At 40.5% G+C, this 72,089-nt stretch overlaps 2 long non-coding RNA genes and 1 pseudogene across 3 annotated transcripts; 2 read left to right on the forward strand and 1 right to left on the reverse strand.

Moving 5' to 3' along the window:
- The first annotated feature begins 19,366 nt into the window (after positions 1 to 19,366).
- Positions 19,367 to 20,377, forward strand: LOC100610738 (transmembrane protein 132B-like; annotated as a pseudogene).
- Positions 20,378 to 24,417: 4,040 nt separating this feature from the next.
- On the reverse strand, positions 24,418 to 29,300 carry LOC100609451 (uncharacterized). The gene is made up of 3 exons (XR_128558.5): positions 29,067 to 29,300; positions 27,933 to 28,111; positions 24,418 to 25,484 (listed from the first exon to the last, which is right to left on the reverse strand). It is a non-coding gene; the product is annotated as an uncharacterized LOC100609451 (long non-coding RNA).
- Positions 29,301 to 29,405: 105 nt separating this feature from the next.
- LOC134807442 (uncharacterized) lies at positions 29,406 to 43,335 on the forward strand. Of its 2 annotated transcripts, XR_010147912.1 has the most exons (4): positions 29,406 to 29,590; positions 37,203 to 37,343; positions 40,049 to 40,153; positions 43,205 to 43,335. It is a non-coding gene; the product is annotated as an uncharacterized LOC134807442 (long non-coding RNA). The 2 variants fall into 2 exon arrangements; XR_010147913.1 differs by lacking the exon at positions 37,203 to 37,343.
- The last annotated feature ends 28,754 nt before the right edge of the window (positions 43,336 to 72,089 follow it).

Below are 72,089 nucleotides of genomic sequence, written 5' to 3' on the forward strand. Positions count from 1 at the left end.
AGCTGTGATATGCTTGTCATAATTTTAATGTGTACATTAATAATACATTATACCATGACTCCACAATGAATCGAGAATTCCAAGGAGCTGTGTTCTTCTTTGCATTACTTTGAAATCATCATGAGGCACCTCTAAAAGTGTGAAGCACTTATTAGCATCCTGTATAAGATCCTTGTTCGTGGTGTCATCACTCTTCAACAACACAGGAAATTTGGTTTGATTTCCAGGGAATTTTTTTTTGTTTTTGTTTTGTTTGGTTTGGTTTTGAGATGGAGTTTCGCTCTTGTTGCCCAGGCTAGAGTGCAATGGCATGATCTCGGTTCACTGCAACCTCCACCTTCCGAGTTCAAGCGATTCTCCTGCCTCAGCCTCCCAAGTAGCTGGGATTACAGGCATGCGCTTCATGCCCAGCTAATTTTGTATTTTTAGTAGAGATGGGGTTTCTCCATGCTGTTCAGGGGTGATCCGCCCACCTTAGCCTCCCAAAGTGCTGGGATTGCTGGCGTAAGCCACCATGCCTGGCCTCCAGGGAAGGTCTTAAAAGGACTATTAAAGATCCCTACAAAGCACCTCTAAGAAATTATTTTATATAGTAGAGATTGTGCATTAGCTAAAGGCAAAGGTGTCAATTGAAGTGATAATATAAATTATGGTAATATGAAAATAAACTATGTTTTGTGTGTCCCAGGACTGTATGCCTTTTGGGTAATAGAGAAAGAAATGTATTAGAATCCAGAATTTGGAAAAAAAATTCATTGGCAATCTGGAACCTTGTGCCTAGTGGAGTAAAATCAGCATGGATGAACGTAAAGTTCTGTAATTAGGTCCAACAATTACTTTGCATCATGAGAACGTGGCAGATGTAGCATAATAATAACATGTGAGTATGTGTGAAAAATCCTAACATAATCTTTGGTATCAGTAATTAGTGTATGTCATCAGATCATCTTTGTTGAACAGGTTTTACTGGATGAAGACCTGTCTTGATACTTTAGGGATTAGGATCCAAGTCTTCTTCAGATTTCATGAAATGTTTTTGTTCCAAATATATAGATAGACAGATAGATAGATAGATAGATAGATAGATAGATAGATAGAGATAGAGATATATAAATTACCTTATTTGTGTAGGGAAATGTACCAAGACAGTTACTATCATGAAATTTATGTGGTTCTTCCTTAGGCGATTGCAGTCAAACTAATGATTTTGAATGGCTAGCATTTATTGAGCACTTAAGTGCCAGATGCTAAGCACACGAGAGGTATTGGCTCATTTCATCCACATGAGCTTTTGAATCAGGTAATTCTACTTATGACAACACTTATAGATGAGAAACACAGAGTCATGGAGAGGTGAAGTAACTTACCTAAGGCCACACGGTTTGAGCATGGTGGAGCCAGGGGTTCCGCTATGCTTTCTAGCTCCAGAGCCAAATCTATTCACCACTGGCCATTAATGAAGTGCCACTCAGCATGATCATGCAGGGCCTCAGGGCCTGGGGGTTGCCCTTATGAAAGAGTAGCAAATACCCCTCCTCTATTTCTCCACAAAGGAACTAGTTAGCTGATGATGTGCTAGTTATAAATTTGCAAAATGCCTTTCTCCTTCCAACTATATCACCTGGAAAGCATGACTTCTTCTCTTTGCCAAGTTTTTTTGAATGTCTTCACAGGAAGGAAGAACACAGCTATGGCTTTCATAGTGTGACTATAAGGTGATATATAAACATATACGGTTCTGGATATAAGGTGATATATAAACATATACGGTTCTGGATATAAGGTGATATATAAACATATACGGTTCTGGATATAAGGTGATATATAAACATATACGGTTCTGGATATAAGGTGATATATAAACATATACGGTTCTGGATATAAGGTGATATATAAACATATACGGTTCTGGATATAAGGTGATATATAAACATATACGGTTCTGGATATAAGGTGATATATAAACATATACGGTTCTGGATAACTGGTGAGCTCGTGTATTTATGTGTTAGTAATTGTATTGTTTATCAATAATTTGTGGCTTCTTAGGGTCCCAGAAGCCTATCATACATTATCAGCTGGGGATGTACTCTTTCTTCCATAAGACTAAGAAAAGTACAATTATGGTCACCTTGACGATAGTGCTTGCCAACTTCTCTCTGCAAGCATTCAGTTTTTCAGCTTTCAGTTTCAGCTTCACTAGGCACTAATGAGATGCTAAAGAATTGTAAAAGAGATTTCACATTTGAAAGCCGTCCCTACACCCAAGGAAACATCTTGTTTCCAAACTTAGTCTGTGATGAGTAAGGCGAGGCTGAGTGTCTTCTGACAGATGTGCTCTCAGAGGAAATTTAAAGTTACCTGCTGCTTGCCTGGAAATATGCAGGGAGCTCCTTTCCTAGAAATAGAATCTGATGTCACCTCTGGAGAAAATCACTGGCTTTGAAATAGCAGTGAATTTCCTGGGTTAATATGCAACAGCTACAAAAAGAAGAGTTCTGATACCAAGGTTGCCTTAAATGGTAGAATTTACAAAGATCTCCCAGGGAGCAGTGGCTGAGCCAGAATTAGAAACCAATTACACTTGACTCCAAGATCCCTGTTAATCCACAATGGTGGGCATCGTCTTGTGGCACTGATATTCTCTACTGATAGATCACATGGGCTCCTTAGGGGAAGGGAACACATGCTTTTCATTTTAATAATACTTATTGGATATTTATAAAATATCTTCTAAGTGCCAGGCAGAGTGGTGAGCGATGATGATACACAAGATTGGCAAGGTCCCTGCTCTCCTGGACATGCCATCTTGAGAATAAGGACAGGCCAAAAGGCCAACAAATTAATAGGTTATAACACACCCAGCCAGCATCAAAAACAGCAGTGCCTTGCAAATAATATTCGCCCCACAAATTCAGGTGGGATAGGATTGAGTGGACATAGGTAGGATGCTAAGGAAGACTGATGCTCACTGAGTTCCTGCAGCACTTTTTACTTTGGCCATGGGGATGCCATCCATTCATCCTTTCAGTTGACATTTGCTGAAAACATATAGCTCACCGGACAGACACCATGAGAGGTAGTGAAGCTAAAGAGATCGATGAGAGATGAGGCCTGAATCTCTCAGAGGGTCCAGCTGTCTCTCCCATGTACTGTCAGACAATTTTGGTGGTTGTTCTTGTCATGCAACTAACAATACCTAAGAGTTAGCTTCAACTCACATGCAAATGCCATTCATTTATGGCACAAATAAGAAAAATAAATGCAAATCTAGGTCACATTCTGTCCTCACAAACTTCTTGGTGGCATCACAAGAAGAAAAGAAACTCACATTGATCTGACATTTAGAATTAAGGGAGTTCAGCAGAAGTGAAAGAATCAGGACTCTGTTGGCAAGGGGAGGAAGCTGCTGGGCATGGAATCTTGATTCCCTATCGTGCTGGAAGAAATCCTGCTGTAGGAATGTTTTATTTACCTTTCTAAGAGGGTCTGCATCACTAACCTATGTGCTTCCCTTTAAGCAAATGTTTAGAAACATCAGGGGCTCCTCCTTCTTGGACCAAGATCAGGGAACATCAGGCCTAGTGTTCCCTGAGCAGCCACTCTGCCCCAGCTCCGGCATCTCGGAAGCCCATCTTCCACTCTGTATCTTGGAAGTTCATTTCAGTTCATAAATCCACAAGTGCATAAAACCGGAAGGCTTTCCATCTACCCCACTCTGCTCAAGACTTCAAGTGAATTTTTTTTTTTTTTTTTTTTTTTTTGAGACGGAGTCTTGCTCTGTCACCCAGGCTGGAGTGCAGTGGCGCGATCTCGGCTCACTGCAAGCTCCGCCTCCGTGAATTTTTAAGACATGAGGGTAACAGGTCAATACTTCAAAACCACCTAGCTTACTCCTTATGTTGCAACTCATCCTGCCCATCTTTGGAGATAAAAAAACAAGTAAGTGATAGAAAGATTATTTATATTCCTGGAAGACAAAACTCAAAAACAAATAAAACTTAAAACCCGGCACTTAAAAAAATTATAAAGTGGTCCCAGAATACATGTAGCTCCCAATCTGTCGACTCTTCAGAATTAAAAAATGTACCAGTGTAAAATTTTTTATGCCCTCTGGAGTTAAGCTCATAACAAAATTGGCCATACTGTCAATGGAAGAAAGAATTTGACTTTTAAAACCACATTCCAAGATTCCAAAAAATCAAATAATACACTTGATCTAAATTAATTGTGGGCATCTCATTTCTTATAATGATGTTGATGGCGATGATGACTATAGTTATTGATATTAATTTTTACCTTGTGCCAATCACTGTGCTCAGCACTTCCTCCACACATCTCACTTGACCTTTCAAATCATTCTACGGGTCAGACTCTAACGTGATCTTCATTTCACAGATCAGAGAGATTACTAAAATAAAGCCACTCAAAATGTTCTGGAGGTCAGAAGTCTGAAGTCAGCCCCATTGGACTAAAATAAAGCAGTCTGCAGTCACGTTCCCTTTGGAGGATCTATGGGAGAATCTCTTTCCTTTCCTTTCCATGCTTCTAGAGGCTGCGTAGATTCCTTGGCCCATGGACGCTTTCTCTGTCTTCAAAGCCAGCAAAGTCAGCAGGAGTCTTTCTCATGCTGTCATCTTTCTTGTTCTGCCTCCTGTGTCCACTTAAAAGCACTTCTGTGATTACATTCAACCCATCTGAGTAATGCAGGATAATTTCTGCATCTCCATTGTATTAGTCCATTTTCACGCTGCTGATAATGACATACCCAAGACTGGGCAACGTACAAAGGAAAGAAGTTTAATGGAGATCTCACAGTTCCACGTGGTTGGGGAAGCTTCACTATTATGGTGGAAGGCAAGGAGGAACAAGTCATATCTTATGTGGATGGCAGCAGGAAAAAAGAGAGCTTGTATAGGGCAACTCTCGTTTTTTTCTTAAACCGTCATATCTCCAGCACAGGAAGAGAGCATGGGAAAGACCCACATCCACGATTCAATTACCTCCCACCACATTCCTCCCACAACATGTGGGAATTATGGAAGTTACAACTCAAGATGAGATTTGGGTGGGGACACAGCCAAACCATATCATCCATGTCTGCTGATTAGCAACCTTAATTCAATCTGCATCCTTAGTTTCTCCATGCAAACTAACAAATTCATAGGCTATGGAGATTAGGACATGGAAATATTCGGGATGGGGTGGGGGTGGCATTACTTTGCATGTCACAAGCAGAGAACAACTGAGAGCTTCTATGATTCCAGATGAGCATGAAGAATGAAGGAGGAGTCAGGTATCTCCAGAATTGGAAAGAGTGCAAATATGTCCACCTGGGCTTCCAGGCTAATTGCCAACACCTTGCAGGGAGCTCACACACACACTTTTCAAAGAATAGGTCAAGGCTTCATCAAATGTCAGCTAGTGTCAACTCTTGAGTTAGGAAAAACTTAACTTCCTGCAACCCTTGCTGTCTTCGTTGTAAAAAAAAAAAACCTCTTTACTGGAAAGAATAGTGTTCTAAGATGGGACCAAAACAGTGGGAACCATCAGCACTTACAAACAGCTACCCTGGAAGGCTGGCCTGTCTTCTCGGCCATTTCTGTGGCCATATTTAATCCACTGATCAGATGACTACTGGTCAGTCTTGCTTCAGAATGTCCATGTCCTATGTTACATGTCAGTGCAATTGTCAAGATGTCAAGAGAGAGAATTTGACAGCCTCCACAGATGTGACTAACAGCACCTTATAAAGTCGAGTAAAAGAAGCCCAGTTATGGCTGAACACCACTCAGTCATGACCCCTAGTGAGCACTGAAGGGGAAAGGATGCTTACTTATGTCTTCAATTCACTTTGGAAATACTGTCCTGGTTTAGTTAACTGACCCTCGTGGACTGTTATCCAAGGAACCAAAGGAATGCTTGTTAAGAGCAGAGGGGAAAAAAAAGCATACTGTCTTACATTTTTATTCTGTTTTGCACATTACGAATGAACAAGGTGATGTCCTTATTCATTCACCTGGACATCTAGTGTCAGACATTGCTTGGTGACATCAACATTTATTAATTGACTGATGTGACTATTGAATTGTGTTCTTATAATAATCTCATGAAGTTGGCTGAGCAATTACTATCATGCTGTCTTAAGAGGGCTTTGCCATTCGGAGTGATTGACTTGCTGGAGGTCCCAGAGTTAGTGGCCAGAACAGGAACCATGGTCCCTGTATTAGAGACAGTGGTGGTGAAGAGCATGGGCCTTAGAGCCAGATCTCCTGAGTGCAAATCCCAGGTCTACCATATGTTACCTGTGTGATCTTAGGCAAAGTGTTTAGGCATTCCATTTTTCAGTGTCCTCATGTATAATCTGAGGATAATAATGTCACCTATCTCATTTTTAAGGGGATTAATGAACTAATATATGTATGGTACATAGAACTATGCCTATATGCAATATAAATATGAAATCTTCTTATTCTCCAGCATCTTTTATCCTGCATAATATGACCTCTTTACAGAGATTGGGCATGGTGAAGTGAGCATTTAATATTCTTTCCTTATATACGTTTCCTTCTGTTTCTCTTTGCGAACAACTCCTCTGATACCCCATGGCTTCTGAAGGGCTGGATTCCAGGGTGGCCATAGATGAAACATGGCCAGCCAGCACTCCATCTTCCTGGCCAAAGTGAGTAGTTCAGAAATGGACATATCCAAGTTTTACCACTGTGATCTGAGAGACCAACCTAGACACCCCCTTATCAACAAAGATGACCCTAACGTTAATGAAACAAGTTACCTATGTTTCCACGGCTCAGGGCTTGGCTGGCCTGGCAACTTCCTAAATTCCTAGGGCTCCAAAAAAGACCACACTATCACTAAACTCCCTAACTGTAGGAGCTGTCAGGCAAATTAAATCAGTGTTGTACTTAACTCTGATTTATAAACCAGACCTCTACAACTCTGATTGGACAGAGGACTGGCCTTGCAGACATTATTTTCCAGTAAGCAACTGCAGACTTTAAACTGGTTTATAGAGGCTGCGCATAAACTGTCATCAAGCCCTATAGTTTACCTTTTGATGTAAAAAGCCAAATTCCACATCATTTGAATGCTAAAACCCCTCTCCAAAGTGAACATGGGATATATGTAACATATATGCTTACCCATTGTGTGTGCACTCAGTTCCCTGCATAAATATGTGTAGCTTTTCGCTTTTCCTGGAAACCTTCTGTATATATACGACTCCATTGTGTGAGGTATAAAAGCCAACCGACCCCTTCCCTCTTCTGAGAGAGAGCACCTTTAGCACACGCTAGAGATATTTCTTCCTGATTTGCAAACTGATATCACCAATAAAACTCTGATTTCTACTATTTAGCCATCCTGGTGGTCTTTGGAGAACACCATGCAAAAACTTTGGTAGAATTACGCTAAAATTCTTAGGGAATGGGGTGCTTTCTTAAAGCAGGGCTTTCTAACCTGAGAGGAGGCAAGCTCAGGACTGCCAGGGCTATCATCAGAAGAGATGTAGCCCAATGGTGATCCTCATAAATGTAAAGCAGACACAAAAGATGAAAGGAGATGAAAACCTGGGCACGTTGTGCATACCCAAGTGAGTGAGGCTAGGGTGGAGATGAGCTGACATAGGGTTTGGCCAGAAGAGGGAAGAGAAAAGCCCATGACAGTATTTAATAAGAAAGGAGGAAAGCTGGGAGGCTTGCCGGTTTAGAGTGCCACATAAAAGGATGTCTGTGTGCAAGAACATCACTGGAAAATCGGTACTTTGGAGATGACAAAAAGAAAAATGAATGAATTAATTCACAGTGAAATCATAAAATATTCCATAGTAACAAAAGGCTAAAAATGTAGTCTAGAATTCCAATATACAACGTAAGAAACACAGTTCATAAAACTGTATTCTATGTTGGAAATTTGCTAACAGAGTTTAAGCACTCCTAACCACGCACACAGAAAAGAAAAATTTAAAAGGAAGGAAAGTAACTGTAAATATATTTGAGGTAGATGAACCAATTTTCTATTTCTGGGAAGCCAACAAGCACTATGTTTGCATCATGATGGCAATGAGGCCTAGATTTGTACCAGTTAATTTATTAGAGTTAAACAAGCAAACAAACCCATATCTTTTTCTTTCCACTGGCATCTGGAGTCATATTTTCAGAAGTTTCTTTAGGTTCTAAGCAGCAGCTTATGAGAATGGCTTATTTTGGTCAGTAAAGCATTTACATATGCATCAATAATTCATTCATAATTGCTGGCTGAAATTGAAAAGTTTGCAGATGTCAATGAAAGGCTCTATTTCCAACTCGTCTTGAAAAATCAGGAGCTCTAGAATGCTAAGTGAAATAAGCCAGTCATACAACAAGACATACTGCACAGATTCCACTTATATTCAAGGAATATCGAAAATAGTCAAATTCACAGAAGCGGAGAGCATAATGGTGGTTGCCAGGTACTGGGGAGAGGAGAAAATGTGGAGCTGCTATTCAGTGGGTGCAAAGCTTTAGTTATACCAGATGAAGGAGCTCTAGAGATCTGCTATACAACATTGTGCCTGCAGGTATATTGTATACCTTTAAAAATTAAGAAGATACATCTTATGTCAAATGTTGTTACCGCAATTTAAAATACACACACACACAGACACTGGTGTCAACATCCTGCAGTGAGTGCTGGCTGCCCCTAGGGATGGACGTTCTAATCCCAGCTAGGCACACACCCTACATTGCCAATTAAATAACATCAGATCTGCTTCTCTGATTGATGTTACCTGTCCTGTCCCTGCAGAGATTTTTGCTTTTAACTGCTGCTTATTTATTTTCACTAGCACCTCGTAAGACTCTCTGTGTATATAATGGTCTTGACAATTTCGCCTATCGCATAATTGTTAAATGTATTTACATGTAGTGAATAGCATTATTGTAATTTATCACTAGTGAGAATCTAGATTTTATATATAAGAGTTGTTTAGAGTATGGAGTAACTATAATGTCTTCATAACACTGGTGAGAGTTGGGAGCTCAACATCCCGGGTTGTTCAGGACAAAGGCTTTTATACCCATGGATTCCAAATAGCTTTCCCCATAGTAGAATGAATTCAAAGTCCAATAAAGGAGTGTATTCTGTTGAATCATCCTATTATATTTAAGGGATTACTCCTGCACCAAGCTTGCCTCCATGAACCATGTGAGCCTGGCTTGATGATCAATTGCTTGGCTCCTCTTTGGAGGTATTCACTAGAGTGTAAGTTTTAAAATTCAACTTCTCTTTGCTGTGGGCAGCATTAGCATGCTTCTGCCAAGTGTTTTCAACATAGTTCTTTAAATAAATATTCTTCAACAAAAATTTGGAAAATGTGAATCCTATAGACCTTTTCTTTTTCTTTTTCCTTTGAAGAATTTCCTGTGCAAACCCTGAACACTTAAGCTTGTTGTTTCAGTGTTTGTGCCAATGGCACATAATTAAAAATGCTTCTATGAGCAGCAGGCTCTGCATTAGCAGTGATCCAAAGGATGCAAGAAGCACATTGGTACCATATGTCAGGCTTTACCAAGGCAAACAGGTCTTGATCCCTTTTGTGGCAATCACTTAATGAATTAGGAGTGCCCGGATCATTTTCTAAGCTAGCATGTGCTGATGATGTCTTTTAATCTCCAAAAGTCAGGGATAAAATGATAAAAATAAAGGAGCTCATGAGATGTGTCAGTAGCTGGTCAAGATAGAATAACAGGGACTAAATGTAACCATTTACTTGAAATAACTAAAGAAATGGTTAAAATAAAATAAAATAAAACAACTGCTTTCAGTCATTGGGCATTAGATGGTACAGTATATTAATCCCTGTGTTAAGGAAAGCAAATTAATTGAGTCCTATCATTGTTCCAGCTTATTTCCTGGAGAACATTACCAAGGCACAACTCAGAGAGGGGAATCCAAGCAGAGCCCAGTAGTTTTCAGATTTGAGAAGATAGACATGGAAATCCAAAGAGACCAAGGCAGCTGGAGCTCATAGGATGCCGTAGACAAAAGAGGTGGTTTTTGTTTGTTTGTTTCTGTTTTTGTTTTACAGGGAGAGAGGAGACATTTCTCATTCCCACAGAGAGTTCCTTTCAAGTCTTCAGCTAAGTGCTGATCAATGTATGAATGCAGAGAAATGGTCCGAGCTGTGGGAAGGACCGAAGGGTGAGAGGGAAGCGTGGATGAAGAGAGGCTGGTCAATGAGTACAAAAATACAATTAGAAAGAATATATGATTTAGTATTTAATAGAGTACGGGGACTATAGTTTACAATAATTTCTTGTGTAGTTCAAAATAACTAGAAAAATGGGAATATTCCTAATGTAAGGAAAGAAACTGTTAGAGGTAATAGACATCCTAATTACCCTGACTGGATCATTACACATTGTGTGCCTATATCAAAACATCACATGTACCCCCCAAATATGTTCAACTATTATGCATCAATTAAAAACTGGGAATGACAGTTCATATCTTATAGAGTTAGTATAAGAACTTAAATAAAATAATGGAGACTAGTATATTAAAAAAGGGAGAGATGCAGGGGGAAATATTATTCTCACACAGCGTCAGAAATGGTTTGTGTTTCCACCAATGAAAATGGAGAAACTGAATACTAAATGGAGCATCAGGTTGAGTATTAAGAAGGATAGTGCATTCATAATGGTACCAAATTAACACTAAGCTAAAGTAAGCCTGGGTCCTTACTAACAAAGCTTAAAAGCAAGTATTTAAAAGGCCAAATTGTCTCATAGCAAAGTGCATGAATATTTATGCAATAAGAAAATCCCACAACATAATGTGACTTTTACACGGTCTGGCAGAAAGAATGACACCAATGATCAGGCAAAGGTACTAAAACAGTTATCATTAATAGGGCTCATATGTTTGAGAAGATAATGATTTAGTAGACACATGAAAGGAATTTTTAAAAGACACAAAACAAACCTTTAGAGAAGAATATTACAACGACTAAGAAGAAAATGACATTGGATGGGATTAACAGCAGAATAGCTATTACAAAATCAAAGATTAGTAAACTTGAGGACATAGCAACAAGAAATATTTCAAATGAAGCACAGAGAGAAAAAACAGCTGGGAAAAATAAAGCAGCAGATAATAAAATCAACAATATTAGATTCACAATTCATCCCATTCTGAAAAGTCCTAAAAAGGGGAATAATATTGCTACATTCAGGGAAGTAGTCACATTGAAGAAACATTCTTTTAAAAAAATAAACCCTACTTGAAAGATCTTCATAATCAACAAATGGACCAACAACAGCTTTGGTGGTTCTGAAACCCTGGAAAAAAAAACCTCAGTACTACATCTAACTTAAATACTGCCCTAAATTTTTGGTAAATTCTACAATGTTTTTCACTTTAGTCAATAACCATTTGCTGCTGAAGAGAGAAGGAAAGTAATGAGGTTAAGAAGTGGCATGCAGGAGTCTGTCATGTATCTGTGATGTTGTTTCTTTACCTTGATAGGTTATACATAGACCTGCTTTTATATTCTCTCACCCCTTTTCACTCTGGCTCATCAAATCCTGATTTTGTATTTTGTAGGCAGTAAACTCTTGCCCTCAAGGAAGTAAGCCTCCATCCTTTGTCCAATCCTCAAATTTAAACTGGTCAAGCCTCCCTCCTTTGTCCAATCCTCAAATTTAAACTGGTCATGATTATATCTTTCTAATTGGTTAAGAGACTGGCAGGTCACCCAGTTCTAGCAAACGAGATGCAAGGGAAAGCTTGCGGGGGCTTCTGGGCAATATTTTATTTCTGGATAACGTATGCCTTGGTAGCAAGGAGTCCTTTAACCATCTGCTTAGATCAGTATCTTGTAGCCACGAGACAACAAGTTCAACATCACAAAGCAAAAATTCTTAATATGGCAGAATGCAAAGACAGTAAGTGACATCACTGAGCTGCTGAACCATTTGGACGCCACCAATCTCTGGACTTCCTGTTGTATGAGACAATGGGATGCCATCCTTCCATATTCCACAGTCAGTGAGAGCATGGAGGGAAAGGTGACAGAGAAGCTTGTTAGTAGAAAATGCCAGGTATCTTAATGATCCTTGGTGGTCAAGTGTGGAATTGCGTGATAGGGAAGAATCCCTAAGCACCACAGACACAAGGGAAGTTTGTTTATACTGACCATCTCCTTCTTGCTGGTCTCCATCTAGTGCTTCTGAGAAAGATTGGATGCAGAGCAGGACACCTGAAAGACCCCCACCACCCCACCGCCACCCCACTTGGTAGTTCAAGTAACAAGGATTGAATGTAGGACACTAGAGTAGGTACCTGGAGTAGATAATCCACTCTTCAAGACTTGCATAGAGGCAAGTAGTAATGAGATGCTGCAAGTAACAGACACACAACACATGCCAACTTGTACTCTTCTCTTATATAAAGCAAAATTCACCTGCCACGAGAAGAGGGGCCGGAAACCTGCCTATGAATGGTTTCTAATGCTGCTTTGACAGGAAGGCTAGAATGGTACATAACCTCCCTTGGCTACATATATTAGTTGGTTCTCACACAGTTATCAAGACATACCTAAGACTGGGTAATTTATAAAGAAAAGGAGTTTAATTAGCTCACAGTTTTGTGGACTGCACAGGCCTCTGCTTCTGGGGAGGCCTCAGGAAACTTACAGTCACGGTGGAAATGCAAAGCGGAAGCAGGCACGTTTTCACATGACCCATAGAAAAGAAAGGGAGGCAGAAGGGGAAGGTGCCGTACACTCTTTTTTTTTTTTTTTTGAGGCAGAGTCTCACTCTGTCCGCGGAGGCTGGATTGCAATGGCACGATCTCGGCTCACTGCAAACTCCCCCTCCCGTGTTCACGCCATTCTCCTGCCTCAGCCTCCTGAGCAGCTGGGACTATAGGCGCCCGCTAACAAGCCCGGCTAATTTTTTGTATTTTTTAGTAGAAAGGGGGTTTCACCATGTTAGCCAGGATGGTCTCGATCTCCTGACCTCGTGATCCGCCCACCTCAGCCTCCCAAAGTGCTGGGATTACAGGCGTGAGCCACCGCGCCAGGCCACCACACACTTTTTTACAACCAGATTTTGTGAGAATTGTATCACGGACAGCACCAGGGGAATGGTGCTAAATGATTAGAAATCACCTCCATGATTCAATCACCTCCTACCAGGACCCTCCTCCAACACTGAGGATTACAATTTGATGTGAGATAGGCGTGTGGACACAGAGCCAAACCACATCACTATATGTTAAACTTCAACACAGCACAGCTGCCTATAGAGCAGCGTTTGCTCGTTGCTTTGAATGCCATTTAGGACGTGCATATGCAACTTCTTGCCTTCTAACTTTGTCATAAAATTCTTTTCAGCAACAGCAGTTCACTTTTTTATAATAGTATTTCCATAACTATTATTTCAGAAAGACTATTAAAAACAGGTATACTGTAAACACACTAGAGGAGAAAAAATAAAAATAAAAATAAAATTTCCCTAAACACCATAAAGAAAAAAGTGATTAGTGCTTTTTTCCCTCCTTGGCATTAGAAATAGTTATTGGCTCAAGAAATGGTATGTTTTAAGTCAATGGATTCCCCAGCATGTGGGCGTAATGAGAGAAATGAAAACGATGACAGCCTGGGGCTGAGTATCTGATTTCCAAGGCAGAATAGAAGCTCAAATGAAGGCATGTGCCTGTCTATCCTGTTGTGTAAAGAGAGAATGAATGAGAGACTGAGGAGCTTATGTCAAATAAAGTCTTTAGCTTCTGATGTGGATGTTGGATTCTCAGAACACCTGGCTTGTGGCTGATGGCTGCTCTACTCATCTTCCTGATTGGGTAGCTAGTCAAATTAAAAATAGCAATAATAATAACAAGGGTAGAAGAGAGTAGAGTCATGCTTGGGAATCAATCTAGTAAAAATTGGGATTGTGTAGATAATAATAGCGATGATTAAAAACCAATGCATTACAGAGTGCCCAAAATGTGCCAACTCTAAGATAGTTGCTCTAAGCAATATTTTGCGTGAATTAACTGTCTTTGCTCCCCAATAATTTTGTAAATTATTTTTTGATGTTATCATCATTTTGCAGGTGTGGAAATGAGTGCACTAAGAGTCTAGATGCACAGTTTACATTATACAGTGATGATGGGAGTGGTTGGCACTCAAACCCACCTCCTGTGGCCCAGTTCTCACACTGTAAGCATTTACATTTCTCTGCCTCAGTAAATCTCTTTTCCAGTGGAGCAGAGACTTATTTCTGAGCTCATGGGCTTGCATTGCCTTTGTCCCCTGCTAGACCTAGGTGTTTTTTTGTTTTGGTTTGGTTTTTTGAGACAGAGTCTTGCTCGGTCGCTTAGGCTGGAGTACAGTGGCACAGTCTCAGCTTACTGCAACCTCTGCCTCCTGGCTTCAAGAGACTCCCATGCCTCAGCCTCCTGAGTAGGTGGGAACACAGATGCGCACCACCACACCTGGCTAATTTTTAAATTTTTAGTAGAGATGGGGTTTTAGGGTTTTGCCATGTTGGTCAGGCTGGTCTCAAACTCCTGGCCTCAAGTGATCTACCTGCCTCTGCCTCCCAAAATGCTGGGATTACAGGCAAGAGCCACTGCACCCAGCCAAGATCTAGTTCTAATGCCAGTGCTTTGCCTGTGACATTGATTTCCAAAACCAATATAGAAAATAAGCATTTGATTTTTGTATCTAAACTATTTCTCAAGAGTTTGAGTGAGAAGGATTTAATCCCTGCCTCCCTAGTCTTAGAAGACAATGAAATCCTCCATTGAGATTTGTTTTTTTCATCATGCCCCAGAACAGTATTTCTCTGGCTTTTCCTGGCAACTCTGATGTTCCCCAACAAATAAACTTGATGTTCTGTCTGGATTTCTCAGGACTGTGGTTGAAAATCAGGAAAGCTCACCGTAATCTAGTTTAAGCAATACTGGGTAATTCATTTTGTCATGAAGCCAGGCTATGCACAAGTGGATCTGCCAAGAGAACAGACTCCCTTGGACTCTGGGATGTCAACATCACCAGACAACATTCTTCTTTCTCCTGATCTTTCTTCTATTTTGTTTCTATAATTTGATTCCATTCTCTGCACTGCAGAGATGTTCTTTCTAAGCCAAAGGAAAATTGAGTACAGGAAGCCCTGAACTCATACTGTAGCAGTACATTCTATCAGGGAGGAAGAAGGGGTCATTCCTGTCAGCTCCAGATTGGAAAATCCCAAGGAAGAACTCAGGAACCTCTGCTTAGATTATGTGTTCATCCTTCCACAAACACTGCAGCTAGGAGGATGGCTGCATGACCTCCCTGCCTTGGGCCTGAGACTGGTCAATGCACAGGGCTTGTCACTGAGGGACAGGACTGGCCCTGGATGAAATAAGCAGTGCTCCACTGCCAAGCAGCAAAATGAAATGACTGACAGAAAGTTTTAGTTATCTCCTGTGGTAAACAAAATAAGAATCCCCCCAAAGATGTACACATCCCAATACCCAGAACTTGTGAATGTGTTACATTACATGGCAAAGAGGTATTAAGGTTGAAGATGGGATTAATGTTGCTAATCAGTTGATTTTCAAATCGGGAGATTATCCTGGATTCCAGGCTGACCTGACCTGATGTAGTCAAAGGGTCTTTAAGAGTGAAGAGCAGCTACTCAGGGGGCTGAGGTGGGAGGATCCCTTGAGCCCAGGGAGTGCAGCTGTCTGTGTAATACGACATTGGCTGCACTTGGTTACTCATAAAGTGTGGACCGGGACATTTAGACACATTCACAGTTCAGGCATGTCTGACTTCAAGGAATCTAGTGGCCTTGATGAAGAAGGCAGCTCTAAGGAGCAAAATTCATATCACGGCCATGCGATGCCTCTGCAGACTTAAGGCTTGGGCCCAAGAGATTTTGGGGATCAGGTTTTTCCAAGGTCATTTGTGAGATGGGTGAGTAGGCAAACCTTCTAAATTCTCTGAGCCTTTTATTATCAGTGAAATGAGAGTAAACATACAAGCCAGTTCCACATCACAGGATTGCGGTGAGCAAAAACAAACTAACATCCCCAATGTAACCTAATTTGGCAGGAAAAGCTCAGTGAAAACATAAATAAAAACAATATTTTTCTTCAAACATAACCCTCACTTTCTGTATATTACCCATGGAAGACAAGGAACCTTTGGTCGTCTTTATTGTCTAATTTTGGAGTTGAACTGTTTGTTGTACTTGGTGTTGGACAGTGAATAAAAACATTTAAAAATATTTAAAATTCCATTTTTGGCACAAAATATAAAATTACTAGAGTCTTGTGCCCTATTATTTCTTATATGACTACTGAAAATATTTTCTAGCTAATGTATATAGAGTAATATTTTGGAGACTGATCAATAGATACTCTTAATGAAACTAAATTGTTACTGTAAAGTGTTAGTCCAACAAGTTAGTTGCCTAACATTCATTTTCTCCATAGCTGCTTTATTGATGGTACATTCCATTCTAGAACTAAATTTCAAGTGGATATTGAATTGGTTAGACTGATGCCTTTAGGCCATTACAATTTTTAAATTCCTTTTTCCATTGTGCCTTCCTGGGGTACCTAGGAATGTCTTCAGAGTCTACTCATTATCATTCCATAAATATCTATGTTAAACTTGAAGGTAATGAAGTAGGGAGGGACAACTAAGCACTATCATTTAAACTGTTTTATTACACTTGCCCCATTCCTTTTTTTTTCTTTTGAGATGGAATCTCGCTCTGTTGCCCAGGTGCAATCTCGGCTCACTGCGGCCTCCACCTCCCAAGTTCAAGCAATTCTCCTGCCTCAACCTCCCAAGTAGCTGGGATTACAGGAGCCTGCCACCACATCTGGCTAATTTTTGTATTTTTAGTAGAGATGGGGTTTCACCATGTTATCCAGGCTAGTCTCGAACCCCTGACCTCAGGTGATCCACCTGCCTTGGCCTCCCAAAGTGCTGGTATTACAGGCGTGAGCCACCACACCCGGCCTACACGTACTCCATTTTATCAGCATACATATTAATTTTTTAATGTGATGATTCATGCGCTTCGAATATTCAGCAACAAGATATGCATTCTTTTTGAAATTTTAAATTATTACCAATAAACTAATTCATGCCCTTTTATAAATGTATGAAATTATTACCATTTGAATCAAAGAAATAAAATGCAGTAAGCTGTTCTCTTTAGAAATCTTTCTATTGGCAGGTGAAATCAAACAATTACAAAATGCTTTAATAAACCATTTCACCAAATGCATACTTTTGGCAGTAAATTAGGAACATATTTTGGTATAAACATCAATTACAAAATTTTAAGTCTTTTGTTATAAAGTTGTGATTAAAAATAAAACATCCTTGTCATTATGATTTGTTTTCCTATACAGTACACATATACATATATATGTGTATACATATATGCATATTTTCTGTACATATTTCAAATTTGGTACTTTTTGTTTGTTAGACCATATGGAGCAGAGACACAAGTTTTCACTTTTATTTTTGAATATCCTCTTTCCCCTCTCTTAGCTCCCTCTTGGCTAAGGGACGGGGATTTTCCTGTGTGACTGGTCATCAACACAGAGCTGGGCGTGTGGCTCTTGGCTGACTTATCTAAAGATACAATAGAGTGGTTTCCTAGGATATCCTTCAAGTTCCTAAAGATGAGTGACTCCCAGAAACTCTTGAGATTTCGGTTGGTGAGGGTGTGTTAGTCGTTTTTATGCTACTGATAAAGACTTACCCAAGACTGGGTAATATTTTTTTTCTTTTTGAGATGGAGTCTCACTCTGTCAGCCAGGCTGGAGTGCAGTGGCACTATCTCAGCTCACTGCAACCTCTGCCTCCTGAGTTCAAGCGATTCTCCTGCCTCAGCCTCCTGAGTAGCTGGGACTACAGGCGCCCGCCATCACGCCTGGCTAATTTTTGTATTTTTAGTAGAGACGGGGTTTCACCATATTGGCCAGGCTGGTCTCAGACTCCTAACCTTGTGATCTGCCCACCTCGGTCCCCCAAAGTGCTGGGATTACAGGCATGAGCCACCGCTTTCAGCCAAGACTGGGTAATTTATAAAGAAAAAGAGGTTTAATGGATTCACAGTTCCATGTGTCTGGGGAGGCCTCACAATCATGGTGGAAGGCGAAAGGCACTTCCTACATGGTGGCAGAAAAGAGAGAATAAGAACTAAGCAAAAGGATTTACCCCTTATCAAACCATCAGATCTCATGAGACTTATTCATTACCCGGAGAACAGTATGGGGGAAACCACCCCCACGATTCAATTATCTCCCACCAGGTCCCTCCCACAACACGTAGGAATTATGGGAGCTACAATTCAAGATGAGATTTGGGTGGGGACACAGACAAATTATATCAGAGGATAACTTGTCCCTCTCGGTTTTCATACCCTGCAAGGAAGATCAGCATCAAGTACTTGCAGCTGAGATGGAAATTCTTGAAGCTTCTCTCTGCTTTTTGTTCAGTCTGTCCTGTCCTTTACAGCCATGCTCCATGACATGGAAAAAGTTTCCTCTCAGATGTTTTTTATATGCCCATCACAGGTCCAAATGCCATTTACTTTGCAGCAAGTTTATCTGTGCAGCTGACAGTCTACTGTTAGATCGTGGCAAAAGGATTCTATTTTTCCACTTTTACCAAAGCAGGCAGTTTTTGACACTTAGAAATTCCATTTCAGGTACTATAAGTAAGTACCAAATTGCTACCCATTCACTATAATTATTGCCAATTCTAAAATGCTCCCACATCTTTAGAGTTTTAGCAGATCATTTAAAAAAGGTATCAGGAGCATTATATCTTTCAAACAGGATGGAATTATAATGCATCCTTTTGCCAAATACCTCAGGCTAGGACTGTATTGCCTTATCTGCATTGGTTTTCAATCTGTTCTGGTATAAATCATATTATCTTGAGTGGTGGTCAAATTAGTTGCACTTTAAAATAATTTGGATGTATTTCCTAATCTTCAAAATGTTTTAAGAAGGGACAAAATAAAATTCAGTCATAGAACATGAAATAAGTCAATGTGTACTTCCTAATTCCATGCACTTATTAAAATGTATTGTTCTTCACATCAGTGGGATAGAGAGCATCACTAATGACCGTCCAATGCATGTCAAGAACTGTTTAAGTTTACAGAGCACTAGAGGTTATTTTTCTAATTCTGTATATTGAAATAATTTTTGGCATCAACATTTATGTGAATAAATTTTGCAAATATGAAATATATTTATCATAACAAAAAGCTTTGGTTTCTTTCTTTTTGAATTTTTGTATGGTGATGTTTCAATGTCACCTTTAAGGTCCAATGAGATGGTTACTGTCTCATTATTACATGAAGTGGTGGTGTCTGTCTTGAGTTCAGATGATGCTTTGTGGTTGTGGAGGGTGAAAGCCAAGGGCTTTTGATTAAGGTAAACAGATAATTAGTGACTTTGTTTGAAGACCAAGAGGAAGAGTGTCCTTGCCATGAGTAAAGGAAATGCCAAGGTCAAATTTGAACCAAGTAGCAATGAATACCAAAGACACGGCAATGATATCAAGGGCACGAATTTAAACTGTAAAGACCACTTCAGTGATGCCATAGAGTGTGAAGAAAACCAGGAGAGAGCAGTTCAGGAATGATTTCAACATGGTCACCTGTTGGTCATGCTGAAAGAGGAAAGTACCAACAAAAGCATAAGCCCCCAGTCTCTCATGGAAGAAAACAATAAATGACTCAAAAATGGTGGTCCAGACAGCTTCACAAGCTTCCCCACTCAAGAGAAGTCATTGGAGCCCAATAATCTTAGTGACCTCAAGGGGGCTAAGGGACTTCGAGATTGGCATGTATGCCCTGCTCTACATCTTCTTCCCGGCCATTCTGGCCTTCTTGATCAACTGTGTGGCGTTTTCCTGGAAATACAGACACAAAAGGTTTGCTATGAGTCAGCAGGGCAACGTCCCCCATTCCCACGACTGGGTCTGGCTTGGGAATGAAGTGGGACTTTTGGAGAACCGTGTTGACATTACAGTCCCATCGGAGGAGTGCACAACCATGATAGACAGGGCCTGCAGTTCAAGGAGAGGAACTTCCTTCTCGACGGCAGTTTCCAGAAGACTTTTCATAGTCAACTATTTAGACTTGTTGACTACGTCTATGAGAAAGAAATTAAAAATGAACCTATGAATTCTTCAGGCCCAAAGAGGAAGAGAGTCAAGTTCACTTCCTACATCACCATCCTCCCAGAGGACGGCAGCCCGTACACCAACTCCATCCTGTTTGACAGCGATAACATCAAGTGGGTCTGCGAAGATATGGAGCTGGGGGACTTGCATATATAAAATGTTTTCATATGGGCCTGGTATGGTGGTTCATGCCTGTAATCCCAACACTTTGGGAGACCAAGGTGGGAGGATCTTTTGAGCCCAGGAGTTTGAGACCAGCCTGGGCAATATAGTAAGACTCCATTTCTACAAAAAACTAAAACAAATTTTTTAATTTTTTGGACCACCAAGTCAGGTGTGATGGTCTAAACCTGTATTCCCAGCTACTCAGGAGGCTAAGGCAGGAGAATTGCTTGAGCCTGGGAAGCAGAGGTTGCAGTGAGTTATGATCACAGCAGTGCACTCCAGCCTGGGCGACAGAGCGAGACCCTGTCTCAAAACCAAACAAACAAACGAACAAAACTTTCTTATGTTTGAATTCTCCTACATGCTTTCTCTCTTTCAGAGAGTTGGAGCTGTGAGTTTGGTCAGCAATAGAGGGTAATTTACCACCGAATAATTTGTCAGGGGATTATTAATAAGATCTCTGGTGGCAGAGGCCTGAAAATCAAATGCAAATATGTAATAAGACAGGGTATGCTTTTAACACAGCCCACATAGGCATTGCTGAAGTATTAGGAACGGTTTTATATATGGCCTGGTACTGGCTCAGTGCTAATTCATAGAAATAAATTCAGCCAAGGGCCTTGATACCCATCTCATGACAAAGAGCTGTTTGCAATTAGAAAGAATTGGACAGATGTTTACTTCTTTGATATTGGTAAGGTACGGTGGACAGTTATTGCCCTTGGTGTGAGACTAGGCTTGTGTGAAATTGATGCCCTTATATCGAGGGTAGAAATTGAGACTATAAAGACCACCTCAGTGATCCCATAGAGCATGAAGGAAGCCAGGAGAGAGTGGTTCAGGAATGATTCCAACATGACGCACCTGTTGGCCAAGAGGAAAGTACCAAAAACAGCACAACCCCCCAGTCTCCCATGGAAGGAAATAAGAATGTAGCTGCCCTTATTTGTAATAAACACTGCTCATTGTTTTTACAGACATTTATAACAACATCTGCTTGTTGTTGGTTTCATTGTTGTTTGCTTTTTTGTTTTTTGTTCTTGTGGTTTTTTTCTGTTGTTTTTGACTTCTAGAAGTCTTTTCAAAACATGTAAAAATATTTTTATTCGTAAAAATATTATGTTTTATTTGAGGGATGCTTTCTTTACATAGAAGTTTAATTCACTGAGATTAGCCATTGCTTTATTTAGTTTTAAATTTTACTTATTTTTTAAATTTTACAATTTTATTCTTTTATTTTTGTTTAACTTTTGTTTTAGGTTTTGGGGTACTTGTGAAGGTTTTTTACACAGGTAAACATATGTCATGGGGGTTTGTTGTACATATTATTTCATCACCCAGGTATTAAGCCCAGTACCCAATAGTTATCTTTTCTTTTTTTTTTTCTTCAGACAGAGCCTCACTCTGTTGCACAGGTTGGAATGCAGTGGCGCATCTCAGCTCACTGCAACCTCCGCCTCCGGAGTTCAAGCGATTCTCCTGCCTCAGCCTCCTGAGTAACTGGGATGACAGGTGTGTGCCACCACACCCAGCTAATTTTTTTGTATTTTTAGTAGAAATGAGGTTTCACCATGTTGGCCAGGCTGGTCTTGAACTCCTGAACTCAGGTGATCTGCCCACCTTGGCCTCTCAAAGTGCTGGGATGACAGGCCTGAGCCAGGGTGCTGGCCCCAATATGTATCTTTTCTGCTCCTCTCCCTCCTCCCATTCTCGTCCCTGAAGTAGGCCCCAGTGTCTGTTGTTTCCTTCTTTGTGTTCATAAGTTCTTATGATTGAGCTCCCACTTACAACTGAGCACATGTGATATTTGGTTTTCTGATCCTGCCTTAGTTTGCTAAGAATAATAGCCTCCAGCTCTAAGAGATTAGCCATTTTATTTTAATTAATGGAATCCATATTGAATTTCAGGTTTTCTCTACTTTTCCATACTCTACTGCCTATTAATAGAAACTGAACAACTTATCCTCACTTTCTGTTTCCTTCCTTTTGTCAGTGACATCTTATGTTGGCATTGCATGAGAGATCTTACTTAACAATATTAACAACCAGTGAGAAAAGGTCAATTTTCGACATGAATTTTGCAAAGGTGGGGGAATATCTGTAAGTCACATGCAATTCCTGTATTTTGTTATCTGGTGGCTGAACATTCATTGGAAAAGTATGAAAAAAAAGTCTCAAAGAAAACACCTGTATTCATACGAGTATTTTCTGAAAAACATATTTGGCCACCCAGGCTCAAATATAAAACCAGGATTAATAAGTACAAAAAGAAAATCCCCTAGGAAACAGCTGCAGATTAAAACTGCCATTTAAAAAAATAAAAAAAAAAAGAAATGAGCAAAATGCTGTTTCAACTTAGCAGTAAGAAAATTCATCTTTTCAGTACTATAAAAGCATTCACATCCATAATCCTAGCAAAGTTGAAACTTTCACAGGACGTGTACTGAGATTGAAAAGCAACAACTATGCTCAATAAAGTCATGCAAATGAGTGGATCAGGAAAAATATGAATGAGCTCTCAAGCTCAAGAGGCAGTTGTCAAGAACACAGGGGACTGGAAAAATAATTGTCAAAAAAAAACAGAAATTACTCAAATCCCAAAAGTTTTTAAAATAGAAATTATTGTTGAAATAATAGTATTATATTGTTGATATTAAGCACATATAATATTAAGCAAATCAAGATTTTTAGAATAAGAAAATGAGACAGTATTTTAATTTATTAAGATGGGATGGCTAGAAGAGCAGATATTGGGCTAGTAAGGCCTCAGTGTGTGTTCTATTGAGACATTGGCATATTTAATAAATAGACCTGGAAGGACATAGAGGAATTACCTGGGACATTTTCATAACCACAGATGGCTGATGATTGAGCTATTCAAAACAGAAGTGTTCAGGTCATCTATTGTATTGTTATTTTTTAAATATAACTTTGATTTCAAGTTCAGGGGTACATGTGCAGGTTTGTTATTAGGTAACCTTGTGTCATGGGAGTTTGTTGTGCAGATTATTTTGTCACCCAGGTATTAAGCCTACTGTAACCCATTAGTTATTTTTCCTGATCCTCTCCCTCCTCCCACCCTCCACCCTCCAATAGGACCCAGTGTGATTGTTCCCCTCTATGGGTCCATGAGTTCTCAGCATTTAGCTCCCATTTATAAATGAGACATGCGGAAGTTGTTTATCAGCTTATTGAGCTTTTGGGTCTCAACTATAGGGTTTTTGGGATATAGGATCATGTCATCTGCAAACAAGGATTGTTTGACTTCCTTTCTTCTTATTTGGATGCCCTTTATTTCTTTCTCTTGCCTGATTGCTCTGGCCTGGACTTCCAATAATATGTTGAATAGGAGTCACCCATTCTCAATGATGCTGAAAAATCCCTGCCTCGCTTTTACCAAATGGTTCATGTGACCATGATTTTCCAAACACAGCCCCAGGCAGAGACTTGGGAAGATCCCCTGGATTAGAAATTAAGAAGGGAGACAGGCTGAGCAGGATGGATTATTGAGCAATAAAACAAGATTTGCTTCCTGCCTTTGTGCCCCAAATCACCAGAATTTATTACCTTTTCAAGAGGTCTTTGTATAATATATACATGATATTTTACACACCCTCTGTCTTTATTTTCTGTAGAGCAAGCAAGCAAGGAAAGATGGAGGACTCTTAGGTACGTGTGTTCAGCCAGATTTCTATGTGTATGAACATCACAACCAAAACCCACATTCCCCTTGGAACTCATCAAATTGATGACCAAGAAGTTCTCCCAGCATCTCTTGCTAATAGGACTAGAGGGTGTGAGTAACGTACAAATCACAGGTTTCAGGGGCTTGATTCTTAAACACAGGCATTCGGCTGATTCTTTAATTGTTAAAATAGGGGTGAAGAATTGAGTCTGGCGATGGTTGAAAATTCTTGACATTTGTCTAGAGAATGAAGCATTTGCTGTAAAGAAAAAAGTTTACAAAGAGATTGCTAATGCCTAGTAGAAAGTGCCTTAGGTAGCCAAAGAAAACCACTGCTTTCTTCTTTATCTTTTCTTTTTTTATTGTTGCTATTATTGTTTTTAATTGGGTTATTTGTTTCTGCCACTGCTGCTTTTCAAAGGATTTGGTGGAGAAGAAGCTGAAAACCCACCACAATACCAAGCCACACAGGTAAGTTCATCTGCATGTTCACTGAAACACAATTAGAAAACTAGGCTTGTGCGTTCTGAAAGGCATTTTCCATTTTCTCTCCATCTGTATCCTCAACAGAAAAGGATTTTTTTTTTCTTTTTTACCCTGTGTGACCTGAATTGCATTAGGGAATGAGTCTTCTTCACCCACTCAGTATCTCCATTAACAGATACTGGGTGTGACTTCGTTTTGTGGGAGTGTTTTCATGGATGAGAGACAGGACATGCCCTTACTCATGAGCACTGTGATTAAAGCAACATTTAAAGCACGGTATTTCCCATGTTGTGGATGCTTGGTGTGCTGAAGACAACTCAGGGTACTGCATGCAAAGGTGGTTTCTCAATGAAGTGGGTAAAGCACTTCTGCCCTGAAAATGGCTTCAGGAAGAAAACAGTTAGAGGTCACCTCTATTTGTCTGCTCCAATTAAGCTCAAAGTAAAAACACAAATAGAAGAGTTGGATGCCCACTGACAAATTAAACTGTTAAACATACCCATAACTTTACATTTCAGTGTAGTATATAGCTAGCGAAGGAACATTTTGGTGGGAAGCAATAAGGCCTTTTAACTAATCTTACATTTGGCATGGATATTAATCAGACTAACAGGAAGTCATGGAAGTTTCATCCACTCTCTTTTCCTGATCACTGGGCAGCACAGGTTATAACCACTCTTGTTTTCTAGCTGATCGCTTTTCAACAAACAGGATCTATGGCCTGCGATATGTAAACTGAAGTGGGGGTTGGGAAAGAACATAGATTATAGCGTCTAGAAATTCAGTTCACTGGACATCTGCAGAGATCTGTGCATCATGCTGATATTCACATTTCCACCCCACGGTTTTGGGAAATAAGAGAGGAATCCACGCATCCAGGATTTCAGAAATCTTTATGCTGGGCTTCTGCTCCTAGGTTTCCAGCTGCTGAAAACAAGAAAAAGTAAATATCTGTGTAATTTGACATTTAGATTTATAGACACGCATTAACTTTCTTCCACACACTTAATGCTCTTTTTGCAGAAAGTGAAAGTAAGATAAACAATTTTAAAAAGTGATTAATCGGCCGCTTGCAGTGGCTCACACCTGTAATCCCAGCACTTTGGGAGGCTGAGGAGGGCCAATCGCCTGAGGTCAGGAGTTTGAGACCAGCCTGGCCAGCATGGTGAAACCCAACTCTACTAAAAATGCAAAAATTATCCAGGTGTGGTGGTGCACCCCTGTAATCCCAGCTACTCGGGAAGATGAGGCAGGAGAATCGCTTGAACTTGGGAGGGGGAGGTTGCCGTGAGCCGAGACTGTGCTATTGCACTCCAGCTACAACAGACTGAGACTCCATCTCACAAAAAAAAAAAAAAAAAAGTTTAATCTGAAAAGGCATAAAAAGGTTGAATCTCTAAAAAATTAACTTTCCTTTTTCCTATGAACCTGAGTAAAAGCTTTTTTCCAGATTGTCCCCATTTGATGATAAGACAAACAGGACAAATATTTCTTACTTTCTAATCAGGAGCGCAAATTACCTAAGAACTTAGCATTTTAGTGGCTGAGGCCACGGCTCCCATTTTGCTCTTTTGCATTAATAGCTTGATTATGTATATGCGTAGGGGCAAGAGTTTTGCATGGGGCCAAGAGCGAAAGATGCTACTGGCTCAGACATGCAGAGTTCTGGAGACGTAAGAAAGACTCAAGACCACTGAGGAGTTGCTTGGATCCCTGAAGATTGCTGCAGATGTTTCAGGATTGGGGGTGAGTTATTTACTAAATCTTTTACAAGCCATCCTGTTGGCTATGCGGGCACTTCATGAAACTGTCAGCGTCATCTTTGCCATTTTGGCAAATGCCATCCTTTGTCATTGGTATGGAAAGGGAAGTCTCAGTTGGATGTGTCTTAATGATCAATGGCCCCCCTTTTTCCAAACGTCACAGGTATCATATAATAATAGACATAAAACTTAAAAATTGTCTTTATGAAACCAATCTGTGAAGCTGCATGCTTTTATGAGTCTAAAAAGCTGGCAGAAAGTGATCCTAAAAGGCTGGGCATGGTGGCGCTTTGGGAGGCTGAGGTGGGCGGATCAAGAGGTCAGGAGTTCGAGACCAGCCTGGCCAACATCATGAAACCCCATCTCTTCTAAAAATACAAAAATTAGCCTGGTGTGGTGGCAGGCCCCTGTAATCCCAGCTACTCGGGAGGCTGAGGCAGGAGAATCGCTTGATCCTGGGAGGCGGAGGTTGCAGTGAGCCGAGATTGCACCACTGCACTCCTGCCTGAGTGACAGAGTGAGACTCTGTCTCAAAAAAATATATATATATTTAATATATATTTAAATATATAAAATATTTAATATTTTAATTAATAAAATATTTAAATATATATATATCACTGGGCGTGGTGGCTTATGTCTGTAATCTCAGCACTTTGGGAGGCCAAGTTGGGCAGATCACTTGAAGTCAGGAGTTCGAGACCAGCCTGGCTAGCATGGTGAAATAACATCTCTACTAAAAATAAAAATACAAAAATTAGCAGGTGTGGTGGCACACACATGTAGTCCCAGCTACTTGAGAGGCTGAGGCATGAAGATCTCTTGAACCCAGGAAATGGAGGTTGCAGTGAGCTGAGATCATGCCACTGTACTCCAGCCTGGGTGACATAGTAAGACCCTGTCTCTAAAAAACAAACAAAAAATCTAAATTTACATAATTATATATGTAAAGATAATTTAGGTAATTTAGGGGAAACTTGTTCCCCCTAGAATATAGAAAGTCTGAGCCGCAGATGTCAGCATTTTCTCTCCAGATCTCACTATGCATGTATATGCCATGTAATAAATGTGGTTGCAATAAAAGAAGAAAAAGTGGAATTTGAAAATGAAAAATGGCATTCATGAAGAAAAGTACACCTTTTTTTGACTTTTGTTTGCAAAGTGCATACACTACATATCAGATTTTTAAAATTCACATCGTTAGTATGCATCAATGATATCTTTATGGATTTGCAAAATTTAGATAAGTTATGGTGTCATATTTGCTGTGTTTATTTTTTAGATTTTTTTAATGGAGGAAAATTTGGAGAAGGACATGACCTGGGCCTGTGTTTCATGGGGTGCCCTTACTTGAGACAATCACGACACTATCACTTTCCAGATGGAAAATAACTATCCAAATGCTTTAATGTCCATTAGGGAAATTATCCTTCCAGTCCAAGAAAGCAATCATGTTATCAATTCATAATACTGGGGGGTCTTCATGTTCTATGAGATGTCTTCAAAATGTCATTGCTACAGTAGGTCATTTTTTACATGATTTTTAAAAATTTTATTTCAAAATATAGGGTTATCTCTTTAGGTTCTACAAAGGATGAAACTATAGAAAAACCTTTTTACATATCTGCATTGTCTGTAGGAATAAGCCACTTTGCAAATAGTGAGATGGATGTTACGTCTTAATTTCTTGTCCATGTGATGATGACTTTTTGCTCCTTTAGATGGTTTAATTCACTCTTTATATGATGCAGTTCTCTTAATTCTCTTTGCTGCTTTCTTTGCACAAAGATACTGTGAAAATAGAGAGAAAGAGGTAATTCACAGTTTTCATTTTTCATTGTTACACTTGGAACTGAAGTGACCCATTACTTGATTTTGAGAGAGACTGTAGACCCAAGTGTTTCAATTAAAAGAATAAAGCTTCTAAGATAAAGCTCTTGCTATCTTGGGTTTAGCAAAGATTTCTTAATCAGATCTCAAAGTTACTAACAATAAATTAATAAAATAATTGAGCTTATAAACATTTTTAAAAATACTTTTCCTGATCCAGGAGAGAATTGACTTAAGAGTCTGACACCTTTTAAAGTCTGATAAGAAACATTTACAATTTATCTTCTCTGAGCTTGCTACCTGGAGGGTTCATCTGCATGATAAGAATCTTGATCTCCACAACCCTTTCTTTATCTGAGCCCAGATCTTCCCTTCTATGGATATCTGGTCTTTAGATAACCTCTTTCAACTAATTGCCAATCGGACAATCTTTGAATCCGCCTGTGACCTGGAAGCTTCTACTTTGAGTTGTCCCGCCTTTCTGGACCACTGATGTCTTCGGTCTCCATGGAATGTACAAAGCCAAACCGTGGGCTGACCACCATGGGCACGTGCTCTCACGACCTCCTGAGGCCGTGTCACGGGCATGTCCTTAACCTTGACAGAATAAACTTCTAAATTGATTGAGTCTTGTCTCAGATACTTTTTGGTTTACAACGTGAAATACATTATGCTTCCATTACACTCGTTATCATGGGAAAACACCTCAAAAAAATAAAAACAGACCAACAAAAGACAATAAAGACCTTTGTACCATCCATTATTTTTCTGCCCTAGTATTTGTGGCTGGGTCAAAAACAAACTAGACAGGACCCTGAGGGAGGGAGATTTCTCTGACATCTGTAGGTAGGATCAGGCTTCCAGGGCTGAAGAGGGAAGAGCTTCAATAAGAGGAGGGAAAAGCAGTGATAATGACCTTCATGGGTCCTCTACTGCCGACTGTCTGGGCTGCAGTGTCCTGGCACATTTCCTTGCAGAGAAAGGACAGCAGGAGTGGGCTTCCTGGTTTCCTTTCTGTTTTCTCTGAGGCCAGCAGGTGCCTGGAGTGGCCTTTGCGCCCCCTGCTGGTCGTTCTGGCAGCACACAGCCTCCTGCCTTGCCAGTGTGAAACCCGGTGCTGTCTTGTTCACCGGGTGGAATGCAAGAGAATGCTTGGGTAGAACTTTGTTACCCAATGAAGCCTCCTGGTTCTCTAGTCCCTGGTAGCCTGTCCTGGTTGCCAGGTGCTTGTTTGCATTCCAAGCTCCACATTCCCCAGGGTCCAGTGTAGTCTTGTGTCTAAGCTGGTGTCTGGCCACCAAAGGCAGGCGTGCAGGGCCTTGGCTACTGCGCTAGGTCTGCTGATGGCCACAAGCCTTTAGTCCCAGCTCTGCCTTAGCAGTGGGGGTGTCTGAAGGCTCAGGGGATACACAGGTCCTCTAGGTTCCTGGGGAGATGATGGTAAGTAATCCTTCTTAACAGTCTTTAAAAAATACATAATTTAACATGGACAAAGCAAGTAATCAAAAGGCTATCTGACAAAGTGAAAAATATTGTAAAATTCTTAACACGTTTAACTAGATCATAAACCCAGGAAATCCTTGAGCTTCCTTCAAGACAGGCCAGCTCTTTGAGTGAGTTAGATACACTGGGTTTGTCATCAGTTAATACTAATCTGAATAGGTCTATCTCTTTGTGTAATGATAAAAGAGGCCTTGTTGAAAATAAGCCAAAAGGGAGCCCCCTCTCTCCATGGTCAAGTGTGTATATGGGTCGCTTTCAAAGTTAGATATGGTTTCTGTAAGATGAAGCCTGGCCATTCTAAGTCACTTGAGTGAAAACAGCTTACGAGCCTGGCAGAAGAATAATTCACAACCTAAGAAAGCACTTCCTGGTCTTTAAAAACATTGAAAATTTCTTTTACAAGAAATTGAAGGCTGGAAAGAAAGGGAGAAGAACTTGAATAGAAAGAAGGAAATTATTGGAATTCTAATGAATACAGAACACAAATCCTAAATGATAGATTTAGTTTAAGTGTCTGATGGAAACCTTTCTGAATATCACATATCTACCAGCCAATAGAAAATAATGTAGAAGGTGGAAATCTGAAATTAAATATAAAGAGTGGATTATAAAAGGAAGACCGCATTATCCATTAGGCAAAGTCCCTTTTGAGAAACCTATCTGTGCTTTTAAAGTAAGCACTTTCTCCTAGAGGAAAAAAACTAGAAGACAGATAGTAAACCAAAAAAAAAAAAAAAAAAAAGAAAAAGAAAAAGAAAAATCTAATAAATAAATTTCTTAGAACTCAAATTGAAAGTATCCTATGGAAGGAAGAATCTTTCCATTTAGAAAATGCTCCACAGAAAGTGAGAAAGCTTCTGCAGAAACTTGAAATGCCATCTGAACTTTATCAATAACAGACACATCAGGTATGGATTTACCATTTAACATTAGAGAAGAAACAGCTTGAAGTAAAAGGAAGCATCACCCAGCCCCCTTCTAAGCTGGGGACTTAAGAAACAAGAACAAGGGAAATGAATCCGAATTAGAAGCACTTTGATTTGATCAAAACCTTTTTATCTCCCCTAAGGAAAGAAGCTTGCGATAACTAATTAGCAGCTCTGGCCACTGGAGAAAGCTCAATGCCTTGAGAAAAGCAAATGCACAGGACAAACACAAGTTAGATAGAGCTGAATTAAAGGTGAGCTTTTGGCCAGGCACAGTGGCTCACGCCTGTAATCCTAGCACTCTGGGAGGCCGAGGCGGGTGGATCACCCGAGGTCAGGAGTTCAAGACCAGCCTGGCCAACACGGTGAAACCCTGTCTCTGCTAAAAAAAAAAAAAAATTCAAAACTTAGTTGGGCATGATGGCGGGTGCCTGTAATCCCAGCTACTTGGGAGGCCGAGACAGGACAATCACTTGAACCTGAGAGGCAGAGGTTGCAGTGAGCTGAGATCGCACCACTGTACTCCAGCCAGGGCGGCTGAGTGAGACTCCGTCTCAAAAAAAAAAAAAAAAAAAAGTGAGCTTTTATGAAGTGGTCCTTATATCCCTGCAATCCCCAGTACAGCTCTGGGAGAGCCTTCAGAGGACACAGTGATCCACCGATAACCAGATCCGGGAGAAGGAAAGAGAACTAGCAACAGATGGTCACTAAGTTGGAAAACTGGATTTTTCCCCCACCTCCTGTGCCAACAGTATCACCTTTTCTAAAAATCTTTTGTGCTTTCTCTCTGTAGCAAGAGGGAAGCAGGGAAAAAAGATATTTAAGAGTAGGTCTTAGTGTACACATTCTGCATAACCTAAGGATTTGAGAGCCCTTCACTCTCACTCCTCAATTCATCCAGTTTCAACAAATAAAAACAAGGAGGCAGTTTGGGGCCAATATAATTGCTGTTATTTGTGAAGTAAAGGGCATACCTAACTTCCAAAAACTCCATGCTGTGCTTCAGGACTCTTAGAAAAAAAAGCAATAATTGTACAGGCCATCCCTTCCAGAGATGGCTGGGGCCTCACTCCTGCTTTAGACTGGGTATTCTGGGTGCTGGCACAATCCACAACCCACACTATGCCTGTACAAGCAGGGCTAACTAACAAAGGGCAGTGTGAACAGCTTCACAGTGAATGTCATATTAGGATAATTTTATATACCAATAACTAAATCCCAACCATTCTGGCTTAAAAACACACATACAAAGTTTACAATAAGAAATGGAAGTAAGGCCGGGCACGGTGGCTCATGCCTGTAATTCCAGCAGTTTGGGAAGCCTAGGTGGGTAGATCACCTGAGTCGGGAGTTTAAAACCAGCCTGACCAACATGGAGAAACCCCGTCTCTACTAAAAATACCAAATTAACTGGGTGTGGCGGTGGGCGCCTGTAATCCCAGCCACTCAGGAGGCTGAGGCAGGAGAATCGCTTGAACTTGGGAGGCAGAGGTTGCAGTGAGCCAAGATAGCGCCATTGCACTCCAGCCTGGGCAACAAGAGCGAAACTCCTTCTCAAAAAAAAAAAAAGGAAATAAAATTTACCTGGAAAATTTGGACTAGCTGACTGCTGGTATATCTTGAGCCAGGCCCTCAATGTCCTCAACAGTCTCCTAAGGAATTTGCCTTCTTTTCCCAAATGCTCTCTCTCTCTCTGTCTCTCTCTCTCTCCTGTATTGGCCGTATTCTCTCTCCATTTAGTAATGAATGTGACAATGCCATGCTTTTATTCTACGAGTTTAGCAAATCATACTCAGACCCCACACATACACAGGTGAAGTGGAGCTTCCTATTCCTTTTTTTATTTTATTTTATTTTATTTTATTTTATTTTTTTGGAGCTTCCTATTCCTAACCACAGTGGTCACTTCAGAAAGAGGCACGTAATTGAATGCCTGCAATAAGAACCCTCCACAAGAGTTCCCTCCACAGGAACCATTAGGGACCACGTTCTTCTCTTGGAGGACTCATAGTTACATGTGTTCAGTCACATATGCATTTCTGAAGCCATCCTTATGGGAAGGGCAGGACACATTCTGATGATCATGCCAATTCCAAAGGATTTCCACATGAAAGGAGAGAGGTCAAATGACAGTTCCTCAAAGGACAACATGGAAAGAAGTTACTAGAAAAAAGGAGAAGCAATGATGGACAGGCAGAATAATCAGGCGGGTGAGGGGGTGGGTAAACAGAGTACAGAGAGGTGACAGTGTGGTGCCTCAAAACTGTCCTGAGAACTGGGCAGAATGGAAACTGTATCAAATGAGCCACAGTGCTGGCCCAATGCCAAGGCAAAAATCTGGATTTTCACCTCAGCAAACGACACAGATCGAAATTCTCCTTCTGACCAAGGTGGAGTAATCAAGACTAGATTCATGATCTCACCTGGAAAAAAACCAAAATTATATAAAATAATGGTTTTCAAGACATTAGGCATCAGCCAATGTAGGACACTGATTCCTAAGAGATGGAAAATGATCAAGGTGGATCCTACAAGGCGGATCCCCCCATCCATTGTCTAGAGAAGCTTTTGGATGAGCGAGGACCCAGTTGGGGCCTGGTGAACTTCCTGAGCTGGTGCCATGGAGTAGGGATTCTGGGGGGGGCCATGGCAGCTGATATTTGCAAGCAGAGTTAACAAAGATGAGGAAGGTTGCACCTAGAAGAAACTCTTGGGCTGTACAGCGAGCCCAGGTGAAGTCCTCAGCAGGATTCTGATCCACGCACGCATGTGAGGTTAGCCAAGGAAGAACCACCTCAAAGGGAGTGAGGGAAAAGTACTCAGAGCTCACACAGGTGCCAATTCCCACCAGCCAGAATGGGAAGGTCACTGAAGCATTTGTAAGTCCTCCAAAGCACAAGGCTTTCTTGTGAATGGCAAGAGATGAAATTTCTTCCACCCAGTACTGAAGGTAAGCCCACTCCAGTCTCCAGCCCCCTCTGACCAGCCCATAACAGGGTCCCTCTCACCAGTCTGATAGATCCAGGTCTATCCCATGCTGGTTGTTGTTATTGTGGGCTTGAGTTTAAACTCTGCTCACACACTCTGACACGATATATAAAGACATAAAAGCAAACAAATGAAAACAGCAGGAGAATTTGGGGCCTGTCTCTTGCATCTGGTGAGGCAGCCACAACTTTTGTTATGTGCCCCTGCACACACCAGGAAGCCTCAAAATAATGACGGTAACATCAACTTATTTGGTGAGCGCCCCCATGCACAATGCATCAGATGGTCTGCTAAGTGTTTTACGAGCGTGATGCTACATAACTCTCCCTACATGGGCCGGCTAAATGCAAAAAGCTGCATAACACTTTCTTATGGAGACAGTGGGGAAGTAAGGATTTGAAATCATCTCTGTATCGGGATATACTGTCTCTATGTGATAAAAGATGGAAACACAAAGGAGCTCAATGAACTACAGACAGCAGCCAAAATGTGTATAAATAACCCGAGGTTGCTCAGGGGACGGATTTGTATATCTAGAATCCAAAGGATAACAGTTAAATAAGGAAAATGCAGGCCATTTACAAGGGAACTGTCACATTGTCTCCACCCTTTTGCAGACCAATTTTTCCCAAATAGTTGTTTTGTGGTCAAATTAAAAATGGCACTATGGGCCGGGTGCGGTGGCCCATGCCTGTAATCCTAGCACTTTGGGAGGCTGAGGCAGGTGGATCACCTGAGGTAGGGAGTCCGAGAGCAGCCTGACCAAAGTGGAGAAACCCCGTCTCTACTAAAAATACAAAATTAGCTGGGCGTGGTGGTGCATGCCTATAATCCCAGCTACTCCGGAGGCTGAGGCAGGAGAATCACTTGAACCCGGGAGGCGGAGGTTGCGGTGAGCCGAGATCATGCCATTGCACTCCAGCCTGGGTAACAAGAGCGAAACTCCATCTCAAAAAAAAAAAGAAGGAACTATGTTATTTCTTTATGTTTTGTTGAGGAAACTGAGGCAGGAAGTTGGAATGGCTCCAATAAAGGCACGCGGTAAATCATTGCCAGCCCTGGATGCTAAGAACTCCTCTCCCAGTGGTTTTATTGATGAAACAGTCTTGTCAGCACTCTTAGCAGTACGAATGACTGGGCATTTCCTCTCCTGTTATTATTCCAACCTAATTACTATGGGAAGCATCTGTTGTTGAACATGGCACTGTAGGCATAGCCATAATTAATTGGTTTTTATTAATTCCATTCAAAAAATTATGAAGTTTGGCTTTTCCTTAGAAAAATGAAAGCTGCATGCATATGTTACTCTCATGTTAACAATAAGAAAATAAAATGGCTAATCAACATAAGCACAATAACTTTGAAAACGGAGATCTCGGTAGAAAGTGGTGAGGTAAATTTCAGTGACAAGTTCCTCTTACAGGAGCGAGACACACAACATTTGGCAAAGCACAGTAGGCAAAGGAGGCAGCTATAACATTAGACAAGCAATGAAATAACATTTGAGCAAATTCTTAATAGATACAATTGAGCTACCACGTCAGTTGGAATTTGAATGCCTAAGAATGCCCCACACAAGGGGCATCTGTACCGATACAAAAGAGAGTAATGCCGTCCCTGCGACTGAGCAGGAACGTGTTTGCACCCAAGACCCTACACCCCTACAGAAGAGACTCTCCCTGCCGTTAAGGACAGAGTCAGCGATGCTGAGAAATTCCTGCCTCACTTTTACCCAATGGTTCATGTGACCTTGTTTTTCCAAACACAGCCCCAGGCAGAGACTTGGGAAGATCCCCTGGATTGTCAGAAATTAAGAAGGGAGATAGGCTGAGCAGGATGGATTACTGAGCAATAAAATAAGATTTGCTTCCCACCTTTGTGCCCCAAATCACAAGAATTTATCACCTTTTCAAGAGGTCTCTATATAATATACACATGATATTTTATACACTGTCTTTATTTTCAGTAGAGCAAGCAGGGAAAAATGAACTTTTCGGGACCAGGTTCCCTGTCTGTGGTTTACATGTCCTCTAAGCATGCAGAAGTAGCATGGCCCCGGACCCCCAGCCCAGGGTGCAGCCAGCTGCCACCAATCCCTGGACTTTCCCTGGCTCAAGACACTTGGGACTCGCCGGCCATTTTGTATTCCATTTACTGTCTAACCTTTTCCCTAAATTAGTTCCTCTGCTGGAGGATTTTTCTCAACCTGGACATTTGTAACACAGATATTTTCTAGCTCAGATTCTTCCAGCGATTCAGGCTTTTGCTGAGCATGACTATTCAGAAGGGCCCCTGGGATCAGTTGCATCATTGGTGCTAATTCCTTAAGCCATCCCTTTGCGCATGCCATGTTCCATTGTGAGCCTCACATTCCTGTCAACAAAACAGCAGAATGTATTTATTCATCCCTTGAATTTCTGTTCCGTCATGTCAACTGTGTTGCAATAGAATGAGGTGCAAGGGGTAGACTGCCTGCGCTAGTGTATGTTTAAAGGGCCTTGAATTTTCCACGGTCTGTCACAAACCTCTGCCATTCCTGTGCCACAACATGCCTGGGCTGATTGGTTTGAAGAGAAACGTGACAGCCGTACAGAGCACAACTATTTGAAGACAAGGTACCCCAGCCAGGCCCAGCACAGATCAGCCAGTGCCCAGGTAATCCACAAACGCGTGAACCACAGATGATGACTGCTTGGGCTCTGAGGTGCTGTGGTTGGTGGCAGCATCGTCACAGCCACGGTTAACAAACGCACATGGATTTAAACCGGTCCCTATTTGTCTTCTACACAGCACCTCTCACTACCTGAAACACCCTTGTTATTTATGTATTTATGCACTTTAAGGTTAGCGGTTCTTCCTATTTTATTCTCCACTGTATCTCTGATAAGTAAAGCAACATTTGCAACATAGGAGTTTCTAAATAGATATCTGTGAATACATGAATGAATATAATTCTCACATTAGCCCCCTCAGGTATTCTAGAAACTTCCCTCATTCCTATTTTAGAGATATAGAAACAGAGGCACGGAACTATGATAAAATTGTTCATTATCACATAGCCCGTGAGAGAGTTGGGATTTCAGCAGACGGATCTGTTTACATCAGTAGAACTCTCCAAAGACAACCTAGACATTCGTGCCCAGCTTCTTCTAGGTCCTCTAAGATGCAGCTCTAACTGTAAAGTCAATCTGACATCTCTGTTATCATTGCAACTCAATGGAACATTGTTTGTGGTTTTCCAGCAACCACTTTCTAGCTGACACCCTCCTCACCCACATATACACAGCTCTCCCTTCTCATGGAAGCGCAATTTGTTCAGTCTGTGTTAAATGTTTTCACCAATTAATCCAGTGGGAAAGGTAACAGAATTCACAGGAAGAAATAAATATTGTATTGGAGGCTTTTCTGAAAGCAAGAGAGAGAATGAGAGGACGGCTCTCCCAGGCTGCCTGTGAGTTGAGTTTATATAATAGGTATCTACGCACGTGCTCATTTAGTGTTTATTGTACACTTGCTCTGTGACAGCCATCACTCACTCTACCTGCAGAGGTTATAGAATACATAGAATGATGTGTTTTCTGTCCTTCATATATATATATATATTTCTTTTTTTTTTTTTCTTTTTTTTTTTTGAGACGGAGTCTCGCTGTGTTGCCAGGCTGGAGTGCAGTGGCGCGATCTCGGCTCACTGCAACCTCTGCCTCCCAGGTTCAAGCGATTTTCCTGCCTCAGCCTCCCGAGCAGCTGGGATTACAGACACGCACGGCAATGCCCAGGTAATTTTTGTATTTGTAATAGAGATGGGGTTTCACCATATTGGCCAGGATACTCTCGATCTCCTGACCTCATGATCGACCCACCTCGGCCTCCCCAAGTGCTGGGATTACAGGCGTGAGCCACCGCGCCTGGCCAAGGAGTTTATATTTTTGTAGAGGAAAACAAATTTTTTCATATGTCACAAGTAAATGAATATGGCAAGGCAGACAGAAAATCATGGTATTGAGAAAAGTATACAGGGAATGTACATTTGAAGTCAGTGGTCAGGAACAGGGTTTACTGTTTCGACGTAATGGTCCACAGACCCTTTTTGGATAAGCTGCCACTGAAGAAAAGACTTCAGAGAGATAGGGAGTAAGTCACGTGGCTATACAGAGAAAAATACTGCTTCAGTCTTGATGGCAAAAGCAATCAGAATTACCCTTGGGCATCCCTTAAGATACTTAAAAGTATAGGACAAGGGAATCTCTCTGCATGTCCAGTGCAGCCAATTTCCCTCCAGTGTTGGGGCTGAATGGCTGATCTTCAGCTGATCTCCAAAGGGAGAGGGTGCCTGGCACTTCAGGGCCATGTAGTATGAAAACACGAGGGTCATGTTCAGGATGTTGTGACACTCAGACTCAGAGACAGCACAGGACCAAGACAGAGGGGACAACAGGATCACTGCATGCATTTTGGGTTCATTCTGGGGCATTTGCTCATACTGTGGATAGTACGTTCGAACCATTTAGATTACCTTTCTTTATTATTTCCTTTGTCATTTCTCCCTTTCTCTTTTTTTTCTTGTTTCTTCTCTCTTTCGTGCATATAAATACCCTAATTTATGTAACCTCCAAGAAACCTATGCTACTCGTAACCAAAGAATGAACGCATAGATTTATGTTTGCAAAAGTCAAAACTATAAACAATGGGTAAAAGCATTAGGGAAAAGGCTTCATAACAACAGCTACGCAAAAGTGAACTGGATTACCCTGGAAAATGAGTTGTGTCTCAGGCAGGACACAGGGGAGCTGAGTGACCCTCTGTTATGGTATCAGCCAGGGAACTTGGCTGCAAATAACGGTAACAGGGTTGATGTAACTTAAACAGAAAATGAATTTATTGAAAATTAATGGGTAGTTCCCCAAATCCACTAACAGCAAAGAGGAAGCCAGCTGGAATTGCTGGGGGCTGGGCAGACCACGTAGCCAAGGAGCAATGCAGTTGTGAACTGGACGCTGGGGCTGCCAGCTGGCTCTGTTCTCGTGTCCCTGCTGGCTCTGTTCTCATGTGCCTGCTTCTGGATGCAAATCTCAGGGCAGGAATTCAGTGGGTCAAGTCTAGCTGTCCTTCCTGTGCCTGAGCTGGCAGAAAGCAGGAAGATTTGTGGTCTCATTTGACATCTTCAAAGGGATCTAAAACTCAGCCCTTATCAGGAGTCACACAGTGAGGACCACCCAGCAAACGAAAGGCTGATTAGATGGGAGGCTGTCTTCCCCTCCAAAATGGGTCACATATCCCCCAAAGCAAGAGTTATTCTGGATAGTGTGATTTACAGAACTAGATAATCTAAAAAATCTCCTTCTATGTCTAACATTTTATAAGTAACAAGTATGTTAAAATAAGAACCCATGGGAGAAATATGTACAAACTTTCCAATTTTCAGGGATAACAAACTCTACTACTGTATGACACATTTATGACTTCTGAGCTTTTATTGTTAATTGACCAGATTCATCTGGTTTTAGCCATTCTACGAGTCTAGTGTCCACCAGATACTTACTTAAGTTAGCATCCTACAGCTGTATGTAAAAGAGACCTTCTCAAGTCAGCAGAGCTTAAAAGGACAATTTATTATGAGAAGTAAGATGTCACATTGAATACAAAAGTTAAGCTGGAATGGGGTCTCTGTAACAGGGAACCAAAAAGCTCTGAGGCTTTTTCTGACATTTATTTTTCTCTGCCCCCCTGCATTTCCCTTTCTTTCTGTAGATCTGGTTTCTTTTAATGGCAGGCAAAAAATGATGTGTTTCATTTCCACGTTGGAATGTTATGGTCTGGCTGGTCACGTCTTTTTTTTGGGAGCTGCCTTATTTTGTGTTGATTACATATTGATGATATCAACCATAGCATATGTTTTCATTACATATTGATGATATCAACCATAGCATATGTTTTCCCAATCTTGTGAACAAAAACACAGCCCATGTGAGGAGGTATTTGGCTGACATTGAGGCACCTTGCCTAGGACGTGGTGTCTCCCAGGACATGCCATTTAGGTTTCAAGCCACAATTAAACTTGACATCCAATTACAGTCACTATTGGTTACAAACACAATTTTACAATAATTAACTGCCAAATTGCACTGCCAAATCCAGTTAGGTAACATAGATTTCACCTAGTTATATACAATGATGAATTATGAAGGACAGTGGGAATCTTTAAAATCAGTTTTCATATTTCCAGCAGCAGGTTATTCTTTCATGAAAAAAAAAAACCACACCATCCTGTAATCAGTGAAATATATTGCTTGAGAAGGAAGAGTTTATAATGTTATCACATACAACTCACCCCACAATAATTCATTTATATACATTACATTTTTGTAGCAATGCATGAGGTTTGTAATTTTGATTGAATAATTTTACAAATTGTGAACTTTAGAAAAGTTGTAGCTGCACAGCTTTCGGGATTTTCATTACTTAGTTTGCTTGTTTGTTTCAGAGTGAGAGTTTTGACCAGGAGTGGATACTGAGGAGAGCAAAGATCACCTGGTCCTCATCAAGCCGGACTTCCAGAGGCAAAGCTCCTTAACTGAGGAATTCAGAAGTAATTAGTCTTCCCTATTATCCAAAGCAGGCATCTGGTACCAGCCTTCTTTCCCCAAAATTTATAAGTAACTACAATTTCTATACAGCTCCAGAATGCATATACATCAAAACTCATTTTGCACCCCTTGATGACATCAAGGCACCAGAATGCCTAAAAATGTAATCATCTATCATGACCTACATAGTTAATACGGTCCCAACTTACCCTTAAGCTCCTGCTCTAAGGTCCATACACACCCCTAAGGAACATCCACTGCGGTGGACTCAGTTCTCTCTTGCTGAGGCTCCCGCTGAACTCCTCGGCAGCATTATTTCTTTCTAATAAAACTTTCCTTTTCATCCAGTCTATCATTGATGGGCATTTAGGTTGATTCCATGTCTTTGCTATTGTGAATAGTACTGCGATGAACATATGCACATATGTATGTTTATAATTGAATTATTTATATTCCTTTGGGTATATACCCAGTAATGGGATTGCTGGGTCAAATGGTATTTCTGTCTTTAGGTCTTTGAGGAATCACCACCATGGAATACTATGCAGCCATAAAAAAGAAAGATAACATGTCCTTCGCAGGGACATAGATGGAGCTGGAGACCATTCTCCTTAGCAAACTAAACTATGCAACAAACCTGTACTTGTACCCCAGAACTTAAAATAAAAGTTTAAAAAAGCCCTTTCCTTTTCAAACCTATACTGTTGTTGGTAAATTCTTCTTACTACCCATGAGTAAATCACTTTTTGTTGCCTGAGATCTGACACCTCGCCCAGCAGGCACCTACCCTTTTTACTCCCCATTTACCTGTCTAAGCAGGAATTGGTGACTTAACAAATTTGGAGGAAGATTTTAGCAGAATGAGAATTTGATCAGAGCCTAGTGACTCTAACTGACAGACCTATTAGTAGGCAGTCAAGGTTCTCCAGAGAAATAGAAGCAGTAGGACATGGGGCAGGGAAAAGGAGAGAGAGAGAGAGAGAGAAAAAGAGAGAGAAAGGTACCAAGGAATTGGCTCATGTGTTAGGGGCTGGCTAAGCAAATCTGAAATCTGCAGGGCAGGCTGTCAGAAAGGGCAGGCAAGAAACTCTACGGGCCAAGAGCTGTGATCCACAGGTAGAATTTCTTCTTCTCCGGGAAACCTCTTTCTAGTGTGGCAGCAAATAATGACTAAATGGATTTTGTGGCTAAGGCAGCACAGAGATATAGAAAAAGTTCAACAGATATTATTAAAAGGCATTTAATCTCTAGGCAACTCAGCTAGATGAAATGCAATGAAAGAGTCGCTGCTTTTTTCAGGAGAGATACATGAGGCATCTTTACCTAATAAACACCATTTGTTATATTGAAGCTTTAGGGCCGAAGCCAATGAGTTGAAACTCTTAAAAACAAAATCTTTTGAAAATAATTCTGCACATTTAGGCGTGTTTTTTTTCTCTCCTTTGGGATCTGAAGAAAAGTTCCTACTTACTCTGCCCAGCCCCCAACCTTTCTTTGGCTTTTGTGATGGTTTATTCTGTAAGATCCACCCATAGAATGAGGACCACCTGTAAAGGTCATCAAAGTTTGTTTATTCAGATCTTACCAATAAGGGACTTACAATGCTTTTCATTTTTGGCAGAGACTCCCAGGGGTTTTAAAAGAGTTTTATACAATCAAAGGAGCCTTAAGTTTTAAGACAGTCGTTGATTGGCGAGTGTCCTTTGGGAATGAGTTTTTCTCCTAGAGTATGATGAAGCAGGGGAGGTTTCCTGATGGCTTTGGGATACACTGGATCACCTTTGATTGATTTGGCTTCTATTGGTATATACCTGGGGTCTTTAAAGGCTGGGTGGAATCATCTGTGTTTTTCTATTGCAACTGATAGAATACTGGTCCTTGGTTTCGAGGTCCAAGTCTTGCATAAACAATTCCACAGATTATTTCCTAATACCAGCTAGTGTTGAAGACAGGGGAGTTGTGCTGCCAAAAATAAATAAAAATATGTATATTCTACAGTATTTGAAATGAACCCTCTTTGTTTTGATGTACTGGATCTGTTAGTTACCCTTAAAAATGAACATCTATTTGTCTCATATAACTATCTGCTATTTGTCTATTATCTATCTATACATTAACCCTACAGGAATAATTTAGGGATTTGGGGAAGATAGAATATTACAGCATTGGACTCTGTTACATGATCAGAGAGCAGATATCACTATAAAGGAAGAATCTTTATTGCCATGAAATATTTTATTATCTGTGTTAAATAATCTCTTCAGAAAATAATGTCAAACAGCTGTGAATCAATACCAAGTGAATAAACTACCAAATTTACAAAATAAGTCAATATATAGATATATACACGTTACTTATACCTTCCTGACACTTCAATAAGTGGCTTATATAAAGGTTTCTAAATAAATGACATGGTGTGGAAACCACTAGGGTGATATCAGTAGCAAAAACAACATTGTAATAGCTAATATTGATACGCATCAATTTGGTGGCGAGTAGTCCTAAAAAAACATTCAAATGTAATTCTCATACTTAATACAAATAACACAATAAAAATAAACATATTTATTAGGCCATATGTCAGTGGTTCTCAATAAAGGTCCATTTCTACTCTAAGAGGATATTTGGCATTGTCTGAAGACAATTTTTGTTGGCACAACAGGAGAGACGTTACTGGCAACTAGTGGGGAGAGCCCAGGGATGCTTTTAACATGCTACAATGCACAGCACAGCTCTCCCCGACAAAGAATTAGCTGGCCCTAAATATCAGTAGTGCTGTGACTAAGGACTCCTGCCTTGCATTCTCCCCTTTGATCTTCTCATCCACCCCATGGGGTAGGGGATATTATTATAGCACGGAGAGGCATCAAGTCCACCAAACTATTTCTCTCTTCTTGGACCTCCACCTAGCCAACATCTCCTACTGATAAAACTGATTTCTGGTCAATGGGAAGTGGGTGAAAGTGGTGTTGTAACCTCTATTTTGGGTTTACAAAACCTCCTGCTCAGTTCTTCCTATTCTCTCCCTTACTCCCTCCATTGGATGGCCACAGATGATCCAGTGCAAGACCCTGAGAAGCCCACAGGAGAAGAAGAATCCCTAAAGTGAGAGAAACCTGGGCCCTTGAGTGACTGCATGGAGAAGAGCCCCATCATTGACTCATGTTAGACTGTGACTGAAAAATAAACCTCTTTTGTGTTAAGCCACTGAGTTCTGTGGTTATGTGTTGCACCAATTTTCCTATTTTGGCTAACATAATTATTCTACCTATTTTTCAGATGGGGAAAAATGAGGATTGCAGAGATGATGGTTGATCAGGAGTCTGGTTCAATGTAATGCTCTAAGCTGATTCTCTGAGCTCTGTCCTCCTTATGTCATATTGATCCTCATGTCTGCTGCAATTCCAGTCCTCCTTCCAACAAACTCTTTTGAAATTCCCTCTCCCGGCACAGGAAAGTTTTGATTTCACTGACGGACTTAGTTTAGGTTATTTGCACCTTTGAATTTGTCTCTGTGGTTAGGGAGATGTTATGCACTGATTGTCTTGGGTTATCACCTTAACAAGTCATGGACATTAGATGAGAACGATATGTTGATTCACCTCCAAACTTGATACTGGGGGTCAGCTCTACCCATTCACACCTGATGGCCTCTGTGCTGTCTGCCCTGAGGCTTTTCTTTCTGAGGATATGCATGTGATGGAGGTGACCTTGGATGTTTATGTCACAAAGAACCTTGAGAGGGTCATCTATTCCCTAAAGCAATAGGGACCAGGCTTGCTTGAGAATTTCACACAGCTCAGAGACAATGTGATGCCCAAATGGATGTTTATATTTCAAGACACGACCACTAGGCTAAACATCAGGTTCAGCTAAAGGAACTTTACAGACGGACTTGCTCCACCCCTTCGGTGACTGTCATCCAAAGGCATTCATTCTAAGGCAATTATAATTTTGCGCTGTGCCTTCCTCAGAAATCTAATGTGTTTATCGCCTACTGGTGAAAGGACATGGCTTCTATTTTAGGTGAAGAAGGAATATTAAGAACTATAAAACTCCCAGTAATTCAGAATGAGGGAGCAGAGACCCAGACCACTTACAGGCACTGCATCTGTTAGTGTTGGATTTATATTCCTGCCCTTAAGTACAGCCATAAAATACTATCTATTGGATAGTTTTATCTAAGTAGACTTTGCTTGTTCATCTCACCTGACTGATTTAAACACGAGTTAAAATTGGCATTAACTCGTGGGGGAAGATAAAATGGAGTGGCCAGTAACTGGGGACTTTTGCTAGCTTCATTAGATGCCATTCTCTGAAATGATTTACTAGAGCACAGAAGAATTATTTGAGTGTGAAACTATAATAATAACAAATATCTTGTAACCTTGCTACACTTGGAATCAGAAAATTAGGATATGCAGTTCTCTTTCCTGGTCAGTCAGGGAGAAATCACTTGCAAAGAATAACTACTTTGAGAAGAAGATCAAGTGTTCTCTTTTGGGACTCCCATGGGCAGGGCTGCCCTGTGCAGTTGTTCAGGTTGGTCACTGAATAAGGGCCCTGTGGAGACAGAGTAAGTCAGGGATGACATTTAGCCCTCACACCCTGTGTTAGATTAAAGACAGCCACATTTTTTCCCCCACAACTTCCATGGAGAGATGAGATCTAAGATGCATTTCCTCACATGTGGGCCAGGTTTATGATTCATTTACCCATGGACAATGTCTAAGAAATAAGCAAGATTTGAAACCTCAAATCACACCCAAGCCATCTATGTCCAGAACTTGGCTCTTTGCCAGAAGAATATGTTAATTGTGATATCAATTAAAATAATTCCAAAATGCGACCTTTCATCACTCTTACAATAAATACAAAAAGGTCAGGGAATCAAAATTAAGGTCCAAGCAGCGTTAATGGTTATTTATTTATTTATTTATTTATGGTTGTAGAAGGCTCTCGTTCTAGAAAACATCATTATCATCTGCATGAGTGACATTTAATATTTTCTGCAACCTCTTGTGACATTTCCTCAGTGCAAAAAAAGTGGTGAGTGATTACTCTCTAGAGAACAGTAGGACAATTGAACTAGACGTGTCAATCACAGGAAAAGGACAATTATCAAAATATTCTAAGAACATTTTCTGGACCTTAAGGCAAAAACATTTTTGAGTTCACACCTACTGCACTTATTAGAAAACCATTTACAGCATTAAGTAACATATTAGAGTAAATTACATCTTAGACATTTGTTTTGCATCTTCTTGATATAATACAGTAAAGTAAATGGCCCATAAAGAAGAAAAGAGTAATTTTTCAATCATAAGATTTTAAATATGCAAACAATATTATCCATATCAGAGCATGTATAAAAAGGAGTTAGCTGCATTTTCTTGATGGAAGTTTTACAAAGCTTTCATAGGCAGACTGATTATTTAAAATGGTTAACATTTTGTTCTATTAGATCATATATTCTGTGTTTCTGATGATTCCCACTACTTCAGTAATAACATTATCACAAATGTTACAGGGTATGTTGGCAGAAAATAAACCCCAAAGATTTCATGAAACCTTAATAATTCGACTTGAGATTACCCTTTCAATGATGTCAGAATTTGTCCTACTTCTTTGGAGGTTATAGCTTTGTGTATTACTATTTTTAATCATTGTACTCTGTATCAATTAAAGCAAACCTAGCAATAGTAACAGATAAACTTGTGCTACCAGTCAGCCCACTAAAGTGTCTTTAGAGTCCAATCGGCTGCTGGAATATGAGAGGCTCTGCTCCACACAGTCACTTAGGGATCGAGGCTTCTCCCTTCCAGTGACTGTGGAAGACCCTAATATCTCAAAGGCAGTGTCTTCATTGCACCCAAGGCTTCATTGCACCTTGGGCCAATAGATGAAGAAAGACTATTAGAAATATTGCATGGGAGGATATTAGGGACACACTTGGAACTCCACATAGGAATGTGCCAGATAGTTCATTAACAGGGACCAAATCATAAATCACATACTCTGCTCGCTGCAATAGAGGCCAGGAAATTTACCTGTATGTCCAGGAAGAAAGGGAATCAGATATTGTGGACATATAGCAAGCCCTAACATACACTCATTACATTTTGATAGCCCTCTTCAATTGCAAATCCAGCTTCCAAACATAGAATACAAACACCAAAAGCTGTATTTTTTAACCTCATTGTTACAGTTGGGAAGGAACGCGACTTGGGCTCTGTGAATTTGACACTTTTATGTGAGATTTTGATACGGAAGCTACATTAGGAAATAACTGTGACACAGGGCGTCAGTATTGTGAAAGATGGTCACAAATGTGGTAGCATGATTCCTGGATCAAGAGTGGTGGTCTCATCTTCTCAAGTGTTACAGCCATTATGACTCCTCCTGCTTCAAGGCTCCTCCCATCCATGGCTCCTCCCATCCATGTCCCCTCCCATTTCATAGTCCCTCTCCTTCATGGCTCCTCCCATCCAAGGCCCCTCCCACTAATGGCCCCTCCCATTCCACAGTCCCTCATCTCCCTGGCTCCGTCCATCGTATGGCTGCTCTGGTTTCCTGGTCTTCCCACTTTTAATTTCTCTTTACCATGCTGGCTGGCTGTTTGAAGTGTCTCTTGGAGTTGTTTCTGGAATCTCAGGCAAACCTCTGCTACCTTTGCTTTGACAATGCATGAGCTTCCTAATATTTCTTAATATGCCCTTTCCTGCTAAAATTAACAAGAGTGGATTTTGTTTTCTGAAATTAAAGATGCTGAACGTAATAGCCCTTTGTTTTGGAAAAACAGAAAAGCAAAGACAACAAAACACACAATCTTTAATTCTGAGGTTTCACCCTGGCTTCCCTTGACAAGCAAGAGAGTTCTGTTTAAGCCACACAATATACTAGTGCTAACATTTACAAATTATAGGATTTTATCTCTAAACCATGAGATCTGATTTTGTTAATAAGTGGAAAGATTTGACATATTTGAGAATAGATATAAGGAAATCTTCACTCATTAATGCAGCCAACATTTTTTGAATGCTTATGATTTACTAAACCTTTGTAAAAGAAAACAACTTCTAGGGTATTTTCTTTTGGTCAGATTTTATTATCTGATACAGGCATGAGTGTTTACTCTTCTTGTGAGATAATCAATAACGTCTTGATGGAAATGGGTATCAATTGGTGGATTCCTGAGCCTTAAAGACCAAATAGGTTTCGCAAGGAGAGACTGTGTTGTGGAAATAGAGATGCATCATTTTCCTTTCTGAAACTGAATCAGCAGCATTCAGATTTGTGCATTTCACTTTTGGTCATTTTCAGTGGGCTATTTCATAGAGCTCCATGAAATGACTTGATAGTAATTGAATTGCTCTTGTCCTTTGAAATAATCAGTCTCAATAATCTTAACCACTGGGGGATGGGGCAGGGGGATCACTGGGTAATAGAAGTTCCAGGTGACAGGAGCCCCATTTTCCTCTTTAGAAGAGGTATCTCCTGGTGTTAAGGGAATGTATTTGCATGTTCTCACTCATAAGTGGGGTTTGAACAATGAGAACACATGGACACAGGGAGGGGAACATCACATACCAGGGCCTGTGGGGGTGGGGAGCAAAAGGAGGGAGAGCATTAGGACAAATACCTAATGCATGCGGGGCTTAAAACCTAGATGACAGGTTGATAGGTGCAGCAAACCATCATGGCAAATGGATACCTTTGTAACAAACCTGCACGTTCTGCATATGTATCCCAGAACGTAAAGTATATAAAAAAAAAATTTATGACTCAGAGCAAAAATAAAAGTAGCAAAGTTAAAAAAAAAAAGGAAATTCAGATATATCATCTTTCGAAGTGCACAGGTTCTGGGTCCTGCCATTTGGCATGAAATAGAGTTTTTCAATCTCAGCACTATTGACATTTTGGGTGGCACAATTCTTTCTCCTGGTTGGTTGTTCTGTGCATCATAAAATGTTTACAGTTATCCCTGCCCAACACCCACTAGATGTAAGAAGCACTCCCTTCCCAGTTATGACAACCAAAATGACTCCAGACCATCCCCGATTCTCCTGGGAGGAAAGCTGCCCCCTCACTGAGGACCACTGCCTTAGGAACTGAGGGAGTTTTGTTTTGTTGGAGTGAGACTATTTTGATGATGATCTTGTAGAGCTGAGAAATCACATACTCTTCAATTATTTGGAGGCATTTTGCCTATAAAGATGAATCTGTTGTTTTCAAAGTGTCCCTATACTTTGCAAATTCACTTGAAACAATAAACTGGACACTTAGAATGATCATTCAGTCCAAGTAATCATTCAAATATAATTTATTAACTTGTTTTAAACTCTAGTCCAAGTAATCATTCAAACATAATTTATTAACTTGTTTTAAACTCTAATCCAAGTAATCATTCAAACATAATTTATTAACTTGTTTTAAACTCTAGTCCAAGTAATCATTCAAACATAATTTATTAACTTGTTTTAAACTCTAGTCCAAGTAATCATTCAAACATAATTTATTAACTTGTTTGTGAAATTTATCCTTTTTTTTAACATGTATGGAAAAAACCTGGATTCCTGCATGACTGCGTGGAGTAGAAACTCCCATTCACCCTCACTGAGCCATGATGTAACAAGAATCAAAACCTTCTTGATTTAAGCCAGTGAGATAATACAGACCTCCATGACTGAGTAATGTTACATGGTTTCAGTGTCAAAGTTGGCATTTTTATTCGGAATCCCAATAGTGTTGAAGATGTCCTAAAGCCATTTCTCAGCAGCCAGGCTGAACCTCAATAGAATTATCTTTAGTTTGTCAATGTGATAAAGATTTCAAATTAGTTACAAAATTTATAAAATCCAGAAATTTTATTAAAAATCTGAACTTCCAGTATTCTGAAAAAAAAATGGCACTGTTGGGCTCATATTCCTCTCTTATGAAAGGACTGAAGGAGAGTAATAGGCAGTCTCTAAAACACTAAATTTCCCATCTGCTACACCAGGCCACCCTCACTCACTAGTGTCACCTTCTTTCCCTTCCGACTGTGTGACATCCACCATAGACTGATGGTGAATAACTACTAATTCAGGATTTTCCACACTAGCAACTTGAGAAATGTTACTGGTATATCAAAATATTATTTTACCTTTTAGAAGATGTCCATGTTTGTCAGTTTAGGAAATATGGATTTCGTTCTTTATTCATCTCCTTTCCATGTCTGCATTTCTGAACACTGGCTTCTTCAAAAGCAAAGAATGATTCCACTGTTCAAATTATTTTTCTAAGAGATGTTTCACTGAAATACAGGCCTATAGCACTTCTTTCCTTTTTCTCCTGTGTGCCAAGATAGAAAAAGCAAACAAACCAACAAAAAACTATACAGGGCCAGTATCTAACAAATGGATAATTTGTATTAAGGTTATAAATATTCTCTGTCTCTCATCCAGTGAAACCTCTATTAAGGGTTCTCTTGAAGCATGAAATCTGTCTCATTATTAACTGTTTTTAGAAATGATTTCCCTAGGGTGTCAACTTAGAACAATTTTCCTTATCAAAACCTACTTCTTTGTATCATTCAACAATCCAATTACTTTCTTTTCACACTAATGATCTTTTAAAGGTTGTGTTTTCCTTTCAGAGATAGCAGTGAAATCCATAGTGTATTTTATTTCATGGGTGGCATCCTTTGGGGGCAGAAGAATAAGATTTCTGTGTAAATTTTCAGCTCTTTATTTAGGCTCTCCTGATTTCTCAGATTGGCTATTTAATTAAAACCTACATTTGCTAGGCTCCATGGTTCACACCTGTAATCCCAGCACTTTGAGAGGCCAAGGCGGGTGTATTGCTTGAGCTCAGGAGTTCGAGACCAGCCTAGGCACGGCGAAACCCCATCTCTACTAAAAATACAAAAATTATCTGGGCGATGGTGGTGCGCATGTGTAGTCCCAGCTACTCAGGAGGCTGAGGCACGAGAATCGCATGAACCCAGGAGGCGAAGATTGCAGTGATCTGAGATTGCGCTACTGCACTCCACCCTGGGTGATAGAGTGAGACTCCGTCTCAAAACAAAACAAACAAAACCTACATTTCACTCTCCCTCTTACCCCGGCCATTATTTTACTCCTGCCTTCCTTCTTTACTTTCTTCAAACCTTTTTTCAATATCTTATTGTGTTTTCTAAGAACCACATTGTCCAATGGTAAACAATATGTGGTTCTAACTGTGTAAAATGTTAGAATTACGTCTCTTTCTTTAGCACATGAAAAAACATCACATTATTTCTAGATAGAAGAGAGGGAATTTATTGGTTTACAAAACAAACATCCAGGGTACATTTGAGTTTCAGCTGCGGCTGTATTCAGGGGCTCAGAAGGACATGGTTTATCTTTTTTCATCTCTAAGTTTAGTCTTCTGTTGTGTCAAATCCAAGACACACTTCTTTTGTGAAGGCAATAAGGGCCACCTGTAGTTCCTCTAAATTTAAATCTAGCAAAAATGAAAGTTATTATTTCCCCCAGAAGTCTCATACATCTGGGGTGTGCAGAAGAGAGTTAAGCCAACTGTCCTAAGACTGCTGTCCTTGGAATGCCTTGTTTACAAGGTTGGTGCTTGGCTGCCATCTTGGAACTTGGATGTCAAGAGAGTTCTTGCCATTTCCTAATAAGAATGACTCACTGCATCAAGATTATTTATGCAAACAATGTGGTTTATGGTGACCTCCTGTATTTTGGGAGGAAGTCTAGAATTTTGATATGTGCCAGGCAGAGACTCCTAATGTAACCAGCCCTCAATAGGAACTCCAGGTGCTGATTATGTGATGAGCTTCCCTGAAAGACAACATTGTGGACATGCTGAGACATGTTCCAGAAGGAATTGAGTGCTTCCCGTATGGCTTCACTGGAAGAGGACTCTGAAAGTTTGTACCTGGCTTCCTCCTGACTTCGTCTCATGCACATTTTCCATTGTCTAATTATGCTTTGCTTTTTCAATAATCAGTCATATTCAGGGTTTGATTCTATGCTGAGTCCTGTGAATTTTTCTTATGAATTACTGAACCTGGTAGTGGTCTTGGGAACCCTGACACATTGGGATTCACTCTAATTGCAAGCAGATCCTGGGTAGGTCTAACAGGCTGTACATTCCTTAGGCCCTCAGCTGATGGCCTGTTCCCCTAGAGTAGGAATTGTGCATAGTTTCACATCAGCTGGGCACTTTCGTAGGTTATTGATGTGTAATTGTCCTCAGGCTGATACAGGTGGTATGGTGAGACGTTGCTGGGCATGAGGTCCAGGAAAAGTGGTTGGCTGAGGGCAGTGTTTGCAAATATGCCAGGTGATTAATTATGTTGTAAGGTATGTTCGGGTGCTTAGGTTGGGGAAATCAGAATCTTGGTAAATTCCACTTGGCATGTGCTTAGAACTGACAGGACCTCATCTTATAATTTTTGTGTTTTTAGTAGAGACAGGGATCTGACAGGACCTCATCCTGGACAAAAAGAGTGCTGTCATCATTAACCCTGAGGACATGAGATTATCAATAAACTTCCCCCACCAAACACACGTACCTGGATATCTTCTGAAATATCTGTATATTGTGTGAGGCCATGACAATCTCCAAGATTTATATGTCAAGGCGTTACTCTCCCCAAGCCACCAACCCTCTGTTCTGAGGTTTCCACAATCACATGTGCATTCATGAGCACAATTCTATGGCCAGACATGAGTGAAACCCTCAAAGGGATTCTGTGTACTGATTGGCTAGGGCCTGAGTCACATGGTCCACATAAGGCCTGGGGTGATGTCACCTTCCAGAGCACGTGGCCTGAGACTGGGGTGGGGGTCTGATTTATCTAAACATATTCAAGGGGCTCTGAGGTTACAAAGGAGGATGGGAGATGAGGTGTCAAAATCATAATGCATGTTGACTTGTATGGAGCCCATCTTTTATCTCTGTAGATAGTCAATGAATAACTGTAATACCAACCTTATAAATGTTGCAATTAAAGATTCTAAATCATTTATTGGCCAGGAGCACTGGCTCATGCCTGTAATCCCAGCACTTTGGGAGGCCAAGGTGGGCAGATCACCTGAGGTCGTGAGTTCGAGACCAGACTGGCCAACATGGTGAAACCTGTCTCTACTAAAAATACAAAAATTAGCATGGCGTGGTGGTGCATGCCTGTAATCCCAGCTACTTGGGAGGCTGAGGCAGGAGAATTGCTTGAACCCGGGAGGCGGAGGTTGAAGGGAGCCAAGATCGCGCCACTGCACTGCAGCCTGGGTGACAGAGCACGACTGCGTCTCAAAAAAAAAAAAAAAATCTAAATCATTTATGAAAATGGCATAGGGAGAAATTTCTCTGTGACATCAAGGAAAGCTTCCCGAAAAGGAACGGATGAGTTGAGTCTGGATGGATGACTAGGAGTGGCCAGGGAAGGGAGGGGAAGCCTGTGGGAAAAGGCATTTCTTTCAGATGTTTGCACTGAGCTTGGAGTGACAGAATACATAATGAGAAATGGCTTAAACAGCAATACCAAAGATGCTCATGAGAACAAGTCAGAGGAAGGGGATTTATCGGAACTTTTAGTTGCTCAACTATGTCCTTTGGCATTTAAGGTCTTTCTTTTTATTCTATTTTTATCAGTCTATGGCTGCATTTGCAGGTTTTCTCCCCATGGTTGCAGGAGGCTGCTGCAGCTCCAGACAGCAGCACAGCTCACATATCATAAGGGAGCGGGTGGGTGAAGATAAAATTTGCACGTTGCATCTTTCTTTTTATCAGAGAAACTTTTCCCCCTAGAAGATTCTGGCAGACATCTTACATCTCATTTACCAAAAGCTAGGTCAATGTGGCTACCTGTGACTGCTAGAGAGGCTGAGAAAACAAACTTCTGTGATTTTCTTAAGAATGAGTGGGACCTGGGCCCTGCCTGCAACAAAGACAGACACTGGAATAGCATCTGTCACAGCAATTCGAAGAGAAAGAAAGGCGGGGAGGGAGAGCTATAGGGAGGGAGAGAGAGGGCAAGGGGGAAAAAGAGAGAGGGGGAGAAAGAGGTAGAGAAGGAGAAGAGAGAGGGAGAGAAGAGGGAGGAAGAGAAGGGAGAAAGGGAGAGGAAGTGGGGAAGAAAGAGGAGAAAAAGGGAGGTAGTTGGGGGAAGAGAGGGAGAGAGACAGAGAGAGGGGGAAGAGATAGGAGAGAAAGAGAGGAAGGGGAGAGAGAGGGAGAGAGGCCTAGAAAGGAGAGGAGCACAAGAGAGGGAGAGAGAGAAGGAGGGAGACAGAAGAAGGAGGAGAAAGAGAATGGGGAAGGAAAAGAGAGAGGAAGAGAAGAAGCGAGCAAGAGGAGAGAAGGGAAATGGAAGAAGGGAAAGAGCGAGAAGGGGAGAGAGATCAAGCTGGAAATGAAAATGCATGTTGTGGCCACAGCATTACGGTACTTGGGTGCCAGGCTGCAGAAAGTGTGCAGCACTTCCAAGGGAATAGGTAATATGGATATGACCATACAGACATCTAGACACATTCCCACATAACTGGTGTGTTCAAATTGTTTGTAGCTATTGCCTAGAAATAACATCTGTACTGTTGCATGTGTAGGTCTCCATGCCCTTGTATGTCATATGTGTGAATCTGCATCTGTGTGTGTGTGTAAGTACATGTATGTGAAGAGTGTGCTATAGAAGTCTTTGAGTTGAAGAATCTGCATTGCCAAGAAAAAAAAAATACAGAAAAGAAAAACAGGCAAGATTAGTAGCCAATTTCTTTGAAAATCAGAACGATGCCTGTACTTATCTAGAAAATTCAAATAATCGGAAAGCATTGTTTAAAGAGAAAGGAAACAAAAAACAAGAAGTATGAAACAGTTTTTCATCCCTTCCACATTTCCCCTAGACCACAGGCAATCATTCTTTACTACTTTTGTACTTTAAATATTAATCTCCAGAGCTCAAAATACCATGCTTATTTTTCTGTCTTGATTCTTTGCTAAAATAGCAAAGAACAGTTTTCCTTCTCCTTTCAGAGTTCCTTTTTCTTCAGGGTTGCTTTACTCTTTTTGATTTCTTGGTTTTTTGTTTGTTTTGTTTTGTTTTGTTTTGTTTTGGAGATAGGGTCTCACTCTGTTGCCCAGGCTGGAGTGCCATGGCAGGATCATAGCTCACTGCCATCTTGACCTCCTGAGCTCAAGCGATCCTCCCTCCTCAGCCTCCCAAGTAGCTGGGACTACAGGTGCATGCCACTATGCCCAGCTGATTATTCTGTTGTTATTATTTTTAGTAGCAAGGAGGTCTTGCTATGTTGCCCAGGTTGATCTCACACTCCAGAGCTCAAAGCTGTCCTCCTGCCTTGGACTGCCAACGTGTGTTTGCTGGTTTTATTTTTTGTTTGGTGTCATTTACGTTGAAGGGTGTCCTCGTGTGTGGTGGTCTTTGTTGCTTGTCCATATCAGAAAGTGGGAACTGAGCAGTGGAGCCTGCGGCTGGTTGCCGGGGCTGATCCCTGTAGGGTGATCTGCTGGGTTGTTTCATTCCTGAAGCCTTCATGCCGGCTGCTTTAGGCATTTCTTCTTGCCTTGGTCAAATTCTTCAGAGAAGGAGCATCCCGTCTCCTGGGAGGAGGGTCTTGATCTGCCGTCATCACCCTGGAGCACGGCTGAGGAAGACACTGTGCATCCCAGTGTTCAGTGCACCCTTGCATGTGCTCAGTATGGACGCTCATTTCCAGCCATGCCGGAGACTTTCTCTTTGCTGTCTGCAGAGGAGAATCCAACATCAGTGAGGGCGGGTGTCTGTTCTGTGCGGGAAACGCGCAGGGGAGAAGAAAAGACAAACACACACACAATACCTTTAAGGGTAAACAGCCTTTATCCCAAGTATATGGCAATACAGATACAGTAAGCAAATCATATAAGAAGCAAATGATATAATACGCAAATTACAATGGGAAGGGGAGAAGGGAAAAGATGTATGTATTTACACTCACCAGCCTATGGAGGATTCACCCCCAGACCGGGAAGCAGCAGCCTGGGTTCCAGAGTCGGCCACTCGTCCGTGCACGGCCGAGGACAGGTCTCAGGAAGCTTTGGCACAGTCTGGGACCCGAGCTCTTTTTGTAACGAGTTGTTTGGCATGAGGCCCAGTCACGAGGGCCCCTTGCGACTTGGCTCAAGGAACACAAAAAGGTCAACTCGTTTCTGCGATTGTCCATCGTTTTTCAATAACTGACGTATAGGAATACATCAAAATAGAGATTTCTCTGAAACAGCGCTGGATGAACGCCTCAAGGTGCTCACACAACCTGTTCCGGGACTTGGTGACCATTGTTTGGGTCCACTTTCAACTGAGTTCAAATTTAATATTTACCTTTTCCTCCACAGTATCCAGGTGCCTGGAACTGGGGAGGGGGGCAAACTCTGTGGAAGAAATGTGATTGCTGTTTGACTCCCCCTCCCTCCCCACTGGGATAGGATTTAACTTGCCTGGACCCCCACTGTTTGCCAACTTCCGTTTCTTGTTTGTTTTTTTTTTATTATATCCTCTCCTTTTCCCTTTGTCTCTTGGGTTTATGACTTACAAACAGAATCAATATTTGCATTTTAGTGGTGTTTGGGAAGGAGTGGGGGGGTACAATTTGACATCTTTACTAAATGCTGATTAACCGATCTTTTTTACAATTTCATTTGAATAATTTAATGTTATGTAGACCACAGTGTAATGGGCTACAAAATGTAAGCTTCTAATTTATTTCATCCCATACGATTACTATCAATTTCTTGATTATTCCATTATGATGCTTTCTCAGCTATTAGTGTCTTCTAACTGCCAGTAAAACAGACAAAAATTCAGCGCCAAGGGTTCGAGAAGACAAAATCAACTCCTTTTCTTTCTTTGTTTTTTCCCTAGTAGGTATAGTTTGTTTGTAAATCAAGCTTTTATGGAAGTGAAGGGGGAAAAAACAAGAACATAAAAACCTGCTAACATTCTTTTTTCTGCCTTAACCTCCTAGGATGAATGATTCCTTGTACCCTCAATGTTTTGACCCTCAAAAAAAAAAATCCATTTTAACTAGGACATCTACATAACTTTGCTCCCTGAAGTCCTATGGAGCAGAGGCAAAAGGTCAACATATTTTCATAATGTACATTTTTTCTTACGAAAACATATTTCTTGAATGGATTTTATGCCAAGTAATAATTAGATCTAATCCCTCGGTCTTCATATGTTAACCCTGCACCATGATTAATGATTGTGTAAAAAATAAGTAATGTTTGCATTTTCTATACACCATCAACCCAGCAGAGGAATAAGAGAATGCTTTCAACATTTAGTTAACCCTATGAGTGAGGGAATTATTTGACTTTTAAGATTAAAATAACTACTGCACATCTTGATTCTCATCACGTTTTTCTCTTTATTACTGTTTTTATCCTGTTACCTGTCACTCGTATCACAGAAAATGATGCATCCTTTATAAGAAATAACAATTTGCTACAATTAGCAAGATTCATATTAAACGATTAAAGAAGTATATGCTTTTTATTGACAAAATTGAAAATTATATAGGGAAAATCTTCCTTTCTTTCTCCCTCCCTCCTTTCCTCCCTTCCTCCCTCTTTCTCTTTCCCTTTCTTTTTTCCTTCCTTCATATACATGTTAGCATTTCCTTTATGAACAAAGAGGAAGAAGAGAGAAATGTCCTCAGAGGGGAAATAATATGTTCAGTGATCTGTAGTTAATTCACTCGTGTATATTATGAACCAGCTACTAATTTAATTTTGTATTCTGTATTTGAAATTCCTAATCACACTTTGTTTCACTCCATCTGCTTTGCCCTTCCCCTAAAGCTTTATTTTCCTTTACTAAGAGTCACCTTTTATAATTTACTGAGAACTCACAGCTTTAATTTCAAGATGATTACTCTCTACTTCTCTGATGACAAGAGTTAAGAGACGCTGATGTAATCGCAAAGGAGAGGAATTCCACCTACCTGCAGGAGTTGGCCTAGCAATTCTCAGAAGGTAGGAACCAGAAGGGGCAGCCTCTGAGAACTCCACCTTCAGGGCACTGGCACAGATCCTGACACTGGGGAGGGTCAATGTGTTACAGGAAAGGGGTCCTGATCCAGACCCCCAGAGAGGGTTCCTGGATCTCGCACAGGAAAGAATTCAGGGAGAGTCCGTAGAGAAAAGTGAAAACAATTTTATTAGGAAAGAAAAGGAACAAAAGAATGGCCACTCTGCAGACAGAGGAGCCCTGAGGGCTGCTAAATGCCCATTTTTATGGTATTTCTTGATGATATGTTAAACAAGAGTTGGATTATTCATGCCTCCCCTTTTTAGACCATATAGGGTAACATCCTGACGTTGCCATGGCATTTGTAAACTATCATGGCGCTGGTGGGAGTGTAGCAGTGAGGACAACCGGAGGTCATGCTCATCGCCATCTTGGTTTTGGTGGGTTTCCGCTGGCCTCTTTACTGCAACCTGTTTCATCAGCAAGGTTTGTGACCTGTATCTTGTGACGACCTCCTATCTCATCCTGTGACTTAGAATGACTCAGCCTCCTGGGAATGCAGCCTAGTAGGTCTCAGCCTCATTTTACCCAGTTCCTGTTTAAGATGGAGTTGCTCAGGTTCAAATGTCTTTGACAAATGCACTCCCCACGTGGATGCTCAGAGTCTCACGGAGAGAGTTCTCAGTCCTGTTCACTCTTCTAGGTTTTTGGAGTGGTACAAAATGATATAGAAAATTAGGTGGTATTTTATAATCTGCAGTACAGTGAAGGGGAGATTGTTCTACTCTTTACCTGCATTAAGTTTATAATTTAATAGCACCTTTCTGAATTTCAACTTTGGTATTTAACTCAACCAGGCTGAAAAGTTTCTTCCAAAGCTTCCAAATAGTACATTAATAGTCCTGGTTTTAGAAAGCTGTTTAGCGACTTCAAATTCTGGATGGCATCTCTCCTCACAGCTCTGAATAAAGTTACCAATGCCTCCTTATTGGAAATCTATTTCTGTAAATGAGACCTTCAGTGACCAAAATCAGTTTTTTCATTTTGAGGTATGCTCTGAGAAGACATCAGACCTTTTGTGCCACCCTTCCAAATGCATGCCCTCTGGGCCCTGGTGAGCTTCAGGAACATCAGGAATGACCTTTGGTGTCAAGAACTGATGACTGGGTTAACCCTTCTTGGTGTGGTGGTTTTTATCCTTGCAGTTATATCTCCTAAAATGTATCCTACAAATGAACTTGAGGTCATGGGTTAGTTCTGCTCACTCCTTCTCTGGATCTTATTTCTGACTTACTGAGTATCCCCTACTGAACTGGTGACTCCTGCTCAATATCTTCATACATCTGAGTCACTGACCACATCAGATGGAGAAGATAGAAATCCTGGGCTAAACAACAAACAACTCGTTGTTGTTGTTGAGACAGGGTCTTGCTCTGTTGCCCAGGCTGGAGTGCAGTGGTGCAATCATGATTCACTTCAGCCTCTACCTCCCTGGCTTAAGGAATCCTCCTGCCTCAGCCTCCTGAATAGCTGGGACTGAAGGCACACACCACCATGCCTGGCTTTATTTTTTCTTTTATTTTTTGGTAGAGATGGGGTCTTCCTATGTTACCTAGGCTGGTCTTGAACTCCTGGGCTCAAGGGATCCTCCTACCTCAGCCTTCCAAAGTGCTGAGAATACAGGTGTGAGACACTGAGACTGGCCCTGAATAACTTTTTTTTTTTTTTTTTTTGAGACTGAGTCTCACTCTGTTGCCCATGCTGGAGTGCAATGGCACGATCTTGGCTCACTGCAACCTCCGCCTCCTGGATTCAAGCAATTCCCTGCCTCAGCCTCCTGAGTAGCTGGGATTACAGGTACCCGCCACCACACCTGGCTAATTTTTGTATTTTTAGTAGATATAGGGTTTCACCATCTTGGCCTGAATAACTTCTATGTGTAATGCTTGGCAACAAATTAAGCAAAACAGATATCAGATCACAGCTCAGAAAACTCATGCATCTGACGTTGTTAACAACATGTGATTCTAATATACACCAAAGATGGATGTTACTGGAAAGGTCCTGATCCAGTACCCAAGAGAAGGTTCTTGGATCTCGCGCAAGAAAGAATTCGGGGTGAGTCCATAGAGTAAAGCGAAAGCAAGTTTCCTAGGAAAGTAAATAAATGAAAAATGGCTATTTCAGAGACAGAGCAGCCCCAGGGGCTGCTGGTTGCCTCTTTTTAATGGTTATTTCTTGATTACATGCTAAACAAGGAGTGGATTATTCATGAATTTTCCCGAGAAAGGGGTAGGCAATTCCTGGAACTGAGAGTTCCTCACCTTTTTATTCCATATAGGGTCACTTCCTGATGTTGCCATTGCATTTGTAAACTGTCATAGCTCAGGTGGGAGTGTCTTTTAGCAGGCTAATGCATTCTAATTAGCATATAATGAGTAGTGAGGACCACCAGAGCTCACCCTTGTTGCTATCTTGGTTTTGGTGGGATTTGACTGGCTTCTTTACAGCATCCTTTTATCAGCAAAGTCTTTGTGACCTGTATCTTGTGCCAACCTGTGATCTCATCCTGTGACTTAGAATGCCTTAACCTCCTGGGAATGCAGCCCAGTAGGTCTCAGCCTTATTTTACCCAGCCCCTATTCAACATGGGAGTTGCACTGCCTCAAACGCCTCTGACACATATATTCTTTAAGCAACAAAACTTTAGTACAACCATATTTTGCAGTATCCTTCCAAAATGTGTTGTGCTTTCTTGTCCTTTAAGCAGAATATGAGGAATATATGATAATGTGTCTGAGTGCTTGTGTGACTGTGTGGGTGTCTGTGTGTGAGTGACTGTGTGTGTCTGTGTGTATGTGTCTGTGTGTGTGACTGTGTGTGTCTTGTGTCTATGTGCGTCTGTGTGTATGTCTGTGGGTATGTGACTGTGTGTGTCAGTGTGTGTGATTGTGTATGCGCATGTGTGTATGTGACTGTGTGTATCCATGTGTCCGTGTGTGTCTGTGTGTGACTCTGTCTGTGTGTGTGTGTGTGTGTGTGCATCTGAGTCTGTGTGTGCATGCATCTCTGTGTGTCTGTGTGTGTATGTACCTGTGTGTGTTGGTATGTGGGACTCTGTGTCTGTATGTGTGACTGTGTGTGACTGTGTGTGCATGTGTGTGAGGCTGTGTGTCTGTGTGTGTCTGTGTGTTTCACTGTGTGTGTGTGTGTGTGCGTGCGTCTGACTGAAAATCATCACTATGAGCATTGGCTGTTGGTCGGGTACCAGCATTGGATGCAGTGAGGCCTCTGAAGCTGCCTAACTAATCCCATTTGTTGCTTTATATACCTCTCTCAGACAAGCACGTTTCTGGGGTTTTTCTCTTAGTTTTTTAATGTCTAATCTTACTGCTGCATGCTGTCACTTTTTATTGCTCTCGGTGTGCTTTTTCCTAACAGGTTTCACATGTGCAAATTTGCTTTTTGTAAACAACCTTTGAGGAAGAAATCTTTGTTTTCTATGCTGTTAAGTTCCATGAGGGAAGGACCTCATTTCTCTTGGTCTCCTTGCACCTGGCACACAGGGAGGCTGAAAGGAGAGCTCATTAAATATTCACCAAGGGAATAATCAATTCTATTTCAATTGAACATAAAGGAAGAATAAGTGTCTCAGAATCCAAATGGCTTAACATTGCCTAATACGGAAACTCGGTGGGTCTACATTGGCTTCTAACAGGCTTAAAAATCTCTTGGTTCTTGGCTATGTCATTGGAAGATGTACTTTCTTGGCAGAAATTCTCTTATTTTTTCCCCAAGACCTCCTTGGCCACGTCTTGTTGGAAATCCTCCTTTTCCCTCTCCCTGTGGTTCTAGAGAGCTCTTTTGTGATTACCCTTTGAGATATCTTCATGCAGGGATTTCATCTGAATTTTGCTGTGTGCTCAGTTTGGGGGAGAGACCCTTCAAGAAATATGACCACTCATTGCCTTTTGCATGTTTTTTTCTACTACACTTGACTTTAATTACCTTACTCTTATTTAAATTCTTTGAGTGCTCTCCTGTCTCATTTGCAGCTGTTTACACCCATTTAAATCTCTTCACATCAACAAAGCCACTTATTTTATCCCGGTAATTTACTGGTCCAGATGTTAGTTACTGCCTGTAGGATTTTTTTGCCAGTTAATTCAAGATCTACCATTTTTCTCTGTCTACCCTGTGCCTCATTTCTTCTATTAAAAAAAGTAATGAGCCCACGTTATTAGGGGACAATTAATAAGATAATTTTTTCAAACCCCTTTCATTTTATTGGGGAATTTCCTTTCCTGCTACTCAGGCCATTGTAGAGAACAGACTGAGGGAATTTACATCCTGAATTTGGTGATGGAACATGAATGGTAATTCCTACTCTTAAAAGGAAAATTGTGGTCGGGCACGGTGGCTCATGCCTGTAATCCCAGCACTTTGGGAGGCCGAGGCAGGCGGATCACGAGGTCAGGAGATTGAGACCATCCTGGCTAACACGGTGACTACTAAAAATACAAAAGAATTAGCCGGGCGTGGTGGCGGGTGCCTGTAGTCCCAGCTACTCGGGAGGCTGAGGCACCACTTGAACCAGTGGGTGGAGGTTGCAGTGAGCTGAGATCACGCCACTGCACTCCAGCCTGGGCTACAGAGTGAGAGTCTGTTAAAAAAAAAAAAAAGGCAAATTGTCTTTTAAGTATTTTCTTTAATTCAATATGATGATTTATTTTGCTCAGTTTAATTTCTCAATTTCAGAAAATAATCTCCTTAAAGCATTGTTAGATCAAAGATGATCACAGTTGCATGCCCTCTGTTATTTGTCCCTTTAAAAATATTTAGTAAACATCTCAATATATTTTATTTGACAATTCGCTTTACTAGCAATTGCTATTGATGATACAGTCCTGTTACTGGAATGGGGTCACGATCTGGACCCCAAGAGAGGGTTCTTGGATCTCATGCCAGAAAGAATTGAGAGGAGTCCATAAAGTCAAAGCAAGTTTATTAGGAAAGCAAAGAAATAAAGAATGGGTGCTCCATAGGCAGAGCAGCGGCATGGGCTGTTCCACTGAGCATACTTATCTGTTGATTACATGCTAAGCACGGTGTGGATCATTCATGAGTTTTCCGGGAAAGGTGTGGGCAATTCCTGGAACTGAAGGTTCCTCCCCCTTTTAGACTATATAGGGCAACTTCCTGAGGTTGCCATGGCATCTGTAAACTGTCGTGGTGCTGGTGGAAGTGTTTCTTAGCGTGCTAATGTAATATAATTAGTGTATAATGAGCAGTGAGAACAGCCAGAGGTCTGTTTTGTCGCCATCTTGATTTTGGTGGGACTTGGCCAGCTTCTTCACTGCAGACTGTTTTATCAGCAAGGTCTTTATGACCTGTATCTTGTGCTGTCCTCCGATCTCATCCTGTGACTTAGAATGCCCAACCGCGTGGGAATGCACCCGAGAAAGCCTCAGTCTTTTTTTACCCAGGACCTATTCAAGATGGAGTGGCACTGGTTCAAACACCTCTGACAGTTCCTCAAAAGCACTCACCATTCATCTTGTGAGAAGCTCACTTCAAAAAATAGGGAATGTCAAATCATCCACAGAGTTATTATTTTAAAATATTATTTCTTCCATCAATTACAGTTTTCTAAACTCTTGTTAAAGGAAATAAATTTGCATTGGGTTGTGAATTATATGTTTGCTTCCGTTTGCTTTATTGTCTTAATTTTTGAGAATAAAGGTGACAGATGACAGATAAGGAAGGAGGTTCTTAAAAATATCTTTCTTCTGCATCTCATTCTTTGTAAACTGACATTTTTAAGACCGAAGAAAGACTTACGCTAAGATGGAAATAATTAAGCAGGATTTTTTCACGTATTTGACAGGAAAAGTGGCAGAAAGAGACACGCATGTCAGGAGTGGGTGACTGGGGGCCTGAAGGCAAGGAAAGACAAGCTTAAAATGCTCTTTACCTCCAGAGAGGATCACTTAGCTCTGAGTGAGGTTAGAAAAGGGAATAATGGGCTTATTCATGTTAAGAGAGAAGATATTTTATGTCAGACTTCACTGCTTGCGTTTTTATTTGCACTTTCTTCTCTTTTTAATTGGCTCCCCCCCGTTACATTTCTTTTCTGATTTTGAGCTTCTGACATCATGTGCACACATGCAGTATCTACCCTGGATGTGATAAATCTTCTGAAGAAAAATATATGTGCAAAGGTCATAAAATTTGTCCTGACTCAGGTACTTAGGAAATTTGTAAACGTGGGCAAGCTATAGGGCCTCAGTTTTCATGCCTAGAAAGTGACTATGATCCCTCCGTGGTGTACTTACAACATTGCAGGGATATTGGGAGAGTCAAATGAGTTATTGAATGTGAGAAAACATATCTGGATACCATATACATAGGAGATGAATATCATATAAATGGGAGGGAGGATTGTTACATAGCTTTATCCTCTAAACTGTAAATTCTGGGAGAATGCTCTTACGAATGTGCTCAGAAAATCACTGGGGGGTCCCAGGCAATCATTCAAGGGGTCTAGAAGATCACAACATTTTATATAATAATACTAAGATGCTGGTGCCTTTGTCACTCAAAAATCTCTTAGATGTGTACAGGGCAGTTTTCTACTGATGTGTGGCGATGTCACTGCTGTGAAGACTCATGGGGTGTGTGCCTGTGTGTTCTTGTGTTTCTTAAAATGTTCCAAGACTGAAAATTTAGAAAAAAAAGGTGTACATTTTCAGAAGATAATTATTTGTTTTTAGTGCTTCTCCTGACTCTCTACTATTTATCTTCAGCGTTATCTGCGGAATGTTGGAACCTCATTATCATTCAATAAGACATTATTTTGAAGACACAGAGTTTTCCTTGAGCCTGTGAAAAAACACAAGAGATACCCTGTTATCTAGTTTTGAAATGATAACTTGCTTCTCAAAAACTGACACAGTTGTATTTTTTCCAAATCTGCAATTTTACCACTCAATGGGATTTTATCCTAAAATATCAGAATATTATTTAAAATATGGTTTTCTTTGTTTAAAGATGGATAGAACTTCAAAAGTGAGATCTGAAGACTGGCTTTCTCAAGCTAAAACAGCACTATCTACATAAAAATGCTGAAAAATTAAAAACGACTGCTGAAATAGTTGTCTACCTCATGAAAGGGAGAAATCTGCTCAAAAAAATCTAGAGGCTAGGAAATAGAGGAGAAAGGGAGGGAGAAGGTGACATTTGTTAAAGGACTTCGAGACCAGCCTGGCCAACATAGTGAAGCCCCGTCTTTGCTAAAAATACAAAAGTTAGCCAGGTATGGTGGTGAGCACCTATAATCCCAGCTACTCAGGAAGCTGAGGCAGGAGAATTGCTTGAACCCAGGAGGCGGAGGCTCTAGTGAGCTGAGATCACGCCACTGCATTCTCACCTGGGTGACAGATTGAGACTCCATCTCAAAAAAAAAAAAAAAGGATACAAAATTATAGCTAGCTTGGAGAAATAAGTTCTACTGTTCTGTATCACTGCAGCATGAATATAGTTAACAATAAGGTATTATACAGTTTCCCTGGATCAGCTGGGCTTGGCGGGGGTTGCCCCCTTTGAGAAGGGAGGCACAGGGCTTGGGTGAGGGGAGGAAGCCATTAGAAGTGCCTAGCTCTTTTGGAAACTGAGGGCCCAATGACTAACTGCGTTTACATGACTTGAGTGTTGAACCTTAACACCTGTACGCCTTTCCTAGTTCTAACCCTGAGCCCCGGGGAAGCAGGAAAGTGTGGCCGGCCTCTTGCACAGCTTTTTCTCCTAGTAAACTACTGAAATCAAACCGCATTTCACATGTGTTTACACATGTTGCTCAAGCTCGTTATGTCATTCTCCCAGTCCTTAAAGAACAGACATTTAATACAACAGCTTTGCCTTAAAAAAATATTATGTAGTTTCAAATAGCTAGAAGGAGGACATTAAACATTCCCAACAAAATGAGTAAGTGTTTGAGAAAATGGATATGCTGGTCATTGTGATCTGATCACTCTGTGTTGTGTATATATAGAAACATTCTTAGATACCCCATTAAAATGTATAATTATTATTTGTCAATTAAAAAATAAAATAAAATTTTCAATCTAGGTGGAATTTGAATGGTAAGTAAAATAGGAAAAAATACATATTCCCCTTAACTTAATAAGTGTTAATTTCTTGTATCATATTTAAGAGAACATCTGAAATAATAATATGGTGTAAGACAGACTTCAGTATCGTTTTGTGATTAATCTTTTCAAGTTGAAAGAAGGCATTGATTATTTTTGGTGAAGTTATTACTGCAATAACTTTTGCACCAATATGCACACTAATATATGCTCATTAAAGTCACGACTTCTTTGTTGCTGTTTTTCAAAATAGAAGGGAAAAACAAACATGATGCTTTGAAGGGTAAATTATGATGTGGTATCGACTAAAGAGGTGTACACAGTGGGCAAGGGAAGGTCAGAGCTCTGCAGGGTTGGCGTGGCTGGGCTCCTCCCAGGTGAAACTCTAGAAAACAAATGACAGAACCTCCACTTTCCCATGATACAGTATCCCACTAACAGAAAGACTTAGCTGTCAACATGAAGACTGGGTTAATATCTCATAGGCGGCATCATATGTTTGCCTTGAAAATGGATGAGGATGAGCTGCGGAACCAGGAGTGATGGGAGGACCAGCCTTTAGAAAGCTCCTTCCACTCGGCTGGGCGCGGTGGCTCACGCCTGTAATCTCAGCACTTTGGGAGGCCGAGGCAGGCAGATCATCTGAAGTCAGGAGTTCAAGACCAGCCTGGCCAATATGGTGAAACCCTGCCTCTACTAAAAATACAAAAAAATTAGCCGGGCTTGGTGGCAGGCACCTGTAATCCCAGCTATCAGGAGGCTGAGGCAGGGGAATCGCTTGAACCCAGGAGGCGGAGGTTGCAGTGAGCCAAGATCGCGCCATTCTTGCCCAGCCTGGGCAACGAGAGCGAAACTCCATCTCAAAAAAAAAGAGAAAGTTCCTTCCACTCTTTGACGAGTGTTGGTCAAAAAGAGTCCCACCAAAACTGTAACCGAAGGAGGCGTTAAGCCTCCAGAAAAATTTCAAGGAACCTGTCGTGCAAGCAACAGGCATAGCTATTGGATTGGGCTCTAAAGGAAAGGGTGGAGATATTCAACCTGTTAGTGTAAAAGTTGGAGATAAAGTTCTTCTCCCAGAATACAGAGGCATCAAAGTCATTCTAGATGACAAGGATTCTTTCCTCTTTAGAGATAATAACATTCTTGGAAAGTATTTAGACTGAAATAAATCACTGTTGAAATGACATCCACACGAAGCTGCCCACTCCACTGAAGTTCTGAAATCTCTCATCAGTTAGATAATTTCCATCTCCCTCTTTTATAATAAACTCATAATTCATAAAAAGTGAAAGAATTAAAAAGATAAAAATGGATGAGTCCCTAAGTCCACCTGGGCTTGCTATTTTTATCTGGCATGAGCACTAAGTAGCCATCAAAGATTGTCTTTTATGTGATGAAAGTGCAGTGGTACTCAAATACAGAAATGTTGGAAAACGTTGTACTCATGGTTCATTCTGGAACTAGTGCGTCGATGCTTGCCCTGAAGGAGGAAAATGGCAGGGGGTGATACCGCAGGTGCCTTAGCATCGAGCAAGGCAGTGGGATGGACAGGCGCTGGTGGTTACTGTGAGATTCCCTGACATCACAACTAAACCTTCTGATAAAGGGAAGATCATCAATTTTATTAAATCTCAGCACTTGAGCATACATCTCTAAGTATTTTGTGTCAGGACATAAGAAGATTGTATAAAGCATAAAGCACTTCTGCTGCATATTGGAGTATAATGTTTATCATAAAAAATGAATTCTGTGGCTGGGCGCGGTGGCTCATGCCTGTAATCCCAGCACTTTGGAAGGCCAAGGTGGGCAGATCACGAGGTCAGGAGATCGAGACCATCCTGGCTAACATGGTGAAACCCCGTCTCTACTAAAAATTAAAAAAATAAAAAAAATTAGCCAGGTGTGGTGGCGGGCACCTGTAGTCCCAGCTACTCGGGAGGCTGAGGCAGGAGAATGGCGTGAACCCAAGAGGCAGAGCTTGCAGTGAGCCGAGATCGCACCACTGTACTCCAGCCTGGAGACAGAGGAAGACTCCGTCTCAAAAAAAAAAAAAAAAAAAAAAAAAGAATTATGTTATTGTTTGAGTTCTTAGCTAAAAAAAAAACGTTCATGGAAGTCCTTTTTTGTATGAAAGACAAACTGACAAACTGTGAGTTATTCAGATTTTGGAATTTGGCAGACATTTTCTCAAACACGAATCAAGTGAGCTGCTTGTCACTTCAAGGGCGGGGGGAAACTGATGACATTTGTTAACCAAGATAAAATCTGAACTTTCAAGTAACAATAATAATTTTTGAAACTTTGTATCTATCATCACAAGCTTACTATGTTTTCAATACTCAAGACTGCTAATGAGATCACTGAGACATGAATAAATATGATTTTTAAAAATATATTGTGAAAAAGAAAAGATCTGAAGAAACAGTGAACCAAACTCTTTCAAACGATTAATGCATCATGTTACAAAATCCAACAGAGCTAAAAGAACTATTCGATACGCAAGAGATACCAATGGATTTTAATATAGCACAGTAGGAAATGCATATTGATATAGTTTCAAATCCATAATACACCTAATAATTTTTAAATGCAACGTGTTGATTTTGGGTATAGTATCAAAGAAGAATAGCTACATTTATCTGAATAGGTTTTTTGAATTCTATTTTTCCATCTGAGGAGGGCTTTATATTTTTAATATACTTCAATCAAAACAAGCTGTCATAACACAGTAAATAAAGAAGCAGATCTGAGAATTCAGCTGTCTTTTCTAAGACATTGAACATATTTGCAAAAATGTAAAATCCCCATACATTTTGGTTTGCAGTGTAAAGTCATTTTCATAAAAAAAATTTGTGTTAACCTACGATATATTTATATTGTCTTAAATGAATGCATGAATATTTTTTAAAAGTTTAGTTTCAATGATTAATATAGTAAATGCAAATACACATATAATACACAGAAACAAAAGACCTTCAGGGTTATCAATAAATTTTAAGATTATAAGGTGACTCTGAAACCAAGAAGATTAATACATGATATGCTCCAAAAATGATAAACTACATTTTATCAACAGCTTTTGCAGACTATCTAGCATAGAGTAGAATTTTTATAACTATTTATTGAGTGAACGAAAGAAATGTATATCTTCAGGCCTATGTCACACAAACTATGCAAACGTCTGCAGTGCAGCATTCTCTCTCTCTCACTTAAGGTAATGCTGAGTGCTGTAACAAACAAATCCAAAGATACAGAATAGCTCAAACTTGATAGAAGTTTCTTTCTTTTATGTCTATGACTTCTAATAACAAAGCAATTGTTCTTGATCACATATGGCCCTCCTCTAAGTGGTCATGAGAAACTCAGCCCTTTGTGTTTTGTGATTCCACAACCTTCTACACGTGGCTTCCACAGTGACCATATTTGTCTGAGTCGAGCCCGGAGAAAGAGAATGATTAACTAGAGAAGATAAAGCTGTATCTGAAGCATTCTGCTTCAATGTGATACATGCCATTTCTGCTTATATTATTTTGCTAAAGTGGCCTGGGACACCATGTCTAAGGGACAACACTAGATGAGGGAATATGAGAATCCAGCTTTAGTGGGCAGGTAAATTTAGAGAGTTGAGAGAGACAGTATATAAATGAATTGAAATATCTAGATTTTGGTGTATGTTTAAAATACTCTGTTTCATGTGCTGTGCAGTTGATGGTGGGAATTGTGTGTGGAGTGTTGAGCTAAAAGTCTTACTTCTTTTTTTTGTAAAGTTTAAAAGAATGTAATTAGCCAGTATGTCTGTATTTTGGTACAAAATTTCTCCCCTGCCTTTTTTATCTTCACTGACATCTTTTCAAGTACATCTATTTCTTCAGTCCATGAACCTATGGAGCACTCACCAAAAATATGATCACAGGATGTTAATTAACTTTGGGGGGGAAGAATTGATGTGTGGATTATTGGAGAAGAAAAATTATCGAGTTTTGAAGGCATGGATTCCACAGACACTTAAGAGGACCCAGGCAAATTTTAGTACTCGATAGATAAATGTTTTATTTAGTTTTTGATTTTGAAATTTATGATGCATTTAATGAGATTCTTAGCACACAGATTAAAAACAGTTTGTTCTAATTTAAACAGAAGATAATTTATTGGATGCACACTAGGGACTCATTGAATTACCAGGTAGCTGGATTGTGACCCATCAATGGGCAATCCACGGCAGTCCCGGAAGGCAGGGAGCAGGAGCCTCCCCAGCAGCCTCTTGTCAGGAGCCATCTGGAAAAATGAAAGGGACCTTGAGAGAACGGAACTTGGAACGTCATCAAGCAATTTGTCTTTCCGCTCAGAAAGAGGCACCTTGTTGGTTTAGTTGGGGATTTTTACCCAGTTTTTAAACACTGGCGAGTAGGAGCTGTCTTAAATTCTCTCTCACACACAAATAAATTGGGGTGTTCTTAAGAAGAGAAAGAGGTACTAAAAAAGACAAGAAGAAATAAAAACAGAAATATCTGCTCTGTCTTGCATTATCTTATCTTATCCTTAATTCTAAGCACATAGTTCTCTTGCCCATGAATATATCAAATCCAAATTATGTTGGCCTCCCTCTGACAGCTCATTGATGCTATTGGCAGTGCACACCATTAGGAAACGTATTTCTACATCTCAATGGTACTTCAAAGCACGGCAAAACAATTATGTTGTTGATATCATTAATTTACAATTGTTATTTCATCATGACCTAAATTCAAGCCAAATAGATTGAGTCAATTGCTAGAAGGAGCTCCAGGTTTCTATTGCATTCATATTTTCAATGGTGATATATTTGAACTTACTAAATGCCCCAAAATCTCAGTTTCATGTTTTATTCTCTTGGTATTCTCATTTCCAATGTGAATATTCTGTGAGACTAACTTACCCTAGATAAAGAGGAAGAATGGTAGGGATAAACATTTTCAATACATTCAACCAGGAAAACTTTTCCTTTCTTCCCCCCGACTCCTCTACATTTAGCTGAAAGTCTGAGCTAGAAAAATGTGTGTAACATTTAATAGGTTTGATTTTATAATAAAAGACAAAGGCTGATAAATGTCCTATTGTTTGTACTTCTCATTATTAGGAATTGTTTAACTATACATTAGCATTCCTATCCAGACAATAAACAAATTCTTAATTTCTCACTTTGGAAAAAATAGATGGTTTCCTCCTGTCTAATTAAACTGTCCAGTCATCTTAAGCCTCTGGTAAAACTGGGTGTGGGCTCATCTATATTCCTGTAGTGCAAGAGCCATACTGATTGTTTGCATAGTTTGTACCAAATGGGCTCCAGGTTTAACATGATTCGTATTTCCCAGACTCTTTGTCGAATGTGGACTGCACTCATTCTACATGTCAGTTTACATCTTTAATGTGCACAGTGAGATTCTGAGGTTTAACATGTGAATGGCATATACAATCTGATCACATCAAAATTATTTAAGATGCTTTTAGGTTTCTGTGTGTGTATGCCTGTGTAAACACATATGTATACATACATACACAAACATATTATATATTAATTAAAAATAATATATATGTTGACTACATGTATATATATTGAACTGGCTCTTCAATCTCATGCTCATCTATAGTCTATTTCTTCCCCCATAATTCATTTATCATTACCTGGATCTTGGAAAATTAAATTGACCTCCTTTATGCCCCTCTAACAAAGATAACTAACTCCAATATACTTTACATTTGACTCCAGATTTTTAGCAGGCCTTTAGCAGATTCATTTTGGATTGACTAGTTGTTATCGTAATTGAGTAGTATAATTAAATATTATTTAACATGGCGAAAAGAATGAGAGATGTTATTTCTATGAAAACTTCCTTGGATACATTGGGAAGTCTGGATAAATATAAATTGCTGAAAGGAAAGACTGTAAAATTGGGAGTAAAGAAAACAGCATTCAATTTTAGAAACAAATGATAAAAGCATCCATGGACTCTATCCTGGTTGCTTCTCGAGTGTCTTTAGGTTTTGCTCCAGTTTACTTAAAGCTGATTATTACAGCAGATGAGTGATAGATATATTTTATGCAAGAAAGAAGATGGAGAACTCCAATCAGCATGCCAGGCTAGAGAAAAATTTCCGTGCCTTGTCATAGTTTGGGTCCCTGATATAAAACCTGAGTTAAAATCTTGGTGGAGGTTGGTGATTTGGGAGGTGTTTCCAGAAGCGTCACTGAGAGTGAGTTTAAGGAGAGAAAAGAGCAGGATACAGAGGGGAAGAGGCCATGTGGTTGTTTTTTGTGCTTATGAACAGTGGGAAACTGGGATTTTTGGTGGCTGTATGGAACACATATCAGAATTTCTCAACCGAGGAATGGACGGCTGGAAGCATTTATCCACCAACACCCATTCCCCATTCATTTAGGAATGCCTCTTCCCAGGCATTATCTCCCCCGTACTTCCAGATGGCACCTGTGCACAGGCTGCAGGACTTTGCTGTGGCGTCCTCACGTGGGATGCTGGCAATATGATAAGGGCTCCATGAGTGATTGCTACAGCCTTACAGGAAAGGGGAGGGAAATCGGTAACGTTTATATAGTTTAAAATCGAATAAAATGCCTGAGATAAATATGTATCACTTTTCGTGAGTCCTCACTTTAATTAACATTCATGGGTATAGTCTGAATAGGAGGGTCTTCCCTTATAAACAAGTTGTATGCAGGTTTGCAAAAGCTTGAGAACATGGTCCATCACGTGTTGAGACCTGGGACTCACTGCTGAACATGTGCTC

This window comes from Pan troglodytes, chromosome 10, assembly GCF_028858775.2.
Source record: "Pan troglodytes isolate AG18354 chromosome 10, NHGRI_mPanTro3-v2.0_pri, whole genome shotgun sequence".
Taxonomy (NCBI): Eukaryota; Metazoa; Chordata; class Mammalia; order Primates; family Hominidae; genus Pan; species Pan troglodytes.